Source organism: Saccostrea cucullata, unplaced genomic scaffold, assembly GCF_032062105.1.
Source record: "Saccostrea cucullata isolate Sc308-1 unplaced genomic scaffold, CSIRO_AGI_Scuc_v1 ctg1076, whole genome shotgun sequence".
Classification (NCBI taxonomy): Eukaryota; Metazoa; Mollusca; class Bivalvia; order Ostreida; family Ostreidae; genus Saccostrea; species Saccostrea cuccullata.
In genome coordinates, this window is record NW_026933400.1 from 1 (window position 1) to 64,272 (window position 64,272).

Below are 64,272 nucleotides of genomic sequence, written 5' to 3' on the forward strand. Positions count from 1 at the left end.
TCAATGATTTGTTTTCACTGCACATCATTTAAGGTCTATTATGTTTAAATAAATTAGATAATTCTGTCAATTCTCCAAGAAGCCGTAAATTCTTGGGAAAAGAGACAAATGATATTACACGTGCGAACGGATTGTTGATACGGTTGTGTTTGATTACATGCCAATGAATAAAAATGATTGAAAACAAAGGTTGAATTTAAAAATTGATGTCAATTGTTGCATCAAAGTATAGGATCGAAAAAAAATGTACAACGACCGTTAAGTCCGTTCTGTTATAGAACTTGATCAAGTTGATATTGTAGCTCTGATGACTGATCACTTGGACGTCAAACGCAACTAAAGAGTTACATAACAATTACGGAGATTATTATTTAAAAAAAAACATTGTGAACTATTTATGATTTTATTCCTTGTGTTTATCTGATAAATAAATTGAACTTAATCAAATTTCGTCGGGCATCACGTACTCATAATTATTACATCAGATTTACGGGTAAACATCCCATCGGAGCATGCGGTTTTATTTCTACAAGAATTTACAAAGTTTTACATTAATCAATGTTACTTGTTCATATTTATTTACACTTTTACCGAGTACCCGGGTACTCGATCGGAAAAACGTCCGAGTAACCGAGTATTAAAATTTGACCGATTTGACATCCCTAATAAATATACAAAGATTTGGTGTTTTCAGGTGATCCTTAAAAAATATACTGTACAGCTATTTTATTTTGAGAAAATATGCTTCACGGAGCATGCTTCTTTTTCCATGTTTACATTTTAAAGACCTTTTATTGATATTAAAAATTGCACAGCTGTAGCGCACGAAGATTTATGATATTTTACCTTTCCCTACAGAATTCATGAAACATCACTTGGTCAAATTTTGAATTAAATTGGAGCGTATATTACCGTTTTATAACAATTTATAAATATTAACGTATAAAAACAAAGCCAAAAATGGGAACGTCATGGAGCAAATATTTATAATTGATACTGTCTTACATTGAATTCAAGTAATTTTATTATAAATTCAATGTATTTTTCACCAGTCTGGCATCTTTGCGTGAATAATGCAAACAAAAAAGCATTAACTATACAAGATATCCTGAACGTCACATTCATACATAGCACAGCTTACGCAATGTATATTTTGATTACTACAAAACTCCTCGGGCATTTAGGTTCGGCAGTGAAAAGAGGAAACCCATTCGAACTACATGTATAAGCCAAGATTTCAGGGCAATGATTTCATTCGCTAATCAAAAGGTGGCTCTGACATGACCCCGAATGGGATGTTGTTAGATGTTTGAGAAGCTGTAGAGGATTCGGAACATCAAATTTTAATTAGATTGCATGTAAATATGGATAACAATTTCTTAAAGCATTCACATGATGCATAGGATATAAAACTATTCTTTTTTTTGAGTCAGAAAGTAACAACATATTGAAAATAATGAACCTATTTCTATACAGTACATGTAATTTATTCAACATGTAAGATAAATGTACTAAATATTTTAAACAAGGTTTTCCTGTTTAATTTGAATTTGAAGTGTACTTTTTAAAGACAGTAAGACAAAAACAAATTAATATGAGTTGCAAAACAATTATTCTTATTTTTTTTTTTTTTTGTAAAATTCATGCATAATGATTTATATGTCTTTTTTGACAGACTTGTTTAAGAATCCAATTATAGTGCATATCACATTATAAAATATTGTTGTTTTTTGCTCAATACACAGCCCTAATAAAAATGATATATGAAAAAAAAAGTACAAGGAATGATTCTGACTGGGTTTAACATTCATTCGATTGATCATACAATTGCACTTTCATTTTCAAAATGTTGTTAGGTTACTGGTATGACTATGTTTCTTTTGCACTGATGTTACAATTTATTAAAAGAGTATACATTGTATTAGCAAAAGTAATTATCATTTACCTTTCTTGGAATAAAGACATGTTGACCCTTGAGATAAGATTTCCTCTCTGTCCATAAAAGTGTTACACTGGGGTCCAACAAATTCTAGCACAGACCCTGTAAAAAAAGACATTAGGTATTATGGATATAAAAAAATGTAATTAAAATCCATATATTTCAAACATGTCTGTAATGACCGACATAATGCAAATTCAAAGCAAAATAATTACATATATTATATAAGAAGATAATTTTTGTAATTTTCATTGGCTGAAAGGATGTCACGTGATATTCCTCCTTTTGTGACACCGACGCGAAAGTGCGTCGGCAGAAAATGATGTGGAACAACACAGCGTTTGGTGCACTGAAGTTACGTAGAATATAAGATGCGTGTTTTTAACAATTGTGATGTAATGACAGCGAAGTCTGTTTAGTTAGGACTGTGTCATTGCATTAACTTTGTGTGATTATATATTATTATACTTTCATGTTCAATACTAAAATCTGATTGGTTTAGACGCAGTTAACAATCCGTTCTATTACCCTCAGCCTTAGCAACACACGTGGCAACGGGTAACACAACGGTAATGCCACATGCATGGAAATTATGCACGTACGGTTCACTGTAGAATTGTCAAAATGTCAGTTGCGCGTTTGAAAGAACCGGAATAAACTTGACGTCAATAAAAGCTTGCGTCCGATGTAGCTTACTTGAAAACAACAAACGACAGACGAAACATGCTTGCGAGTGCAGAAATAACGAAACTTTAGATGGTAAAGGACTCGTAGAGTAGCAAATAAACAATAAAGAGGTCAGTAAATCTTTTTCGAATTAGCGGGGAGTTTGAAAGCTTTCTAAACGTGAACGAAAAAGGCTATCGACGATTTGTATTGCTGACATAGTAAATCAAGAGGACATTCAGTATAATAAAATAAATGTTGCCTGTTTTGGAGGGTAACAGTTAAAATTGACACCCCTCGGAAACCATTGTCAACCTCCGCTGATGCGTCGGTTGACAGTGGTTTTCCTTGGGGTGTCAATTTCAACTGTTACCCTCCAAAACAGGCACCATTTATACAATATAAAACTATTATGGACTTCAGTGAATGCTCAAATTATGTCATTATAAGGACTCATGGCAATTGATATTGACCTCAGACAAAGGAAATGATAGCGACTTCACAAGCTCAGTCGCTATCACTTTCTGAGTCTTTGGTCAATATCAATTGCCATGAGTCCATATAACCATATATAATATAACTTTGTGAAGTCCGGTAATCTGATTGGTCAATACGAAGTCATTATATTTCTTAAACATTCTCTGAAAGCCAATAATGACTTTCACGTGCTGCCTCGTTTTCACTTTCAATTTAAGACTAACCTCTGTGCGAAGAGAAAATTTGGACGACTGCACATTCATTCGATAGAATTTTTTGACGCCGTAACTTTGACCCACAATGCATCATTTGTTAAAGCTACGTTCTTGCAAGAATAGCAGCAAAAGTTCAACTAAAAGTAAACATGCCCTGATTTAATGGATAAACACTGAAGATAAATATAGTAAACAAAACGTTCGATCTTCATTTACTTTCAGCACTGTTCAGGCTTCTTTTTGGAAATGTATTACTTACATTTATAAGACGTAATGTGACATCAGAGTCTAGACGCACTAAATGTCACGTGCAGTTTGATGAGCCTGATCTAAATTTTAACAAAATAAATATCTGTGCTCGCCATAACGGTTGTATCGTCAACATATTAACATGATTAAATTTAATTTTTCTAAAATTATTAATTAATTATGCCGAACAAATTATCATTTTCCTTCACTAATTTTCAGGTGTTCCATTTGTTTACATTTGGGTTTTTTTCGGTCTGACAAAATTTGATTAAGTCCTGTTTGTCGAATGCCCTGTGTGGTAAAAAAAAAAACATTCGCATAGACTGTATTGATGTATGAATCACGCAGACTCCAAGTAGGCATATTTTTCAAGAAGCTTTAGCGCTTCATGATATATGTCCAGGACCACTGTATGTAAGTTGTGGCTGAGCAAATCTATAAACATTTAACTTAGCATCTAGCTACTGATAGTCCCAAATTTCTCTTCACCTAAATATAAAGAGATCGAAGAGATCGCTATAAATCTATATAACACTTTCAGTAAAGTTAAACATAGTAAACTAACATAAAAACAAGATTACGAGAATCATGTTTAGAGGGTCAGTAGCTAAATGTAAACAGGTAACGTTACATGTAAACACGCGGGCTGGTGACACTGACAGTCATGTCACCGAAAATACATGTGCCATTTTAACCGACTTAGGCCTATGAAATTTAAAATGTAGGCCCCTAAATATCCATCTGCACACAGAGTTTTCCATAAAGATAATAGGCCTAATTTAAAAAGTGTAAATACAAAATAAACAAACCTCAAAACTGTTTTGAGCCTCCTCGTTAATCTTGTCGTTCTTCTCTGAATTATTCTGGTTCTCCGAGTCTGTCACTGAAGATGCAGGGAACCAGGCTAGTTTATTAACTCGTGCACATAATTGTTGACTTAATTTTAAAAGGAAAAAATACGAAATAAACTTATAAAAATATAAACGAAATTAAATAATATAAAAAAATTTAATATTTCAGTTAAAAGTGGGGTGAAAACAACCAAACATTTTTCAGTTTCATTTGTTTGGGGATGGGGGGGGGGGGGGGGTTAAATCTCAAACGATTGTTTTATTTCTGTCACCGAATAATGCAGGGAACTACAGGTTATAGACTGCGACAATGAATTGTTGATTAATAGAAATACAAAATAAATAATGTTATGAAAAAAATGAATTTCCAACACCTTGAAATATAAACATTAAAGTTTTCATGTACAGTGTAGGGGTAAGGTAATTGAAAAAAGGGGGGGGGGGTAGTACAACCAAAACACCCTATCAGATTCAGGTTGGGCGAGGCTACCAACAAAAAATTGGTGATAAGCAAATGAAAAAAGATCATAAGGCAAAAGAAAGAAATGATCATAAGACTAAGCACGTTATTTCTGAGGGGACCCAAGCATATAGCTTGAATACTAGGTGCTTCAGCTTGCGATACTACTTTTTTCTATATTCGGCTTTGTCTTTAAATTTTGTTTGTGGACTTGTGTAAAAGAATATACTGATATCAACTTTATTTCGAATTTCCTTCAGGTTCAAATGCGTATTTATAATCTTTCCTTCTTCAAAGTAAAATTACTACACCCCCCCCTCCCCCCCCCCCCCCCCCCCCCCCCCCCCCCAAAAAAAAAAAATCAATGCTTGCCTTGTGTATTTTTAAAAAAGAAAAAAAATATTACTATATTATTTAAGTTACTTACCGCAATACATCAACAATTATGGTGTTGAAAGGTCATTTTCTGAAAACTGAAGAGGCATTCCGATGGTATTCGGAACAAATGACGGAAAGTACTTGCTAAGAATTCAGAACTTGATGCATAAATTTAGAATATTTTTCCTCTTTAGTTTTTTAACATAAAAAATGGAAAAATAAGTCGAAGAAACACTCATTTAAAATAATTTAACGCGGAAAAAATTATATATGCAAGATTTTTTGTTAAATTGCACGTTTTCCGTGGTCTCCACAATGCTGAAAAAATATCCTTTGAAATTATACACAGGTAATACATTCTTTTCTTTTTCAGGTAGTATGATAGAAATTTGACAACTTTTTAATGTTAAATCGCAGACAAAAACATCACTTTTATCTAATGGAAGACTGTTTATTTACCAAAAACACGACATTTGCAATACTCATGAGGTCAAAATATTAGGGAGACCAAAAAAGGTCGCCTTAATCCAGCGGTCTCCCTAAGCCAGATAATATATCTTCCGTGGTCTCCCTAAGCAATATTTCATATATATATATATATATATATATATATATATATATATATATATATATATATATATATATATATATATATATAAAAGGTTCATAAAGTACAATGTATATGCCGTCTAGCATCACCAGATGAAATAAGTTAGTGATTTATTTCTTCTTTAGAATCGATGCAATTCTCTGCCGTTCTCCCCCCCCCCCTCGAAAATGCTACCAAACTAAAAAAAAACACATTGATACAAGTAATAGAAACTAAATTACAGGGATTTAGTTAAGGCATTTAAAAATGTGTTAGCTTTTTACTAAGTCTATATTTTCAAAAAATACTTAAAATTTTTAAGACTATATCATTTTTCACTCTTAAATGCAACAAAAAAATTTTTTAAACTCCTTTTCTTGGCCAAAATAAATGTCAGGGGACGACAGGGAGTAGACAGGGAAGACAGGGACAACGACAGGGGACGACAGGGACTGGACAGGGAGATCAGAGAATGTCAGGGGACGATAGGGAGTAGACAAGGAAGGCAGGGACAACGACAGGGGACGACAGGGACTGGACAGGGAGAGCAGGGACAACGACAAGGAATCATAGGAGAAAGTCAGGGAGAGACAGGAAAATGTCAGGGACTGACAGGGGGAGAACAAGGGATTTTTTGGAATCTAAAGAGATGTTTAATTCAGTAGTGTTCTCAAGAACCACTGGGCCAATTTCAACCAAACATGGTACAAAGTATCCTTGGGTGAAGGGGATTCAAGTTTGTTCAAATGAAGGGCCAGGCCCTTTTCCAAGGGGAGATAATTATGAATTAGAGAAAAATTAATGGCATTTTTAAAAAATCTTCTTCTCAAGAACCACTGGGCCAGGAAAGATGAAACTCATGTGAAATCATCCTCAGGTAGTGTAGATTCAAGTTTGTTCAAATCATGACCCCCGGGGTTAGGGTGGGGCCAAAATGGCCGATAAAGTTTTACATAGGAATATATAGAAAAAATCTTTAAAAATCTTCTTCTCAAGAACCTCTGGGCCAGGAAAGATGAAACTCATGTGGGATCATCTTCAGGTATTGTATATTCAAGTTTGTTCAAATCATGACCCCCAGGGGTAGGGTGGGGCCAAAATGGCCGATCAAAGTTTTACAAAGGAATATATAGGAAAAATCTTCTTTTCGCACGAAAGATTAAACTCATCATCCTCAGGTGGTGTAGATTCAAGTTTGTTCAAATCATGATCCCCGGGGGTAGAGTGGGACCAAAATGGCCGATTAAAGTTTTACATCTATAGGAATATATAGGAAAAATCTTTAAAAATCTTCTCAAATACCATTGATTCAGGAAAGATTAAACTCATGTGGATTCATCCTCGGGTAGTGTAGATTCAAGTTTGTTCAAATCATGACCCCCGGGGGTAGGTTGGGGCCAAAATGGCGGATCAAAGTTTTACATAGGAACATATAGGGAAACCTTTTAAAATCTTCTTTTCAAGTACTTCAAAGCCAGGCTTTGTTATATTTATAGGGAATCATCCTCAGGTAGTGTAGATTCAAGTTTGTTCGAATTGTGTCCCCCTTGGTGGGAGGGATGTAAAGTTCAAGCCCCCCCTCCCTGTTTACATTCAGTTCTGATCTGAACTGTGTTTTTTCCATACCATTTGCTCAGGTGAGCGATGTGGCCCCGGGGCCTCTTGTTTTGCTTTCATTTCATTGTTGTACAATATAAATGAAACAAGATACCGGTACATTGAACAAAGTTAACACCTATAAAAGCACAGAAATCTGTAACATATAGTGGCGAAACCCCTTCTTATATATCTGTTTCTTACAAAGGATCAGTAAGCAAAAAGGATTTCAAAAATACAAACAAAACCCATTCCAAATAACATATCTAAGATTTAGATCATTGACTTCATATAATTTTCGTACCAACCAAAAAGCAATATACAGAGAAGTATCGAGGCGATTGATGAATCAGATTCTTACCTTTATTATTCAATCTTTTCTTTTTAAGATACAAAAAAAAAATTAAAAAGGGAAAGACTAAATTGGACTGAAATATTTAATTACGACAGTTCTTGATCAAACTCTATTTGTTATCGCATATTAAACACCACTTTTTCATCCCTCTTACATTTCCAATTTCATTTCTTTACCCCCAAATTTGCTAATATGCTTTAATTTACTCTAAAAAAAACTACTTAACCCAACGTTAAATTTTGAGGTTTCTACTGATAAAAAACAAGGGACCCTAGGATAAAAAAAAATATGTCAAAAACATTTTTATTTGAAAGTAAAATAATTTGGCTACCATCAAATATAAACAATACACAACAGGTTTTTTAAATTCATTTTTATCATTAAGATCCATTGTTCTCCGAGTAAAAATCGTCTTTAAATGAATATTTTAAATGAGGAGAGGTTTAGAATGATCAAACTTAGAATGTTTTTTGAGGCAAACATAGGGAATCACTGTTCCGGGTCCAAGTGGAAACTTGGGGTAATTTATGCATATCACGTTTTGCTCGTTATGCAAAAAGTACGCGGGTACATGTATGTTAAGGCAGCACATGGACCAGAATTCGGCGAATTAAGACTTTTTTTTATAATTATGTAACACTAATAAATCGGAAAAGTCAAGCATAAAACTTTTGTTATAATTTTGCATTCTATAGACTTCAATGGGACATATACTACATGAAGCACTTCACCACGACGTCACCACGTGACGTCTATAATTAGAAAATATGCCTTAATGAAAAAAGTGAAAAGTTCAACACTACCCAGGGGATAATTAATTTCTGCTAGAATCCTACTGTCCTATCACAGAAATAATTATTCAACATTTCCTGACGAAACCTTCCTAAAATTTTTACATTTTGTTTATAACATCGAAAAAAATGCACAAATTCCCGTTAACCATACGATTCTAGCAGCACTTTCCAAAATCAATAGAATAAGAACTTTAGATAGAAACAAAAGATAAGTTTCAAAGTGTGCGGCGTAGTGCTGAACTTTTGCATCTTGTTTGTTACGAACGACAGAGGAAAGGCTGATCGGCAAGTAAACACCCTCCCTGCTTTAATTTTACGAAGGAATTGTTGAAGTATATTACCATACCTTATTAATAAGCTTTATTCCCACATGAATCACACATGATATTCATTCTAAATGCTTTTAAACTCCGATTTCTTGGGTTTGTTTACATGAATTCTCGTTACGTTTCACTTTCACTCTGCTACTGCATGATCAACATTATGACGTCACGGGTTTGGTATTTAACCCCTGTGATAACTACAGAGACCCAGAAACAACAAAATTCTGTCTGTATTATGCCTCTGCATATTTTGATTAATTTTTACGACCTCAAATCAATCTTAGATATCGATTATAAGATTTTTTTTATCTCTAAACTTCACGTCATATAGCTTACTATGACGTCATATCATATAGGCAAGTAGAATATTTGGTTGTAACCTTAACCTACCTGCGTATTCCACGTTTTCAACTATCGTTAAAACTTGGCATTCCCAAGAAACTAAAACATAAATCCTTAGATATTTCGAACAAGAGGTTTAAAAACAGCTCTCATCAAAGAACAAATTAATCAATCAGCGCAAATTTTGACATCAGTCGGGATGCAAATTACCTTTCTTCCATTACAACCACAACTACATACCAACGAACAAATTCTATCCAAATCCAATCGTGATTCTAATGATGTAATTATTGATTCTATATTAAGCGAGCAAATACGATTAACATTACCTAATAAAGATGTAAAAATGTCAGCATTCCAGCTTTAAGCACACATCAATGCTTCACACTGGACGCTGAATAAATCACTCTTTAAAATGATTTAAAATGATACTTATTTAGTAGCTTTTCTTGAAGAAAAATGAAAATTTAAGATCAAAGAAGGATGTAATCTTTTGAGGATACTCAGTAGTTGAATAAATAAATAGTCCTCAATGATAAAACACAGCTGAAATAAATAATATGATACAAATGATTAAAATTTTTACTAATTTCAGTAAAACTTCCAAAAGTTGTGTTTCGAGAGGAAGATCGGTATGCATTTGTGGAATATGTGAAGAAAATTTCAGAAGAAAAACAAGCTACCATACAGTCTTTGAACCTTGGCAGTATTCTGGGATCGTTTTTAATTGGAAGATACAACAACAGCCCTGAAGGTAAGACAACGTAAAATCAGATGTGTGTGTAAATATAAACACCCAGGATAAGGATTTTTTTAATACGCAACCACATTTCTTTATTCAGAGATAAAGAAAATACATGGATTTTACATATATATAACACGTTCCAGTTAATGAGTCTGTTTTGGGGACCTTGGACGATTTTTGTCATTTGTTCTGCCCATTTACAGCCATAATTGATTATTTTAGTAAAATTATAAAAAAAATTGTTTGTATTTTCTGTCCTTAAGTATGTTAAGGGAATATTTGTCACCAAAAATATCGTTTTAAAGACATTACTACTGCGGTCCTGATTACACAATGAGAGAGAAACAATCGTATTATTTTTAATTTGGTTTAATTTAAATTTTGTTCCTTTTTATTGCCCGCCTTGAAATAAGTGAAGCTATTCATTGCACCTAATTCAAAGGAATTCAAAATTACTTATCTATGAAGGATGTATTCTTATGATATGCGAAAAAAAACGTGCATTAAACTATCCAAATACTAATATGTTTCTGAAAGTGTAATATCCAACGAATGTTTTAAAGATAAGAAAAGTGTATGTTAGTGATCATCTAAGAGAGATTCAACCCTTTGAACATAGGCCAAATTAGAGCATGGGAAATTTCATTAAAAATGCTACTAGACCATAAAATACCTCATAAAACTTAAAAATACAGTGAATTAAAACTTAATTTGGCTTAAATTTACTTGAAAGTATTGCAAAGTTGATTATTTAAGCAAAATATGAGCAAATAAATACCAATTAAATAACTTGTACCCGAAAATGTTGTTCACCACGTCAAAATTAGGCACATTTTTCCCTGTAAAATTTGCTCGAAAAAAAAAAATATATTTCTACAATTAAACTTTTTAAGAAAATTGTTGTACAGTTTCTTTATGTATTATGGCTCCTTTTCATAGCATGAAAAGTAGGGGTTAGAGTACATATAAACAATTTTTGATATTTTTTATATACCCACCCCTATTTCATTTTTTCCCCAGCATTTAATGAAAATAAATCAAGGCATTTACGCTTCAAAGAATGTGTTTTTATTCACCAAATATTCAAAATAAGTGTGATAATTTCAGGTAATAATTGCAATTTTGTTAAGAAAAGATTTTTAAGAACAAAATGTAATCAATTAACACATGAAACTTCATAATAATCTGTTGGATGTCCTCTCTTTCTCTTGACCTGCGGGGTTCAGAATTGGGTCCTGGTTTGTGGTGTTGGATGGTGGCTTCACAGGGATTAGTCTTATCCAGTCCCACTTTTTCAATCTGATTTTCTTGGTTTTCTCCATCTGATTTTAGTGGTTCTTAAACCCTGCTCTCTTCTAAAGGCCTTCATTGGTGATTCTTGTGAAAACAAGACTTGCCTGTAAAAAATTATTTTAAAAAAAATAGATTATAATTTACTGGTAATATTATTGTTAAAAAATGTAAAAATATTATTTTGTCTATCTGAATTTGGTTTTATGAACCCAGGCCTGTAGTTTAGACTCAAATAATTTCTACATGTTCCATGATTTTTCAGAAATATTCCATTTTTTTTAACCCGCATGGACCCCCATAGAATGAAGCGACCTAGTTTTTTAGTGAATGTAAACAGCTAAAAATTATAGTTGTCTTACTATTTGCTATATGGTATGTTTATAAATTTGGGATAGAGATTCTGCATTTACAATATCAAAGGTAATTTATCATATACTAAGAGCTAAAGTTGCAAAAAGATAATACGAATTTTGTCGTCTGCACGCCTCTGGAGACCTTAGGCCTAACGTTACGTACATGTAACATGTTTTTGTGACAGTATACTATGTATTTTGAAACCTTTGTATCTATAATATATAAACATTGCTATTTTCAATAAGTTTGAAAGCATTGTAAACCTACCGATCGCTTTTCCACTGCTACACGTCGTCGTCGTCAACACACTTCGGCGCTCCTGGCTGGCATGTTTGGGGACCGCTTTTGAGAATGTACCTGTAGGCCTAATTATGGACAATAATTATTTTTTAAATGTTTTAAAATTTCTGTCGGTTGGCTCTTTTAATGGAGTGCCATTATGCATTCCTGGCGCTTTGAAACGGGCGATCCCGTCTTCTTCCCCTCTCGATCATGCATGTCGATTTCACTTGTTTCTTAGGCCTATGTCGTAAATATCGTGATTTTGCACACGTTTTGGTCATTAATAAAACATAGAAAGATTTTTTATTTAAAAATAAATTGTGTTTAACATATAAATATTAAAAACTTTAAAAACGTGTTTGTAAATTGTTATCAGTTTGAATTTTACGACATGTCTAAGTACGAAGACCCACTTGGGGTAAATTGATCAGACGAATTCATCCTTAACTGGAAAAACAATGCCACTGAAATTGAAGATATTTTTGGGTAGAAAACATTTTACCGTTATTTTTAATTTAGATCTATTAATGGATGCCGCTAAGTTTTATTGCGAGTTGAGCTTCAGTGATGTAAGAGAAGTATCTGCTTTTTCCTCTCGTGAGCCCGTTTGATTAGCTAAAAAGAGACCGTGCATTTGTTATCAGAGTCATTAAGATATTTCTTCCTGATGTAGTATTCCATAAAGTAGCCGTCGTAATGTTGCTTTTAAGTACCAGCCTTGGGTAAAGTTTTTCACTGCATTCCACGTCGACTCAATCAAATAAGTGCACACCCCGGTGTCTTAATTTTGTATTCGATTGAATGATTAACAATCATGTTTATGTAATCCTCCTTCTTAAGACTAGAATATGCCTTCCAACAATTCGATGAAATTGTTATTCCGGGATAAACAATCTTCTTTATGATTGGAGTCAAGGTATCCGCACTTCTATCTGCTACAACTTGAAAAAAAAAAAAAACATTTTATAGATATACCTAAAAATACCCAGACTCCGTCCACTTACTTCCCCCTGTGACACTTCTGCTTTCCAAATTTACTTTCATCAATTTCTACATGTTTTCCAGGCCCACCATTTTTTTCACGGTCTTGTTCCAATATATAAACGGATACCTCCAAAATTTTTCCGGTCAACCACTGTATGTTCGCTCCTATTTTTAAGTTCCCTGAATATGAAATTCCCATGAAGTTTGAAAACCCAATAATAGGTAAATTTCACTACCTGCCCTAGTAATAAATCTGTCACGGAGAACCACTTTCCTTTTTATGGCTGTTTTCTTGTTGAAATTTACGATTACTGCAGCGCCACACAACACTGTCGGAGCTATAAAACACGTCTTCGGCCAAATTTAATTAACCTAGGCCTGTATGGCAAACTTCACGATCTCTTATGAAATCTCCTAGATGATCCACTTGTTGCAACCAATCAATTAAAAATATTTTCTCTATATATAACTCGTTAATGTCGTCGTAAACGAAAGGCATAGCAAAATCAGCTGATGTTCTTTTATTTATGTTATTACGTCATTTATTGTCAATGAAAGTAATAATTCTCGAAAAGATTTATCCCTAAAAAAATATTCCTTCGCTGAGAACACCCGTAGACTTCAAGAAGAATTTTGGATTAGAAATCTAGGGACAGCCTTTCCATATAGATGTAATTATGATGTCGATAATGTTGGAAATCTTTCGAGTCCATAATGTAACAATGTAAATGTGATGGGACCTTTTAATCTTACACAGACGTAAGCGTCATAGGCACCTGTTTTACAATAAATCTTCTTTAGATTCATTATTACCATTTGTAACTCAACAGTTAAGTCTACATCATATACACACAAAACTGTATTCTGTCCCTTTGACAGTTTTAAGTAGTCTTCTTGAAAAGGCCCAGGAAAGTTCAGTTTTTGATTCCTCAACACCAGAATACAGGCTTGGATCTGTATTTACGGATATTGCAATTCATAGGTATTTGAAAAAATGCTTTAAATGGCCTGGATACAGAGTATCTGAATCATACTCCTCAATCGTGTTCATGTTCTTCTGCTTCCTATAACTATAGTGAAGATGGACACGTTATTACAGGTGAGGTAAATGTAGTTAATGATAGGGGTCTTAGATCATTTATTCTAAAGGTCCTAAATATAGGAAACACCAATCCTTCAAATGGCATAGGAATTTCATAAACATTATTGATTCAGTTGAACATTACACCAGAGGATGGGCCAGATATAAAACGACGTTGACACATTATCAGAATGGATTAAAATATATCAGATCCACGTTCAAGTTGTGTAATAAAAGATTGAGAAGTCATATGAAAAGAATCTATCCTTCTATGTTCAATAATCCAGGAGTGAATAAAGAATTAGAATACATGTTCGGTACGTACTGGTCCCTGTCGACAAAGCAGTTAACAACAACGTCTTCGATTGTAAGGCTCATTATAAAAATTGTATTTTAGAAGAGCTTGAATTTAATTCCACAAGTGGTAATCCTACTTATTCCCATACTTCCCTTTCTATGGAAAAGTTCATCAAAATCAGTTTAAAATATTTTTAAAATTCCGAAGAGCCAAAATGAAATTGAACTGCCCTATATATATAGATATTGGATTCCGAAACCTCATAAAAAATCCTTACAAACAAAGATACATTGCGGGTTCCCGTAAATGTTCAACCAAACCTCGAACTCTTTCGTTACTCCTCACTAAGATACTACCAGTAGTAAAGGAAAAACTTCAAGAGTACTGAGCAACAATACAGCTGTATATGAAAGAACTGGTACGAATCAGATGTGGGTACTCAACAATTCCAAAGAACTTTTGGACAATTTGAAATCATATAGTTTTTTTTTAAATCAACAGCTTATAAATTTGCGACTTTTTGTCTTTACACACAACTGTTCCCAAGGATAAATTAAAGGCCGGGCTTCTTGATATCATTGACAGTTAAAACATATTCTGATAGCACACACAAGGAACCTGACGATGACATACAAGGAATTGCTTGAGCATCTGTTTGAAACTTTCTGTGTGGCTTTTAGAGATCAGGTATTCCAAAAATCTATTGGAATTCCCATGAGTACATGCGCTCTGTTATTAGCAGACCTATTTTTATATTCATATGAAGCAGAATTTGTGCAAAATCTTATGCGTGAAAAGAATGAAACATCTGTTGTGGCCTTCAACTCGAGATTTAAGTATATCGACCACGTGTTGTCAATAAACAATAGTAATTTCCATTCCTACGTCGATACGATAAATCCTGGTGAGCTTGAGACAAAAGATACTAAAGAGTCTAATACTTCTGTTTTATGCTTGGATATTTTACTTGAAAAGACGTTAAGGTAATCTTACAACCAAGCTACTGTATATTCCAAGATATAAGCGTGGAATTATTCATTGCTTAATTTCGCGAGAGGCACCATGCACGAATAAAATTTCTCGCCTTTATTTTTTAGTGCTGAATTCCAAGTAAAATCTCTTGAGGAGCTGTTCTCGCGATTTGACGTTGAACAGCCCATTAGTGATAAAAATATTTGCGAAAAAAGGACTTTACAGCATATGATAAACGAGATGACTTTAACTTTTCTATCGTCAACTTCCCTTACTTATGCAGCAATATACCTTCGTCACCTGAATACAGAGTGTATATATCTCACTAATTCGATACGCAAGACCATGCTCTACGTATGAACAATTTCAAAACGAGGTACATTATTGACAAGCAAATTGATGAAACAAGAATTTCAGTGAGGGAATTTATAGGCTTAAGCCTGTTTCCCAATCTAATCAGTTTTACTGAATAAATATTGCTTAAATCAAATCACAAGAATATCAGCAGTTTCGTTTAAAGTCATCATTTCGTCAGTTCTTTGGTAAATATAATAATCTTATGAGCTAGTACAATTCATCATGAAGTCAAATACTGTTTAACATTTTTCATACTAATTGTTAGTCCATTATTAATTCATTGAATTGACGACGGATTTTCCAGTTATTTACCCATTATGATAAGGAGCACACGGCGGGTGAGTCCGGTCGGCAGGGGATGCTCACTCCTCCATGGCACCTGATCCCACCACTGATGTTTTGGAGGTCCGTGTTTGCTCTGCTTATATTTTGTATTGTTTTATTAATACAGTTTGTTATCTCATATCCTTCTTTTATTCGATCAGAATGTTGGAAAAAAGTCACGTGGTTAGCAATGTCACACTTTGGAATGTACTTAGGCCATAGCTTCAGATCCAGAGGTTTGTTTTGAAATCGATTATAACTCGAATTAATTAACTACCTCATATAAACGAAGTTTATTAAATCAAATAATGCGAGGAATACAGAACATCATGTTATTTTGTCTCTTTATGGCCTTTTTAACGCATTCAGCACGCTGAAGCGTACCCATATATAGATGACAAAGACGTGGTATTTTCTTAATAACTCTACGTACCGGTAAGGTGCAATTCTCCCGTACGTTTCAATTCTGATGCATTGTTTTTTACATTTCATTACACGCAGAGGAAGTAAAGTTTCTTTTAGTACAGAGATTCTCCTGAATAGATGAATAGTTAAAGTTTTAGTCTTTCTTTTAACATTAACGACAATGAGAAATGTTAACATTTCTACATGTACCTAGCTGCGACGATACGTAAGGTGACGGAAAGTGCATATTATCCTTAATCACAAAGTGTACACATACATGTTATTCTCCGCCCAGATCGATAGATCGGCGGCGCACATAGTTTTTGTTCTGTCTGTCTTTTTTGTCTGTGAACTTTAAACTTCTCAATAACCTATGAACCATCTATAGGGACTAGAGACTTCAAATTTAATATGAATTCTTTAATATTGAAGCTTTTTCAACCGACGGAAATGTCAAATATCATATGACCTTGAATATTACCTAAAAACAGCATTTTAAAATTCGCCATAACTTTTGAACCATCAGAGATAACACAGGGACTTCAAATTTTCCATGTAAATATCATCAGTTAATTTTTTTTCATTTCACACCAAATTCAATAACTTTTTGATATTTACTATGACGTATACATGTAAGCTAAAAAAAGTTTTCTTTTAAACTTTGTTGTCGCCGTGTGTATCAGAAACACATCTTGTTTCTTTGGCAATATTACTCAATAGTCAATTACTCAATTACTCAATCTAATCAGTTTTACTGAATAAATATTGCTTAAATCAAATCACAAGAATATCAGCAGTTTCGTTTAAAGTCATCATTTCGTCAGTTCTTTGGTAAATATAATAATCTTATGAGCTAGTACAATTCATCATGAAGTCAAATACTGTTTAACATTTTTCATACTAATTGTTAGTCCATTATTAATTCATTGAATTGACGACGGATTTTCCAGTTATTTACCCATTATGATAAGGAGCACACGGCGGGTGAGTCCGGTCGGCAGGGGATGCTCAATCCTCCATGGCACCTGATCCCACCTCTGATAATTTGGAGGTCCGTGTTTGCTCTGCTTATATTTTGTATTGTTTTATTAATACAGTTTGTTATCTCATATCCTTCTTTTATTCGATCAGAATGTTGGAAAAAAGTCACGTGGTTAGCAATGTCACACCTTTGGAATGTACTTAGGCCATAGCTTCAGATCCAGAGGTTTGTTTTGAAATCGATTATAACTCGAATTAATTAACTACCTCATATAAACGAAGTTTATTAAATCAAATAATGCGAGGAATACAGAACATCATGTTATTTTGTCTCTTTATGGCCTTTTTAACGCATTCAGCACGCTGAAGCGTACCCATATATAGATGACAAAGACGTGGTATTTTCTTAATAACTCTACGTACCGGTAAGGTGCAATTCTCCCGTACGTTTCAATTCTGATGCATTGTTTTTTACATTTCATTACACGCAGAGGAAGTAAAGTTTCTTTTAGTACAGAGATTCTCCTGAATAGATGAATAGTTAAAGTTTTAGTCTTTCTTTTAACATTAACGACAATGAGAAATGTTAACATTTCTACATGTACCTAGCTGCGACGATACGTAAGGTGACGGAAAGTGCATATTATCCTTAATCACAAAGTGTACACATACATGTTATTCTCCGCCCAGATCGATAGATCGGCGGCGCACATAGTTTTTGTTCTGTCTGTCTTTTTTGTCTGTGAACTTTAAACTTCTCAATAACCTATGAACCATCTATAGGGACTAGAGACTTCAAATTTAATATGAATTCTTTAATATTGAAGCTTTTTCAACCGACGGAAATGTCAAATATCATATGACCTTGAATATTACCTAAAAACAGCATTTTAAAATTCGCCATAACTTTTGAACCATCAGAGATAACACAGGGACTTCAAATTTTCCATGTAAATATCATCAGTTAATTTTTTTTCATTTCACACCAAATTCAATAACTTTTTGATATTTACTATGACGTATACATGTAAGCTAAAAAAAGTTTTCTTTTAAACTTTGTTGTCGCCGTGTGTATCAGAAACACATCTTGTTTCTTTGGCAATATTACTCAATAGACGACAATAAATGCGGAGACGAATGTACCTTTCGTAAGATACCATGATATGAAGTTGTCTTAATTAATTCAGCAAAATACATTTAATATCTTAACAAAGGATATCAAACAAGTCATCTAAAATACGTATCAATTAGAAGTTATATTAGAGTGTCCCACATTTCGGCATGTACACCACTATATACAGTAAAACTCGACTATAACAAAGGATCAGGGACCTGTAATATAACTTCGCTCTATCCATAAATCGATATATCCGTGTAAAGAATTTATGACATTTATATAGCAGTGGATCCAAGATGACTTCGCTACATCCGTGAATTCGCAATATCCTTGTTCGTACTAAACGAGTTTCACTGTAGATAATTGTGACACGATAGCGGTGTTTTTCTTTGAAGTTTACTGTTCTGTATTAGCAATAGCTGTGGTGGGCGGAGCTACTTTCCGTTCGGTATTAGCCCTGTATATAGTATTGTATTTACTAACTATTCTGCATCTGAAATACAGCACGGTCTAAAAATAAATATGATTCAATTTACCAAAAGCACTTATAAATAATAAATGCTGATGTTTTCCTATCATAAATTTTGAAGAAATACTCGGTATTTTCCCGAGAATGTGAAATGTCAAAATTTTTCATTCACTTCTTAAAAACTTATTCCATACAGAATCTACACTTAATTTCGATTCAAAGTAAAAGAAAAATTCGCAATAACGGGAAACATCTTCTGTATGCAATTTCGCTCCAACAGAAACGTAAAAAAGCGCAATAACTGAAAACATCCACCCCCTCGTACAAAATCATTCAAGTCCATTTTTTCCGCGTTTTTATTTTCTAAGTCCTTTTCGCTGACGACAGCCACACGTCTTTCACTTCGTTTTTAATGTTGCAATTCAATTTGAAAATAAACATCAATGACATTAAAGTCCATCGAAGAATTTTTCTGTAAATACTGCTTTTGTTAATCTAATTTAACCGGGATTTTAAGACCCCTGAAATAAATTATGATAATCTCCATCTACAATAGATCACAACAATGATGGTTAAATCCCCCACTTTATCCATTTAGACTGACTATCACTCGATCATGTCTACCTCGTTAAATTTTCAATACTAATCTGACCGAATTTGATCTTTTCCGTGGAAATATATATACTGCGGATGCGTACTCTCTCTCGGGACCTCATCTACAGAACTCAAGTTTGGATGCTGCAAAGTTATAAAGTGGTCGGAGCTTTTTTTGATTGATCGTGTCACAAAACATTTAGAAAACTCGACAGGTTTTGTATCGAAGATACAAATTTGGGGGTGGAGACTCTTCATGCGCACTCGTCTCCACCCCCAAATTTGTATATACGATACAGAACCTGTCTTGTTCTCTAGATAAAACTTATAATTTGTCGTAATTTCCATCTGATACCTCAAAATTGTATGATTTACATTGTGACCTCTAAGTAGAGGTCTCTGATGGTTGACTCTAAGTTCCTGAAAGTCTCTACAGCCCAATTACTTAGTATATCGGATCTAGTCCGAAAATACAATTGTATTTTCTATTGCCAGATTAAATTTAAAAAAAATGATTTAAAAATGAAGGCTTATTTCCGACATGCAGAGCTCTGATCCTTATATTATTTGAAACGAGACTTCGGCATTCCCCTTTCTTTTGCTTTTTTTTATTATTTAAAAATTACTATCGATTTAGCATGAACATCGGTGAAGGGACAAAATTTGTAGAAATGCTCATTTGGTGCATCAAAATTAATACCTGATATAATTTACATTATGAACCTTGGTCCGAGGTCTCTGCTAGTGGACTGTTAGTCTTAAAGGGGATGTATAGTCTGAAGGTAATTAAATTCAAACTAGCTAATATAATACGGAAACATGTTTGAATGCTTTGGTAAAATCTAGATGTTCATTTCAAAATGAAGGCTTATTTCCTATATGCATAGCTCTGGTTCTTCGATGTATATTTGGGCTCAGACTTTGGACCCTCTTTCACCTCTTTTTTTTTTTTTACCCCTAGTGTACCCTTGGGTATCATTATCTGAGTCATTAATCACCAGCTCTACCTTTAAGCTCCAACATATGTTTCAGAATTTATGTTTCAGTGACTCTTAAGAAGGTTTTTGAATAATACATTTTGCTATAGAATTTGAGTTCATTATTTGATTGCAGTCTGACCCAACCCTCTGGGGACATGATTTTAATAGTTGTGTAATCGAAACTACCTCAGAAAAAATCACCCAAAAATCAATTTATTTGGAACGATTAATCTTGACATGATTTTACTTATATATTTCAATGTGAAATTTTGCTTTTCTATTTATGTCCCTCCCTTTCCCAAGGGACATATTTATAAAACAATAACAGGTTTAACTTCCTCAGTAAGATTCTACAGAAGTTTCAGCTTTTGCTGCACTGGTGGTCTACCTAAACACATTTTTGGTATATTTCAGTGTAAATATTTTATCCCACAAACTGACCCAACCCTTCCCCCTGGGGCCATGATATGAGGAATCCGTGGTTTCTGAGAAGAGGTTGTTTCATAAACAACCTTGATAATTAGTTTGTCTTATCTACATTTAGAAGGCGTGTTGTTCCTTTATTTAACAATTTAAAAAGTCCTAAACTTAAGGTTGCTTACTTCTTTTGCTAAACTTTGCCAAATTGCTTTTGAGAGGAATTTCAAAATGTAAAGAGTTTACGGACAAACGACAGAAATGACGAAGTGAGCTAAAGATTAATTTTGCTGATAAAATTATATGAGAAGGATAAATTTAATTTTGTCCTTACAGTTTTTTTTTTTGTTTCTTATTGACATTAGAGTACATATTTCAGCTTCAATGTTTAAATTAAATACTAATAGATTCCTTATTTTTCACGAGTACTTTTTATCGCGAAAGGCCTCTTCAACATCAAATCGCAAGATTAATAATTCGCGAAAGGACCGTTCTTCAATGGATTTTACATCATTTTCAGCACGAAAAAAAATAAAAGCAAGTAATTTTATTTTGCAAATGGTGCTTCTCGCGAAATTCCGCGATAATTAATTCCACGCGTATATTTAGGAATTTTCAGTATTAAGTCTTCCATATAACTCAAACCAAAGAAACACACACACTAACACACCCTCACACACGCCCTAACACATACAAGTTAATTAATATTTATCGGTCCTGTTCCATTGATTAATAATTAAATGCTTCAAAATATTTTTTTTTTATTTTGAATCTATATGATTATTGCAGAACCTTTACCTAAAAAATATAAATTATAAAAAAAAATCATGAATAAAATCATTAATAGAAGAGAGATCGAGTTTAGAAGTTTCGAAATCTGAAAAAAGAGATACAAACACGTTTTTGATTTTTTTTTTTTTTATTTCAGTACTTGAAAATCTCGAACTATCTCAGACAAAATGGAACATTTTGGTTTCTATTCTGATGTCAGAGACTTACCGTTTATTCCTTGGCGCACAATGGGAAGGAATATCAAGAAAACATCAAAGTTTGTTCCCTTTATTAAGGTGCGAATCAAGAATGTTAGACAATGATATTGCCGAATTGACTGATATCTATAAAGTGTTAAAAAAGGAAAACAACATCCTCAGACTTCTATCAGATGATGTCCGCCATCAGGTGATGAGTTACTTCGTGAAGAATTGTCTGATAACTGACGAGGACTACGAGAATTATATCAAGCTGTCATCTGTTGACTCTTTGTTGGAGTACGTACGGCCATGGTGGTATGATGTTACGTATAAAAATTACCCATTCATATCCCTAGAAAAAAATCTGTTCCTACCGGAGAGTTTGGAGGATTCATTGTTTCAAAGACTTGGCTTAGACGTTATTCGTCACCCCATTATAGATAATGATGAGGAGGATTGTGATCAGAGAACACAAGTTCTATTCAGACAAATAGTGAAAGAAAAATGTGAGTAACATTGCAACCGAGAATAAACTTTTTGTAAGGAAAAAATGAAACTGTTTTTTGAATTAGTCTTGTTAAAGATAATAATTTGTGATTTGTTCATTTCAAGGTTGTTTTACCGAAAGGAAAAAAAAACTGATATACTTTGATGGCAATTTACATGTCAATGTTAAGTTGATAATTTCCACTTTTTAAATTCAAAGTTAACATACCAGAGGAAATATTTTACTGGGAATATGACGCACGATGTAGATACATAGAATGTGCTAAACGGGGAACAAAGACAGTACATAGAGCCCGTGCGATGATTGTTGGATGTGCAGGTGCTGGGAAAACCACCCTTCTAAAACGACTACAGAAGCTAGAATTAAAGGATTTACTGAACGTGTGCTCCACTGTTGGACTTGAGGTTCATGAAGACATGTTTGAACTGGATGAAAACTCTTGTTTGAGAGGTATATATGAAAAATATTTAAACAATATAATGCTTTCTTATGCCGTTTGCAGTTAACAGAGGCAAAAAGCTGAAAAAAATGAATATGTTCAATCGGGTTTTTACAGAGCCAATATTGCAACTACTAAACCTGCGTACGCAAAAAAAGAGTATTTTCTTGCTTTATTAACCTAAAGGAAAAGTAAACGTACATTGAACTTTTGAATTAAATTAAACAATTATTTCAAATATCTTCTCCAGTAATGTTCTCATACATTTTCATTAATCTGTAAGCAACAAGTTACCAAAATCTTGTGTGACTTCGACTGAAAATTCCTGAGTTATTAGAATTGATATGCCAATAACCCAAATTGAAAATAAAAATTCTCCCTTGCGCATCACTAACAAACTTGATTTCCAGTACATTGAGTTCGCCATTGCATTTATCTTTCTCATAGGTTTATAATTAAACCCTTCCGACGGTAGTCTGAATGGCTGAGAGCAGCTGTAATATTCCAAAGTGAACACCCCACCCCCACTCCAACCTAATGAATTCCACGAATTTTCGATTTCGGATAGACTGTAGAGAATCCAGCCATACACATGGTTGCAAAAATTTATTCGAGCTGAAAATATGTAAAAACGATGTCTATAACTCGAATGCATCATTTGGCACTACAAAGGAATGATATTAAGATAATGAACAGTAAGCAATATCTAAGTCCATAAAACAATTCAAAATAGGAGTCGAGCAAAAAACTGGCATCTGAAACATCAGAGGTGGGATCAGGTGCCATGGAGGAGTGAGCATCCCCTGCTGACCTGTCACACCCGCCGTCATGTAATCACTGAAAAATATTGGAATTCATAAATGTATCTGAATCTATTGATTTTGGATCCAAAATGCTTCAGGAATCTTTTTTAACGGTGGCTTTAGGAAAAAAGGTTTTAAGTAGTTTACAGTGGCTGGAACGTTATTGTTGACAACTTACACGAACGATCACGTTACACGAACGATTCCGCACGATTAACGCACGATTAAACCTGTTACACGAACGATCTTTCACGTTAACGATTCTACACGTTACACGATCTTACACGATTGTTAACGCAAACGCACGATTCTTCACTCAAAATAGTATAAATTATTTAGGAATCAATATTTTCAAAACGAAATACGGCTTATTACTTATTTAAGATTTAAAAGAATTGTCACTATTATTTCATAGACGTTGAAGAAAAAACGGAAAATGATATTTCTGTAACTAAATATATGCAAGACTTAATATTTTAGATTAAAAATAATTAATTTTAAGGTAATTCTCCGGTAAAAAAAAAAAGGATTTTGTTCGTTCTATTAGACAATGTACATGTATGTGGGTCGTATAATTTGATTGAATTGGATATCATGATATGCAGAAAGGGGGATACACTGTACGATTGAACAAAAAAGGCAGCATGGAATGACTTAAATTATAATTACATATTTTATCCTTATGTTTCCATTGAATCAATGTCTGATAAACTTGCCAATTATTCAACTTTTTCATTTGCAGAAATTTAAAATAAATTAATTACAAATAGGCTCAAGAGATAAACCGATAATGAAAACTTCGGAAATTCATGCCGTGTCCATGTATATTTGTCGACTAACTAGTTATGTAGGCATACAGAAATGTTTATTTTTTTGTAAAAAAAAAAAAAAAAAAAAAAAAAAGAAAAAAACTATTTATTTTCAATGAATTGGTTTCAAGATTATCCTGACCACAATAAGAAGCAAATAATAATTAAAATAAGATTTTTCATGAAGGCGATTAAGATCTAAGTACGGTTTACCACAATATTGATCGCGCTATTTGACGAGAACTTAACATTGTACGACTTACTATATTGCTTGTTTACGGGCGATGATTAGTTCGTTCTGCATTCTATTATGTAAATTGCGCTTTTTCATTTTAGTTGGATTTTAATTAATAATAATTAAAATAAGATTTTTCATGAAGGCGATTAAGATCTAAGTACGGTTTACCACAATATTGATCGCGCTATTTGACGAGAACTTAACATTGTACGACTTACTATATTGCTTGTTTACGGGCGATGATTAGTTCGTTCTGCATTCTATTATGTAAATTGCGCTTTTTCATTTTAGTTGGATTTTAATTAATAAATTAAGAAAAACAAACAAGGGAAATGCTCATTTTACATGTAACATTCCGATAAAAACTTACAAAACGAAATTAACACGATTCTAAACGCACGATCTCGCACGATTAAAAACGCACACGATTGAGTCTGATACACGAACGATCTTTCACGTTACATGAACGATCGCTCACGATACACGAACGATTCCACACGATTGGTTTATCAACAATAACGTTCCAGCCACTGTAAGTTAGTGGACTGATATAGAAATGTAGCGATCATAATAAATAATAAGATTCATAAGAGAGGAAAATATACTGTACATATATTCAAATGATATTATAGGATTAGTTGATTGATTAGCTGCATATTGGTTTACTTCCTGAAACGTTAGTTCCATTTTATTATTTTCAGAGTTAATATTGTTGCACTGTGTCCGCCGTTTGTCTATCTCTCAATATACAATCAATTGATCAATCTATCTGCCTTTAAACTATTTTTATTTTTAAAAGTTTTCTCCTAGGAGATGATTAGCGCTGTTAGTATGATGTGTTTTCTGTGTAGATTCCACTAATTTAAAGATACATACATATACGTTTTGGTTTTTGATTTTGATGAACCGTGTTTCCATTGTGACCATGCATTAAAAAAAATCTGTAATTTTTAGCTCACCTCAGCTGAAGGCTAAAGTGAGGATTTCTGATCAAAATTTTTCCGTTGTCTGTCGTCGTAGTTGTTGTCGTCGGGGTCGTAGGCGTCGGCCTAAACTTTTCACATTTTCATCTGCCTCTGTAGAACCACTGGGTCAATTTCAACTAAACTTGCCACAAAGTATCTTTAGGTAAAGGGGATTCCAGTTTGTTCAAATGAATTCGAAGAACCACGCCCTTTTCCCAGGGGAGATAATTATGAAATAGTGAAAAATTAATGGCATTTAAAAAAAAAATCTTCTTCTCAAGAACCACTCAGCCAAGAAAAATAAAACTCACGTGGAAGCATCCCCAGGTAGTGTAGATTCAATTTTTTTTTCAATTCATGCCCCCCGGGGGTAGGGTGGGCCACAATGGCATATCAAAGTTTTACATATGTATATATAGAAAAAATCTTATAAAATCTTCTGATGAAGAACCACTAGGCCAGTAATGATGAAACTCATGTGTAGGTATCCTCAGGTAGTTGTATCCTCAGGTAGTGTAAAGGACCAAAGGGTATGGCCACAAAGGTGGATCAAAGTTTTACATAGTAAAATATATGAGGAAATCCCAAGAACAGAAAAGCTTTGTGTAGTCAAATTGACATGTAAGCATTCTCATGTATTGAGAATTTAAATTTGTTCCAAATCATGGACTATTGCGGTATGGAGAGTAACAATTGGGCAACAAATTTAAATTATTACAAAGTTATATAGAGAGACAATGTTAAAAGAATCTTCAAAGTCATATGCTGTATTTATATGATGGCATTCTCAAGTAATATTAAAATTCGAGCACCCCCTCCCCCCCCAACCCTTCAGTGAACTTTTCAGTTCTAATCTGATTCCGAAAAGCTCAGATAAGCGATGTGGCCCCTGGGTCTCTTGTTTTTAAACGTTACTTCCTTTAGTGTGAAATCAACATAATTGGTAAGCATGTAAGTCAGGTACACTTTCAAAAGGTCCATTATTCTGTTGATTTCGATGAAGGATGCTGCCAGGGAAGCTAAAAATTATCCTCTTACAGTCCTATTTCTACTCAACATTGACATACATGTACATAATTCATTATATTGTTTTAATGTCGATGAAAAGTGTTCCTATGTTGCTTAACATATTAAGAAAGACGTGTCTTTTTTTTTTATTAAATTCTTATTCTTCTACAGATTTAATCAGATTGTTATCAGACATTCCACAAAAGTAGGCTTCTTTAAGATGCTTTTTTCTACATATTAATTTTTTTTTTTCATTTTGATAAAAAGTATTAAAATAGAAATATAAATGAAATTCTTTCAAAGGCTACTCCTCTTAATTTTTGTTTGGATTTCATTAAGAATTTCTTGGTAAGTAGACGATTGCTGATCACACTAAGATAAATCATTCGTTTTATCAGATAAACGGCAAAGATCACGAAAAATAAAAATTTTCTCCAAAAAGTATTAATCCTTGTTTTTTTCTTCGATATCAGTAAGACTTATTCTTTTTAAAAACAAGGAACATCTTTAGGATACATTCGTATCTCCGTTTAGTATTTACACATGATGTTTACCACATTTATTAATTAGATTTTTTTTTCAAAGTCTACTCCTACTATAACTTTTGTCTGCTTGTAATCAAAAAGACACCAAGAGACTAAACATCATACGGATCATCATTCTATCATTTGCTATTACAATAGTTTCCAGTCCAAGTGGTGTTTTTCTCTACCTCTTTTTAGCTAAAGGAAGTATAGCTTCCGTCTCATCCGATTCATCCTGATTTTTAGCTCACCTGAGCCTAGGTTCAAGTGAGCTTTTCTGGTCACATTTTGTCCGTCGTCCGTGCGTACTTCCGTCTGTCCGTCCGTCTGTGAACTTTTCACATTTTCGACTTCTTCTCAAGAACCAATGTGCCAATTTTAACTGATGAGTACAAAATATCCTTGGGTGAAGGGGAGTCTTAATTGTTAAAATGAAGTGCCAAATCCACTTATAAGGTAAGGAAATCAAGAAAAGACAAAAATAGGGTTGGGTCACTAAAAATCTTCTTTTTCTGAAACTTACGTAGAAGCATCCTTGGGTAGTGTAGATATTAAATTGTTAAAATCATGACCCCCGTGGGTAGGGCGGGGCCACTATAGGGATTCCAAGTTTTACATAGAAATATAGAGAACAAATCTTTAAAAATCTTCTCAAGAACCGCTGGGCCAGGAAAGCTGAAACCCATGAAAATCATGACCCCCTGGTGTAGGGCGGGACCACTATTGGGAATCCAAGTTTTATATAGAAATATAGAGAACAAATAGTTAAAAATCTTCTCAAGATCCGCTGGGTCAGGATATCTGAAAAAAATTATGTAGAAGCATTCTTAGAAGTGTAGATATTGAATTATAAAAATCATGACCCCCGGGGGTAGGGCGGGGCCACAATAGGAAATTCCAAGTTTTACATAGAAATAAATAGAACAAATCTTTAAAAATCTTTTTCTAAAGAACCAATGGGCCAGGAAAACTGAAACTTATGTGGAAGCATTTAAAAGTTTTAAAATCATAAAAAGGAAGGGGGTAGTGGGGCATGATAGGTATAGCAAGAGGGGAAATCTGGTAAAGAACTGCATCATCCAAGTTACTCAGATGAGCGATGTGGACCATGAGCCTCTTGTTTTAAGTTAGTTTTCCAACATGATGATTAGCGTGCTGCGCAGCTGTTATCACGAAATTTTAATATTATAAAATTGAACAAATTGTTCTGAAATGTTAAAAATACTCTTCCTGGTCTTTTTTTCACGCACAAAAATTCTATTTATTTTGTAAGTCACGTTCAACTGAATTTCGAATGTACTTTGACAATGATCTCTTTAACATCCACCTAAATATGTAATTTTATGAAGACAATGTTTAATTTTCAATTAGACCATGCAATCATTTTACAGCATTATCAGACACAAAAACAATCAAAGACGACAAGCAGATTCTTAGTGTGGTTGATTTTGGAGGCCAGTGTGCTTACTATGCCTGTCATCAAGTGTATCTGAGCAGAAGAGCTTTCTATCTGCTGGTGATAGATATGTCAAAATCATTTACAGAAAAAGTTGACGAAAATAAATGTGAGCAACGGGGGACAATATTTGCTGACTGGACATATGGAGGTAATAAAAAGAGTTAAATGCTTAGTTAGTCAAAATGTTTTTTTATATTTTACTATTAGTATAGAGAACATTTGTTAATTACAAAGGTGAATATTTGGCGCAATAGGTTAAAATAATGAAGAAATAGCAAGCCTCTGTTTAAGTTTAAAAAACGCAATTTGAATATAGTTCAGATATAGTTGATAAGAAATTATCAAACTCCGGGGTATTGTTGTTCTGTAAGCCTTTTTATTAAGGAAAATTTTGCTATTAATAGAAGTCACGTGATGCCGTGGCGGGGATGCACGTCTTTGCCTTAGACACGCTTTTATCTGTATGCAATAGTAAATAACAAATTACGTTTATCAGTGGTTTTGGTAATTTATTAAACTAAATTTTCTTCAAAAAGTCTAAATTTCCCGAGAAATTACTTATATGCTTCCTTAACATACCTGCGTAATATGTTTTAAAATATTTTTTTTAAATCTTCTTCTGAAGTTTATGTTTCATTGATTTCACGACATTCTCAAGTAATAGGAAAATTTAAACTCCTCTAAGTAACAAGCAAACGTTTCAATAAGGAGCTGATTTGTGTTTTTTAACTACTGTTAAGGTGAGCGATGTGGTCCATGGACTTCGTGTTGGAATTAGTTTTTATTTTATCCGTAAACAATGTTAAGGGGATACATGTACAGTATACTGGAATCACTATATCCGTCTGCTTGTCGGTTTCTCTAGCTGTCCGTCTATCTGTAGACGGGATTTTGTCCGTTTGTTCTCTACGTCTTTTGCATGGTTCTGACAGAAATGCTATTTTCTAAATATACTCACCGTCAATGGAAACGCAACACCCTAATTTTAGGGGTGAATATTATGTACGGGATATAACTATGTACCAAAAAAGTTAAGAAATCTTTTACTTTGCCAAATCAGTTTTTTAACGGTTGAATGATTTTCATTCCATTACCAGAAGTTGATTTTTTAGCTCCCTGAACAGAAACGAAAAATTGGCATTTTCAATAAAATTATTGTCAATATTTTGGGGTTTCAAGGTTTTGTACCTGTTAATTATAAGTCTTGTATTCAAAGTCCGGAAAAAATATCCTTCTTTCACTTCCGGATGTGATGCCTGTATTTCCTCAAAGTAACTGAAATCACACATTTTCATCGCTAATGTTGAAATTTTTCAAAATAAAGAAAAGGGAGAGCTAAAGATGCAAATATACACTACATAACGACTTTTCGGGCTCATGTGTTTCAAAAGCATGAATGACAGTTCCTTGACCGGAAGTCCAAGGGTTACTACACTATGCCAAATTAGAGAAAATTCGACCTCAGTATCTGAAAAACAGGCATTCGGTTTATAAGGTTTAAAGATAAGATTAAGAATGAATACATAAATTCAAAAAGTAAATTTACAAAAAAATGATACTTCATTTAACTTTAAATGTTATCTTTAGACCTTAGAAAGTAACACATAACTTTTAAAACATCCCCCCTTCCGACCATTCAATTTAAACGTGCTAGTCCGCCATGTACAACATAAGCAGCCCGATTTCTACCATGCATTAAGTTTATCAATGTCTTAATCTGAGCAAAATAAATATTCTTGTCCTTTTTTAAATGCCTGTTTTTCAGATACTGAGGTCGAATTTTCTCTAATTTGGCATAGTGTAGTAACCCTTGGACTTCCGGTCAAGGAACTGTCATTCATGCTTTTGAAACACATGAGCCCGAAAAGTCGTTATGTAGTGTATATTTGCATCTGTAGCTCTCCCTTTTCTTTAATTTGAAAATTTCCAACATTAGCAATGAAAATGCGTGCTTTCAGTTACTTTGAGGAAATACAGGCATCACATCCGGAAGTGAAAGAAGGATATTTTTTCCGGACTTTGGGTACAAGACTTATAATTAACAGGTACAAAACCTTGAAACCCCAAAATATTGTCAATAATTTTATTGAAAATGCCAATTTTTCATTTCTGTTCAGGGAGCTAAAAAATCAACTTCTGGTAATGGAATGAAAATCATTCAACCCTTAAATAACTGATTTGGCAAAGTAAAAGATTTCTTAACTTTTTTGGTACATAGTTATATCCCGTATATAATTTTCACCCCTAAAATTAGGGTGTTGCGTTTCCATTGACGGTGAGTATATATTCACCTGTGAAGATATTTTCCTTGATATATTATTATGATAAAAAAAAAATATTATGTTAATTTTTCCGGTGGTGTAAACGTCTAGTCAATTGCATGGGTTTGTCTGTAGATTTATACTCTCGATAATTTCATATACACTGTAGAGATGTACACATGATATTTTCGAAGACATGATTAAGTCAATATTTTTAGTGTTTTACATTTTTTTTCATTACACATAGCTTGATAGCAAATGAAAAAAAGGTTCAAAACAATGACATAAATATTCACTATACTTTACTACAGACTACAAAACAGATAGTGCAAATCCATGAATCCCTCTGGATGGAGTTTTGAGTGGACATGCATCCATTCAAATAATAATTAATGAGTACAATGTAGGGAGGTTATCTGCCTCAAGTATTTCAATTACAGTATTTATAAACTATCAGCAATTATTTGTATTATAAGGCAGACAAACTGTTTCATGTAGTTGATTTCCCTTATTGTAATTTATAGCAGATGTCGCTTGTGATAAAAGCATGTTGAATTATACACATTTTTTAAAGAATATACTCTTCCCATCTCTGTCTTTGGCATTAGAAGCAAGATGACTAAAACAACTTTTTGTTCAAAGAAAATTTTAGCGTAACTTTATCTGTTCAAAAGAGGTGTGCAGAAAAATAACAGATATGTTTTTTTTTTTTTTCATTTTAAGAAATTTGTTCAACCCATTCATTCCAAAATAAATTACGATTATATTTAGTTTTTGGTATTTCAGAATATATTCTTTTCTGGCTGAAATCTGTTCACAATTATTGTGCTGAGAACACGTCAATCATTATTGTAGCTACACACTGTGAAGATGTTACACAAAAGGTAATAAGTTCACATGATATATAAGATAGGAAGTCTTTTTCTCAGCTTTATTTCAAAACTTGAAAAAGAATGGAGTATGTACTGGTTCGTTAAAATTGAACAAATACGACGGCTGTTCAATAGATAATTTCCTGAACTTAGCTGCAATAATGTAGCTTGTGATGAAAATAATTGAACTTACCTGCAATAATTGTAATGAAAAGTAACACTAAGCATCGATGAATAAAACCATTCCATGTGTCATTTTTTCGTAAACAGCGATATTTAGGCTTAAAATAAGGTTATTCCAAAGAAATCCGCTCCCTAGAGATCCTTAATCTCATTGGCTGTCCCAAAAGATAATCTGTCAAGGTCAGTAAACATGGCGGATAAATTTAAGTTGTGATGTCGACTTACACGAAAAATACTGATATATGGATTGTTATGTATTTTTTGGGATCGATTTATGTCTGGGATAACTACATTTTGGAAGTTCAGTTTAGGTATATAAATAAAATTGCCGTTTGCAGACAATTTGAGCCGAAATCCGCGCGGGAATGATTCGCTCCCGCTTCTGCGCCATAATAGAGATCCTAGTTGTACCCCTCTCCCCCCCCCCCAAAAAAAAAGTGGAGAGGGCTACATTATTGCAGCTATCCTGAACTGTATGAGATACAATACAGATATCATATGACATTAATCTTGACTTTTTCACATTATTGAATCTTAATTGTATTTAGAATAATTTATTCGCCCACTTTTCATCACATAGTTTAATTGTAAGAAGCTTGAAAACATAGGCTATTCGAGAGACTGCTTTAAAATGAATTGTAAAGAATAAGTAAACTAGAATGAAATTAAACGCTTCATAAACGCTGCTGTAAAACTCGTTAAGAATCCCTAAAAATATTCAGTGAAATATCTAAAATTTACGGCAACCAGTGTCTGTTTTATATACATGTACAAATGATAAGAAGGATTTCAATCATGAAAAATTATATAGTGAGAATCAAAAATGTGTACAGTCCTTTGCTACAAAAAATATACCAAGTGTAAGAATATCTAGACAATTATTTTAAAAATATCAGTAATTGTTATTATCCACGTTTGTTTGAATTTCAAACAGAAAATGAAACTTGAATCTATTGCTTAAAATCCTCGAAATAAAGTTAATCATAAGATGAACTTGACAAAAACAACAAAGGTCTGAGAAGAGCATTGAATTGCAAAATCACAAATACAGATGTATTGCAATTTTCTTAAATATTAGTGGTCTTGTTGTTCTAATTCGTATTCGAGGAGATTCTGTTTAAATTCTGGAAGAGTCTAGAAAGCAATCTTTTGCAAAAAATTCGAAAAATTATTGAGAGGTAGGAACCAGAATCAGGAATTTACTACATTAAATTTCTTTACCCCCGAATACCTTAAGGGTAAAAGGGTTTTTGCGATAAACAAGAAGCTAATTTTTTCACATTAACAATATTCGCCAGATCTTTTTCTTTTTGTTTCATTTTCCAAACTTACAAAACACCTATCAGAAGGAAGAAACGAGTCCAGGATATCATAAGATCTGCCATTTTCTTGTACACTTAGGGTCATACACAAAAATGAGTTCTGAAAACCATCAGAAATTGAATAAAAACGATTTCGGACTTGTGTTATAATCAAAACAGAATATTAAGTAAATCATAAAGACTAAAGATCGTCTTTTGCTTCTTTACGAGCACGGAGGACATTATTTATTGAACATCACTCTTATACATGTGTTTTGCTGCATTAGAATATTATATTATAAATCGAGGTTATGTGTAGTCGGAATCAAAAACATCATTTTATTTGTTTCATTTGTCATTATTTTTGGTAACTCTTGTTGTTTTTTGTGAATGAGAACCATATATATTTATATACTGTATTGTAAGCATTGTACATATTTATTGATTCTGTAGGATAAAAACGAATTTTATGGAAAGCTCTTGGATTTGCTACCTACAGATTCCAATCTTAAGAAACATTTACACCATGAGAGGTGTTTCTTTGTCCATTTTCCTTGTGATAAAGGCGGAAAATTGGAAATTTTATCTGAATTAGAAAACTGTATTGTTACTATTGCCAAAGACAGAAGATGGAAAGAAAACATTCCAAAAGAATGGTCCATAATTGAACTTGTCTTAATCAAAATGAGACGTTCTATCAAGATCGTTTCCGTCAAAGATCTCAAAGAGACATATTGGAAGGCTGAGAAAGATGATGGTATAAAAATAGAAGATGCGCTGTGTTTTTTCCACGATATTGGATTGATTTTGCACTTTAAAGAGGAGAACCTTTCAAATACTATCATTGTTGACGTCCAATGGTTTGTTGATATATTTAAATTTATAATATCGGACAGAAATCATGTCCGAGATTTAGCAGAAACAGACAAAGACTGGCAGTACTTCCAAAGGACAGGGTATCTCATGGACAATTTCCTTAGTCGAATTTGGGAGAGCTTAACTATAAAATCTCGGGAAAGGCCTACCATTCTGCAATATATGCAAAGACTAGGATTACTTGTGATAGGGGAAGTAAAACACTATGTCCCATGTATGAATAAAAGAGATTTTGGCAGAAATGAACAAATTGCATTACGAGGAATGGAAACACAATCTTCCGTGTTGGTGCTTCATTTTCACTTTTTGCCTTTCTTCTTTTACTGTCGATTGATAGTTGCATGTATCGTGGGAACAGAGTGGAAGGTGGTAGAGGATGAAGGTATACCATGCTTGTATAAAAACATAGCAATTTTTGTATACATGGACCATCTTATTGCCTTGGTTGTGACGCAAACTGCAATTCAAGTCCAGATTTTGAGACCACAAAATTTGCCTATTGATGCCATCATTGCCGTAAATATAAAGCATATTCTAGAAAATAGACTTGGTTACTTAACAAGTACATTTCACAAAAAAGTTGCATATAGAGTTGCATTTCAGTGTTCAGATCAAGATGTGCTGTGCGATAATGTAGGGTGCTACGTGTATGAAGATGAAATATCAAAGAAAGGTCAAATACTATGTCCAAGACATGGATTTACAAGGAAGCACATGATAAACGAAGACGCTCTGACAAAAATCTGGAAAATCGTAAGTGACCGTATTTCATTTTTTGAAAATGTCATAAAAGATACCAACTACAAAGATTTAAAAGCGATGTTTAAACATTGGATATTTCTGAGATATTTCTTGCAATGTTTTGCAAACTCAGCTTTCAATATTGAAAAAAAATATATAATAAATATTTATCATAAAATGATTTGTTAATTATACATTAAATGTTGTTATTTGTTATTTTATTCTCAGGCCACACCATCTGTTTCCTGTACTAAATCTGGGAAAGGTAAGCAACTCATTAAATTAAAATTATATTATCTTATCAAATATTATAATGATGTGTATTATAATTCAATTTCAAATGCTAATATGGATTTCGTCTATCACAGTTCCATTGACAAACGAAGAGAAGTTGAGAAAGCTTATAACACTTGGAAAAGATGCTTTGCAGGTGTATTTTGATTCCATTTTTCCATCAGAGGATTTACAAAAATGCCTCAAAGATAACAAGGAATCCCTTTGTAATGGACCTTATAGATTCACAGCTAAAGAAGTTAACATTGTTTATCCAGGTAATAATATGTTACTAATGAAAACCTATAATACAAAATAAAAGAATAAACAAAATGATGTTTTGACTTTCGATATAACTGAACAGATTGAGATTTTAATGTTTTAATATAATAAACAAAAGTAAAAATCATCCTGGTGTTACATCACAGCCTCCGGGTCAGCTGTAGAGTCCTCTTTGTTTGATGTCCCCATCATGTACAAATTATTGAGAAATTTCGGGAACAACGTTCCACCGCCAACTAATGGTTGGGGAAAGGAGCCAAATGTTGGACAGAAAAACCAGGGTGACGACATTGAGAGAATTCGCAAGTACAGGAATCAGCTTTGTCATAATCAATTCAACACACAGAACATGGATGATGATGATTTTGTATTTTATAGAGAAGAACTGACACAGGTAAGTGCCCATATTTTCCTTTTTATTAGACTGGGTAGTTTATTTTGTATCTTCGAAGTAGTACTCATACAGTATTTTCATTAATATTGCAAACACTTATATTAATTCTGTAATAAGATTTATTCATTCATATATGTTCAATCCTAATTTATCAAAATCTTTAAAATGCTGATTTACTTTACATTTGGAATTATATATTTTGCTAAAATATATTTGGAATAATACAATATTTTCAATAAAACTTACCGAACATAATGCTTAAATACTCCAATTGATCTAATAAAGAGACAAACGCATGGAGAAACTTATTTTAATCCGACATGCTATTTTATTTTCAGGCAATACTGAGACTCACAAAAAGATCTTTTAAAAGCAGAATTAAGGACATTTGTCAATAAATTACAAAGGTAAGAGTTTTCTAAATAACATGGAGAGGTTATATGTAACTCTCCCTTACCTGAGATGCCAGATCTAAGATATGCTTTTTCTTACGTTGCCCTAACATTTGCATTATGTTTTGTTATACGCAAGTGAGTTGAGACTCAACATTGGTGTTTCTATGCAAATAAGCTAATAAAATTGCACAATTTGTATATTTCATGTATTTCATGTACAAGGAAAGTTAGCGTAAATTGATTTTCTTATACATACTTGGTACCAATAGTATGTATATGCACGTGCACATTTTGACGTCATATTATAACGTCACTATTGTTTCCCATTCAAAGTGTTATGCAACGTCATCAACAAAACAACGTCGGTGCAAAGGCATATCTTTCTTAGCTCACCTGAGCCGAAGGCTCAAGTGAGCTTTTCTGATCACATTTTGTCCGGCGTCCGTCTGCCTGTCCGTCCGTCTGTCTGTCCGTAAACTTTTCACATTTTCGACTTCTTCTCAAGAACCGCTGAGCCAATTTCAACCAAACTTGCCACAAAGCATCCTTGGGTGAAGGGGATTCAAGTGTGTTCAAATGAAGGGCCACGCTCTCATTTAAGGGGAGATAATTTAGAATTAGTGAAAATTTGGTGGTATGTTTTAAAAATCTTCTTCTCAAGAACCACTGTGCCAGGAAAGATGAAACTTATGGGGAGACATCCTCAGGTAGTGTAAATTCAAATTTGTTCAAATCATGTCCCCTGGGGGTAGGGCGGGGCCAAAATGACTGACCAAAGTTTTACATAGAAATATATAGGAAAATTCTTTAAAAATCTTCTTCTCAAGAATAACAAAGCCATAATTCATCAAATTATATATGGAAGCATGCTCAGGTAGTGTAGATTCAAGTTTGTTCAAATCATGACCCCCGGGTGTGGGGCGGGGCCAAAATGACTGACCAAAGTTTTACATAGAAATATATAGGAAAATTCTTTAAAAATCTTCTTCTCAAGAATGACAAAGCCATAATTCATCATATTTATATGGAAGCATGCTCAAGTAGTGTAGATTCAAGTTTGTTCAAATCATAACCCCCCGGAGGTAGGGCGGGGCCAAAATGGCCGACCAAAGTTTTACATAGAAGTATATAGGAAATTCTTTAAAAATCTTCTTCTCAAGAATGACAAAGCCATAATTCATCATATCTATATAGAAGCATGCTCAAGTAGTGTAGATTCAAGTTTGTTCAAATCATGACTCCCGGGGGTAAGGAGGGGCCAAAATGGCCGACCAAAGTTTTACATAGAAATATTTAGGAAAATTCTTTAAAAATCTTCTTCTCAAGAATGACAAAGCCGTTATTCATCATATTTATATGGAAGCATGCTCAGGTAGTGTATATTCAAGTTTGTTCAAATCATGACCCCGGGGGTAGGGCGGGGCCAAAATGGCCGACCAAAGTTTTACATAGAAAAATATAGGAAAATTCTTTAAAAATCTTCTTCTCAAGAATGACAAAGCCATAATTCATCATATTTATATGGAAGCATGCTCAAGTAGTGTAGATTCAAAATTGTTTAAATCATGACCCCCCGGGTTAGGGTGGGGCCAAAATGGCCAACCAAAGTTTTTGTTTTTTTTAAAGATATATATATAGGAAAATTCTTTAAAAATCATTTTCTAAAAAATAGCAAATCCATGATTGATCATGGGACTAAGTTTCGATTTAAACTTTACAATAAAAAGCCATTTTCTACTTTTTCCTACCCTTAGTGCTCAGGTGAGCGATGTGGCCCATGGGCCTCTTGTTTAATTTGAAATAGATAATGTATAATATTAAGGAGAATATTCTTATTATTAAAAAATCCTGGCACAAGTCCTATGCACGTTCTTAATTGATAAACATTTTAGGAAACTTAGTATGGACTGTGAATTTCTAACCTATTATAATTAAAACTGTACGAATAGTAATTTCACAATTTCAGTATCAGAAATATCCTTAATCCTTGGAATATCCTGTATATTTTTTTTTTACCTCGTGTCTGTATCACCACTACAAATGTGTTCGGAACCATTTACTCTTCGGCGTTCTTCAAATTATAAAACCCGATGAGTTCAGAGTAGCTATTTTTAGGGGACGTCTCGCCTGTCCTTAATTGCAATAGCCATATAAGGTAAACAAAGGTTTGTCAATGAAGATGATATTACACTTTTATTTACTTGCTTAACGACGATAGTGTTCTGTAATTTTTGCACATAACTATGATAAGATATATTAATTATTAACCCCCCCTTTCGCCGAATCTATTTTTTTGATGGTTGATGTTTCTGATAAACCTGTGTAGTAGAGGTCGATGACATCATAATATGACGTCATAATGTGCACTGGCTATCGTTGTAACCAAATATGTTTTAAAAACAAGTCTTACAAGTAATATTATCTGTGTACTATGTAGAGCAATTATGGGTTTTAATTATTTATTCAATATAGAAACCCCTATACATACATGTAGCCTTCACTCACTCGCGTTAGCACATTTTTTTAATCTTAAGAATCCTTTATTTGTCACAGAATCCCAACAGATATTAAAGCGATATGATACATCGTCGTTTTGAAGGCAAAGAATCAACAAGACAGAAAGAAAAAGAAGATATTGAGAGACAATGAACCGAAGTTACACGACTTACCTCTAATAAAATAAACATTTCAAAAAATTCTTTAAAGCTTTTACTTAGTATCACATTCAATTTAGATTTTTTTTATTATTAATGTTGATAATTTCTTTGATGTGATTGTCAAGAATGAAAATGAATAACCACTTATTATTTATTAACAGATTAATCATGAAAATAAATCGTTTCCACGACTTGAATGTCAAACTAATTGCTCGCAGTCTTAATCAATATTACTCGGAAAAAGAATGGAACACATTTACATGTTGGTTCTACTTCTAGAGTGTGAGTAGCCTTTTTGGCAAATGATTCATAAAAGATGACATAGAGAAATGACATACGCGATGTCTTTTTAAAAAAGTACAATTTGCATATGCATGTTTGAGTCTTTTCAGTTTTGACCTTGATCTAAGAATTTGATTTGCATATGCGAAACATCATTCTTCTACCTAAGCTGCTATAAGAGGGTATCATCGTTTCAAACACAGAATTTGGCACTCCACTAGATTAAAACTTATTGAAGTCAATAGCCCCTTGATTATTTTAGTCGTGTATATCAAAAGCTAGTTTTATCACAATGATTCTCTTTGAGTTTATATCAAACGTAATTTAATTTTGACAATTTTTTTAATTTTCAAAAGCTGTGCAAGTGAATAATATTTGTTTTGATTTATTCGATATATTTTGTCTAAAGCTTTCCATGACCGGGAAACGTACACAGTCAATGGTGACATGTTTTGTACGTAACAATTTTTTTTATTTTTTTTTTGTCATTGTATAGTTATAGCAAATTTTGTTACGGGGTTATATTTACTTCAGAATTGTTACACTTGTAACTCTTTTTATTGTATCAAATTGCAAAATTACATATAAATATATATGAATAAGAAGACCAGTGTTATGTTTTAATGAAACCAAATTCAATTTCAATCTAGATGGCCACAATGTAGTTTACTTCTGTAAGAAGGTTATTTATATTTACTGGATTTAAGAAATTCAACCATGAGAAGCAATGACCAATGTTCTATCTAACTGCAGTATTACATTATTTTATAGAGGTAAAAATGAACGATTCTTATAATGTGTAGCATGACAAACCATATTCATTTCTTTACAAAAGGCTATTTTTTTTTTCACACATTTTGCAACGATTTCCTTTTCGTCATTTAAAATACAACCTATCAAATAATGATATAAATAGTGTATCAACTCAATTAGTCTGCGATAAATTCTTGAAGACATGCACAGTAATTAACATTTAGTCAAGGTTTAAACATATTTTAGAATCTTTAAAAAGTTTTAGAAATTTCCATAAAAGAGTCCAAAACATCTGCATTGACATTTTGATTGATTATAAACTTCCCAATTTATTTGAATCTTTTATGTTGAAAATAAGGAAAAAATCATGAAAATCCTTTCTTTTGCATTTAAGATTAAAAGGAAACGTAAATGATTTAATGTTTCCTTTTTGAAATTTTTTTTAAAATGGGGGGCACTGCAGAACTGAACATGTCCCGTAACATAAATGTATATGGAACAGTGTAAAGTGTAGTCATTTGAAGATGCAACAAATATTCTTACAAAAGAACACTCCACAAATTGAACCAATGTCTGGTTCCTTTTAAGGACACAAGTTCAAGAAAATTATCGATATTTCCAAATCCTTGATATAAAAAATTAAATCAAAATTTCTCATTCAGTAAATTGTTCATTCCAATTTTTTCTCTTTTAATTTTAAGAAAATACGGTACTTCATTGATATTTCTTACCTCATAAATTAAATAAAAATAGTACCATCTTCAAAATGCTCATTATTATATTAATTATCCTATGAAATAAGACCTTTTTACATGATTTTTTAGCATAGAAAGTACTTTATCTAAATCATAATATAGTATTTGTATACCCCAGCTCTAAATTTTAACCTCATGGAAATGTGTTCAATAAATTTTATTCATTAATTTCATGTAATCATGAAGCATTAAGATAAAATGATAAAACATTCATTAGTAAGACTAGTGATTAGTAAGACCTTGTGCTCAGCCTGTAGTCACTGTTTCAGTTTCCACCAACTTGAAATTTGAAAATATTTGAGACCTTTTTCAATCACATTTCCTGATGTCTATCAATTTACATGATATCTAAAAATGTGTTTCTAGTTTTTGTTCTTAATATTCTTTAGAATAGAACTTTTTTAAAATTGTCTCTTGCTTTCTTCCGTTTTTTCTTATTGATTGATTGTATATTGTTTAAAGTCCCAAATGTGAATTTTTCACTCATACAGACACGTCACCGAATGCTGATGATGAAGGACTTTTAATGTACCACAATATTTGGCACTCAGGGCCATTGAGCAGTGAGGGTTCTTTATCGTACCCATGCCTACCGTGACACGTGACTTACGTTTTAAGTCCCGTGACTTTCGCTTCTAGTACTTGGCGAAGGAACAGTCACTAGCTATGTTTACGTCTTAGGTTTGACGCAGTGCTGACAGGGAATCGAACCCGGGTCTGTCGGCCACAAAGCGGACACTCTACCACTAGGTTACCGTTTTTTTCTGATTGCTGACTATGCTTACATTAAATATACCGTACTTGTTAATTATAATCAAGTTTTGTGTTAAATGTTTTAACAGTGCACAATAACATAACATCCTCAATATGTTAATATTTTATTTGGATTTTAACACAAAATAAAAACTGTTAAAATTCATTTTTACGATATTTTTATTAGTTTTGATAAAATTTCTAGACGTTCGATGTAGAGGACATTCAGCTGATGTGGAAAACTCTCGTGACCTGTAGCTTCCTGGTCAGAAACGTCCTGGTGCTTGTAAATTTTAATTGGTGATGACCTTGCACTTGACCCAAAATAACACCTCCCCCACGGGAAGGGGTCGTTGTTTCATTGTCTTGAGTTGATGCTCCAAATTGATTGTTTTCCTCGCCATTATTACTTGAATTCCTTTGTACATCCTCGATATCTGTGTCCTTTCCTGACCTTCCTAGCTTGTTCAATGTATAGCAGCATATGAAGATCTTAAAAAAAAAATGAAAATACATATTTTTTTCGTTTCAAAAAATTATTTTTTAAAACAAGAAGTTGCATATATTTAGGCATTTAAGGATAATATTTAATTGATATATCACTCATTTTATTTTTAGGACATCTATATTCATTATGCTTTTTGTATTTTAGAATTTGAAGTGCAAGTTTTAATCAAAGTAAATGAAAATTAAATTTAAAAAATACATAAAATTCTCAGTATATTTTAGAACATATTTGCTCTTCCAATTATGCATGTGCATTAATAAATATTAGATTTTTATTTTTATAGTAAGTTTAATATTCTTGTATACCTCAAGGACTACATAGCATGATGCTGCCAGAGAAAGATGAAAACCCCAGCTCTTTTCGTGGTTGTTATAGTTTGTAACAACAAACATGCACCCAGAAAAACTAATGATTCCTTTGAAAATGAAAGACAATTCAATGAATGATAAAAATTCATATATCAATAAAAAAAATAAATTAAGCAAAGTGTTCACCAAAATTACAATGTAAGTTTACAATGAAATATAAGACAAAAAGGGCCATTCTCAAGCTCAACAATGAATAAAACCTTGACTTCAAAACATCCGATGTGGAATCATGAACCATAGAGGATTGATAATTCCTTTTCCATCCTTGATTCCGACCGCGTGCTCCCTGTGGGGGATTTTTACCCCGAAAATTTAATGTAGTCTCAGAGTAGGATGAAGAACGCCTGACAGCATATGACTTAATTATAAATTGTATCTGCTGACAAGTTCGTTGTAGCGACAATTCAGTTTACGAAATAGTGATGATGAGACTTGAGAAATATAAACAGAGAATGTGGGTGATAAAGATACATTGCTTTCCAAAAAAGGGAAAATGACGATTGAAAAAAAAGTACAAGTCATCGCAATTATCATAAAGCTTGGTTGTTATATAACATAACGACTATTTCCCAAGAACAATATCAAAATATAAAACTCATATGTCAGACTCAGTGGTATCTTTTATCTCAAGCACGTCTGAATATATCATATCGCCTTTAGAATAAAATAACTATGCGTCGTCGATATTATTATGAATTATCTAAATATCAAAATGAAGGTCACAGTGTCAAATGTTTTCCTCTTTTCAAGAGCAATTCAGAAATAATTTTATAGTTTTTTTTTCAGTTCCAGTATTGTTTTATGTTTTAAAATATGTGTTTACAGTGAAAGCTTTTGTGCTGTTTTGGAAAGCGTTCAGATTTACTTCTAACCTTGCGAACTTACAAGGCATCGATAAAAGCAAAAAGATCGGATTAGAATGCAAATTCGTTTGGAAAAATTTTATTTTATTATTAGGACATATATATGTTGAATGAAAGTATATGACATTATACCTGAAAGAGGGTAAAGGCAAATAAAACACAATCCAAATTTATGATAACACCCCAGGCTGTTTTGTTGGTCGTCTTTACTGTAGCATAAAGTATACAAGAGAACAATTGTTGAAAGGGCAATAATGATTAAAGCTGTAGTCTGGCATCCCAAAACTGTTGGACCGAGTCCTGGAAAAACGATTTTTATTATTTTAATGAATACCAATATTGGATACAACATGTGCATGCATTTATTTGGCACTGTTTTAAATATATGTTTGCGAACTTTATGATCTGCTATAGATATTTCATGTACATTTGATTTTTTTCTTTCGAAAAGCGTGAACATTGATCAACTGAAATTTAAACAACATAATATTTTGACATTATTTATTATTTGTTAATCAAAAAGCAAAACAGCTATTATTACTCTGCTTTTGATAACTACAAGGTAGCAAAAGGAAAGAATGGCATATGGCCTTCTGTTTATTTTTTTTACAAACTGTAATTCAGATAATGTAATATAAAATTTACAAAATGAAGACACCATAGGAAGTTAATTTCACTAAGTGGTAATGATTAAATCACCCAGTAATATAAATGTTCCATTGAAGATTTAAATCACCGGGGAAAATACGTGCCAAACTTTCCTAAAACTTTAAAGGAGGCTTATTACACAACTTTTTGATGACGTACTACACAAAAAATAAACCTTCATTGTGTCGACTGTTTTCTTCTGGGGACGAATTGTACAGTTATCCTTGTAATATGACCCTGCCCATTAAAAAGCTTTAAAAATATATATTTAAAACAGTGAAAACAAAGTAACGGATTCATTATGAATAAACCAGGAAAAATTGCTTTTAAGCAGAAACAAAAGAAAACGACGGTTAAATCTTTGACAAAAAAGTAATTGGCAATTTCAATGCGATGTATGCAGTGAGCTCTATAAAAAAAACTGTCATATTTGTTTAAAGGAAATTCGATTTAAAATCTACAACCTTGTTGAAAAAGAGTTATTTACTTGCACTATTTACTGTTTTTATGTTAAGTTATGTATTTTCTTTATTGGTTGAAATATATACTCTTGCTATTTAAGCTTTGTTCTGAGATGAAATGTTCAAACGTTCCTTAGTGCTTTGAGTCTTGGGTAAATAGGAAAGATAACTCTTGAAAGTGGACTTTCTATACCAAATGTTTTAAATTGAAATTGACTTCTCGGTTAAACATTCTTCATTCAATTTGTCACATGTAATTCATTAGGATATATTCCTTGTATTTTCAGAATTCATTTTCTTAATGTTGTATGCATAGATTAAAAAGATAATGACATTAATTGTTTTTTGGAGAACTTTTTTGGTAATAATATTATAATTAGGTATTATGAGGTATTTTCACATTGCGTACTTGTCTTAGGATGATGCCCATCATATGACACTGACAGTTGTAAACTTCTGTTAATAAAAAAAGTTGAAATAAAACATTTCACTAAAATTAGACAAAAACTAAAAAAATCTATAAAAAAAAAATATTTATGACATCACCCCATCTGGATATTTGACATCTACATTATAAGTGGTGCTGTATTGAAATATAAAATAAACTGAAAATATAATGAGCCACCTTAATAAAACAAAGTTGTTAGCGGTAGAAAAGCACATCATTTTAATTGTTTTGCTGATATGTTGAATTCTTAAATCAAACAAAATAGATACAAAAAAGCTCAAACATTACGAGGCCTTGGACTTCAATGGTTAACGAAGTTGCATATAATATATAAATAATGTACTAGAGATGAATTCAATTAATGGCAATTAGCTTTCTTCTGAGCATGGAAGACATATGATAAAGATTAATAAAAATGAATAGAATGAATTTAAATGTTACAAGGAAGACATTTTATCATTAAAAGGGCTTTTGTGTTTCAAAAATTATACCTTTAATACTTTCATCACAATTTACGGTGTACAGGATTCCTCTGAAGCAGTCTGATGTTGAATTCTGTTTTATCCAATATGGCGAGAAAAACCCTGTTGTCTGTAAAACCACACCTGGCAGCAGCAGGCAACTGAGACAACAAACCGATGCAGCAGAAGCAGATCTCATGTTTTATGCAGGGATTTAACAAGGATGGTTATCGGTGTGATGTGGGGTATTTCTGGTTTTTGTTTTGTTTAAATTACAAAGAAATTGACGTATAATTCCATTAAGTGGATTTAATAGTGTGTTAATAGTTGCATTTTTATCTCGATTAGTCTTCCGCCTTTTTATTCTATTATTCGTATGTGAAAACCAAATTCTTATTTCCGTCTTTGATGAAGTTAAACAAGGACTTAAACATCTGTTTGTCTATGTTACAATTATATCGACTCATTATTAATATTAACTTTGGGATGTCAAGTGCTTGATGTTTGTGCCACGCTTGAAAAGTGGGGGATATTAATTTGATTTTGTCCGTCCGCCCGTCTTTCTTTCTGTCTTTGATGTCTCAAGAACCTTTTGAGCTTTTGCAATGATATTTCACATAACATCTCGCTGTGGTCTAAGAAAGACCCCTATGGAATTTGAGATTAAATGTCAAAGTTCAAGGTCATAAATAAGCAAATTTTGTCTGTTATAACACTTTTCCACACGATATCTCGAGAACCCTTTGTGCTTTTGCAATGAAAATTAACATAGCAACTCTGTGTAGTGTAAGGAAGACCCCTATGGAATTTGAGGTTAAAAGGTCAAAGTTCAAGGTCGTAAATTTAAACACTCTCTTTGAATGAAACACTACCAATTCTGGGCGATATTTCAAGAAGATTTTTAACTTTTTCTATGTCATTTTATACTAAACTGTCTAGGACCTTCCTTACTCTTATCAAAATTCCCTGCCCCATTTGTTTTATTAGTATTTATCGTATTACATGTCGCTATGTTTAGCATTAGGAGGAATATTACTATGAAACAGGTTTTCGGTGGACTTTATATTCTTATTTCATCTATTAGAACTGTTTAATAAAGGTTAAAATAGACATCATGCATTGTAAAATTTTGACAATATCGAACATGAATATATACACGTATATGTCACTTATTGGTTGTATATAATTGTCGCCATGTTACATTAGCTCCGTTTTCTGGTGGCATGTCTCTCGCTATACATGTGAGAGGGTCCGGGATCGCATCCTTTTTTCTTGAAATAATTTTCTTTTTTTTACTAAATGATAGTATTCAGCATATGAAATGAAAAAAAATTATGAGGTCTGACTTGTACAAATTCATAATATCATCATTACTGTGTGACAAATATTCTATATAAAAAAAATTCTTTTACACACATAATAAAGAATAATCCATCAAACCTTTATATCCATATTGGCATATTTTATTTGTTTCAGTATACATTTAATAATTCTACAAATTCAGTGATGGGGAGCTGAATCCCCCCTACCCGACCCCCGACTGCGCATTGTTTACTTTTCCCTAAGCAGGGGACACAAATTCTCTGAATTAGCTTGTTTATTACAGTAACGTTTATAACAGAATGACATCATGACGACAAATTCATTGTGATAAGTGACTTGTTTATAAACAGTTGATTCAACTAACAGCTATTTTTCATGAATTAATTTTTTGTGGTTGTTTATTATGCTTATTCAATTTAAAGTTGCAAATGATTTCATATTCTGGTATTTTGAGCAAAATTATTTTGTTAAAAACAAATCCTAAATGCATACATATAAGTGAGCTGGAAATTAAAAAAAAAATCAACAGAGCCTGATTTTACTTGAAAGAGACGTTAATGGTAATTTAACAACAAAGCTTTATAATAAATGTGATGCGTTTAACTTTTCAATCGTCAGCTTCCCTTACTCATGCAGCAATATACCTTCATTAGCTGTGTAAAGGTTATATATATATCTCAGTTGATTAGATGCAAAAGAGCATGCTCTACGCATGTTTCTTTCTAAAACGAGGTAAACTTTTGAATATTGAACAAGTTGATGAACCACGGATATCAGCAGTCTCATTTAAAATTATCATTTGGTAAGTTCTATGGTCGACCTTGTCAGGAAATACAATTTATCATTGAGCCAAATACAGACTGACGTTTTTCATGTCAATTATTGATCAATTATTTATACACTGGAGGAATGACACATTTTCCTGTTATTCCCCAACCACGACAAGGAGCACACGAAGGGCTTAACCAGTTGGCAGAGGGTGCTCACTTATGAATGGTCCCTAATCCCACCTCTGATGATTTACATGTAGAGGTTCATGTTTGCCCTGCTCATATTTTGTATTATTTAATGAAAACTGTTCCCCATCTCCATATATCTTCTCCCTATAGCTTTGTTTCAAAGAAACTCAGTATCCTAGATTTAAGATTTCAAAGTATATATTTGTCTTGGAAACTGAGTTTCATTTTCATGAATTTAAAATGGGACAATTATCTCGTCACCCTTACATAAACACTGATTTAAAAATTGTTTCCCTGCATGTATCATACTCTGTACGGATCAGTTTGGATATATTATAATGGTAATGAATAAGATTTTAATAGTAATTGCAGATCGTTCTGTGTTACTCACAGGGTTTAATCAAAATTATTATTGGTGTGGGTGGAATTTAAAATATGCGTGACAAAGAGTCCGAAAATTTTTCATTTTGTCTCCAAGGTGATACAATGAAACTGTAATCTTTAAAACTGTCCTACTAAACAGAAAACAACAAATAACAATGTTAAAATTTACACTGGGAAAAATTTAATTCGAACCGTTATCAATGTCGGTAGAGCGTTATAGTACGAATGATTAAGGACTGACACAGTTATAATTCGGCTGTCGGAAGCTTAAAATGCATTAAAAATATATATACATTTTATTCTGAGCAAGATTTTAATTTCAATATGAATTTTTGCCTGAATTTGCAATCAACGTGTGATATGAGATTAATCAGGAATACAAAAATAATTTTGTGATGTCACATTACAATTATTTGTTGATTACTTGGCGGCCTTTTTTTAATTTCTTAAGGCAATATGAGCTGTATATTTGAAATCGGAATTTATTTTCCGCAAATTTATAATTAACTATTTCAATGATAGGAAAAAAGAACATTCATTAACCTCTGATGTATATATTCGAAATGCAGCTCATTTTGCTTTAAGGACAGATGATTCAAACAATTTCTTTTCTTTGGAGTAGATTTAATATCATGACTGAAATTCAGACAAGTGGAAATTTCATAGCATTTTTTTCTCCTAAGAATTGGAAATTGAAATAGACCTGGAAAATATTACACATGTACTAACATTTCAATTGAAAAAAACAAATATAGACAAACGACACTCAGTAAAATTTTACAGGTGAAAACAAGTTTCAGAATATGTTTCCTTAGTACTTAATATAAACTTTAGAAAAATATACCAAGCCAGGTGAATTTAATGAGGAAATACAAAATGACAAAAAACAGAAATAAACCATACGCTGATGTTTACCATTTTGCTTTTCTTAATGACTCAATGATGTGACGTTCAGTTGTGACGCGGTGACATCCCCTATGCTCTAAGTTTTAAACATCTATAAAATAAATTCAAATAAACATCACTAAATGAAAATTTCAATGTTAATTAGATTTGTATTTGTGCATCTTTTGGTATATTGTATTTGATAATATGGCGCCAAATATGAAAGATATGTACACTCTGGCATTACATTTGGATCAACCCTCGTACATACAATCCCTCAGCAAAGATAAGTTAGAAGACATATTCAACACAGGATTTAAACAACAACGCCAGAAAAGAATCGACTAATATGCCATGTGAAAGGAATGTAAAGTTATGCAGTGACATGACGTAACGTGCTATTATTCCATCATCTCAATGTAGTTCGGAAAAGTGATTAACAGTTTGAACCCTTTTGGTTTCACGGACACACTTATCCTAACTGCGTAGTAAGTTCCTTTCCATTTAAAATTTAAACCATTTTGTATTACTTATACTTTTTTATAAGGTCAAGATCTACATGCAGTACATCAGAAATAAGAAAAAGATAAATGAATTCCCTTAATCGTGCTTTATATCACATTACAAGTACCAAATTACTGTATGTTAACTTTTTTTCGCCCATAAAAAAACATATTTCTCGAGAGTTGCTCTCGGGGAATATGAATTGTCATCGGTAAAGAAATACTCATTTCTCCCTGGATATCACCATCCAATCTTCGTGTTTAGTAGTTTTTTTGGTAAAATATTTTCATTTATCTAGTTTATTCTTTTTACTGTATTACTCATTTTGAAAAAAAATGCATAATTGTATGATACACAGTAATAAACTAAATGTTCTGAAGATGACATTACGCGCCTTAATCAAGTCGATTACTGTTAACATATTATATTTGGCTGTGTTTTCTTTTTAGCGGCTTTAGCGGATCGCAGCAACCGCTAAATTAAGTACTTAGCTAAATGTATTGCACGTATACGCATAAAAAAGAATATGAAGAAATGCGCTAAATCAAATCTACGCTAACTTATTCAAAAGTCAATTTCCGCAAAATATCGTACACGCTAAATATAATACATTTACAGTATATTATAGCAAGATAATGATCTGTTAATGCATGGGTAGCATAACTTTAAAAAAAGATGAAGGTACATTTCCTCACATGATGGGGTGTTTTTCGAAGTAGGGAACACAACAATTATTTTTGCATAGTTGATGACAAAGTAGTAATCTATTTTTACGCAATCCTGTCTAAATTCTGCAACTTCATTCTTAAAATTATATTTTATAACCGAATGCTATATTTTTTGCTGATCAACGGCATGAAATATTGATATAATCAAATTGTTTTTAAGATTTCATTAGGATTGCAGCACTTTTCATATACCTTAATAGTTCTGTAGTTGAAATGTAATAGCTTACTTTGATCCATAGAGTGTATGCCATTGCACTAGATCGATTTATTAAGACCCTCCTACATTACCCTCCGATGTACTTGCAAACATATAGGTACGACAGTGTCAAATAAATACGCAATGGTCAGAAAATATATTAATAAAATAGTGAAGAAGACATCAAATTCAAGTTATTGACCCATAGAATATCTGTAAGAGTACATATTTTGTTGAGAAAATATCAATTGACTTGTCTCTCACTGCATACAAACTACGTCATGTTGTAAAAAATGACGTCATATTGACAAGTGTATTGCAATCAGTGACTTGTTTATAACTTGTTATGTCGGATTTAACTAACGACAAGACAACACGCTGTAGTAAGTGTTTATGTAGTTTGATGATTTCTTACTGTTTAATTTGCTGATTTTGTGGTATTTCAAAGAAATGTTGTATGAAGTATATTATGTGTGTTGTAATAGTCAAGTTTTTCCGTAAAAATTTGGCACCGCCTCTTTTTTTTTTACCTTAACTGTGCAGCGTTCTCAGAAAGCTTTCTTGTAGTGACATCGTGAATGTTGTTTTCCCATATTTCAGAAAATTAATCTGGACATGTATTTATTATGCCTGTGTTTTCTTTTCTGATGTCCTGTGCAGTGCTGTGGTTTGCTATATCTTTAGATATTTTAAGAATTAATCAATGAAATGAAAAACTTTAATTTTAACTAAAAAATGAATATTGAGTGGTAGAATTCAAAGCAAATTTTATTATTGTTTAAGATGTAATTTATCTTCAAAAATGTAGTGTTATAAAAACCTTTCTTTTTTAGAAAAAGACTTAACCCAGGGTCTATTATGAGATTTGATTAGGTTTTTATATCCCTAAATATATTTTTAGATATAAAATTACGATTTTGGAAAAAAAATGAACCTGTTAACAAAAAGAATTAAGCTAAAACTTTTAAATTATAGAGCATTGTGCTTTACAGTCAACATCTCTACAAAAAAGTAACAATTCTAATTCTTTAGCTGTTTCAGGATGTATGTGGCTAACTTTGTTGGTAACATACAATTTCAAACATCCAAAAAGAAAATGAATGAATGTTAAAGTATAATGAGATTTGAAAAGAAAGGCATTTAAGAATTTATTTTATATCGGTTACACAAGTTAATGATATCAGAGTACATAATCAAATAATAATGATAATAAGTAATCAAATTCTTATAAAAAATAAACAAAATACATTTATGATCAGTTACAATTGAAAGGCAGATAAGGACTCATTTTTTATCCTTTCTACATAAGCTATACAATATAAACACCACCATGCCTGATCCTACCATACTGACATAAAGGCCCCAGCCTTTGTCCTGTTCGTCAAAATCATTGAAAACTGCTAGACATCCACTAAAGCCTATGATTCCTGTAAATCAAAGAAAAGTAAGTCATTCTTTACAAAATGTGTGTCACGCATAAATTGCAATTTCAATTTTTTGTAAAACTAATATAACTGTGTAGCAATACCTGTCTACCGATAATTGTTTTAAACGCAGTCTTAATTTGATAGAAAATTTCATGAATTCAATATTCAGTATTGTCTAACATAAGATAGTGGCATGAATTATGTATTACAATTTAATACAAGACAACCTAATCACACCTGCAGCAAAATAAAGGAACGTCAGGCAAACTCCGAACTTTAAGCAGCATTGATTTTCATTTTCATTTTGTTTTTTTGTATCTTTCGTACATAATGCCCAGCACATGGTGAATACGCTGATAAGTGTAACGAATGACGTTACCACAAGAGACGTGGCTTCAAGGCCTAGATAAGTGTCGCCAAGTGCTGTAAAATTTAAGAAATTGTAAGTGACTTAATTTTAATAAAAGCAGTAGATTACGGAATATTGGAAATTGTACATGTACAAAAATATTTTAAAAAGTTAGGGTTATATAATTCGTCTTAAAAATAGAAATCGATATTTTTATAACATAATTTATTTCTATTTGAATTGGTCTACTCTCCTTTTAACTTTTAAAACTGTTTTCTTCGAAAGCCGAAGGCCGAGCTCAACCAATACCTGACCTGGTCTGTATAGTCATGAGTAGACCGAATTCAAAAGTCAATAACCATTTTATTAAATGGTGTGCAATTTAACAAAATTTTGACTCTTTCATTCTTGTCTCCATCAAATATACACGTCCATAATGTAAAGTGTAGTTAAAGTTTTTACATATTGATATACTTCAACAGCTAAACAAATAGTAGTTAAAAGTTAAAAACAATATAATTAAACAATAAATACTCAATCATTTTCTTTCAAAAATTCTTAATCTCCTTAGTAATGGCGTCTGGCATGTTTACACTAACACTGACACATGCTTTGAAACACGCAATCTTATTGGTCAAAAAGTTGTAAGCAAATCTATGGTTGGTCAAGAGGGAAAACCCGAATTAACCTCCCAGAACGTCATTTGAGGTGAACTCACTCTGAGGTACACAACAGTAAATGGCGTCTAGACCAATCAGAGAGCACCAAAATTCTTTATCATTTTATAAAATCGAATGTGCAAATGTCATTTTTACCTTCAGTGTAGTTGACGCTGGTAGAATTAAAATCACAATTTACGGTAGTAAGGATTCCTCTGAAGCAGTCTATTGTTGAATCCTGTTTGACCCAATATGGTGAGAAAAACCCTACCGCCTGCAACACAACACTTCCCAGCAAATAACATGTAAAGTAAGCAACTGCAAATATTTGTTCACAATCCATGATATATGCAGGAATAAAACTAGTACTGGTGTAAAAATAATGCTTTTATAGATGGTCAATTTGTGTTATCTTTAAATACTATTGCCCTTGCACCTTACACTCTGTAAACTAAGCCAATCAAATAAAACTCATTCTTCAATACTGGTGAATTTTTAAGATATATTTCTTTTCTCCTTTATTTTCCAATAAATAAAGTGTAAGCAGATAGATTGATATTGATATGATTTGATACTTGTGCAAGGATATAGTATAAATAGTTTTATGGATATGAGTTGAGGAATAAAAAAATATTGATCATTGTTGTATTGCATCTAGGGGATTTCAATTGCAGAAAATGTGACATAATTTTCGAATAGGCATAAAGATGTTGTTTTATTTAAAAATAAAATCATTTGGCATGATATATGTGTACATTATCTTAGCATATAGATGAAATAATATATTTATTCTGTCAAACATGTTAAAATTATCCTAATTATTTTTTTCTTAACTTAAAAATTTGTGGTTTATGTTCGTAACGCATGGTGTCCATATGCATTGAACTTTTTAACACCTCTCTACAAACATTAGATAATTTGTCAAGTTCAATTTCTGTGTTTAATTAATGAGTATGTGTGATAAATTATTTTTAACAATATGCTTCATGAACATAACTCAGTTCTTTTTGTAATTTTAAAATGATCTCTGATTGTAAAATGTTTGGTGTCTTGACCGTTACGAACATAATAGCTTTCAGTATGATTGCTAAAATAACAGTCATGAATCATAAGTTTGGCCCAGGAAGTCCGTAGCAGTGGTATAATTATAAATTGAAAACGAAAGTAGAAAGGTTGCGCAGCTGTCTGCTAAAAAACATGGCAATGCTCATTGTGTCCATGTGGAAAAAAGAAGTTACGTACATAATAGAATCAGTAAGTATTTTGATATTGTATCAATTTTAGTGAATTTTTAACACATAAATTCAGTCATTGTATCTTTATACCAGGTAGCTATTAATCAGAAACTAAAATATGTCGCTTATGACCACACAAAATGCATAAATCTGTCCGAGTCGAGTACATTTGACTTTTGATTCACGTCTTTTGTTACGAACATAAGTGTTTTTGCCTTATTTGTATAATCTATTAATGATAAAGTTATATAGTACTATATTTTATTCTATATTTGTTAGTTTTGTTCTGTTCTTATCAAAGGATGAATACTTATTGAATATTTGTTTTAATATTGCCATATCATTCACGCAATTATGTTCGTAACAGAGACACGAAAACTTGAAGTAGTGACATAATTTGTGCTTTAATTGCCTTCTTTCTGGTTTTATCAAGGATATATATAATAAATATAATTAAACAGCATATGTGTTGATTACATCATGTTGTATTTTGTTTTATATATATTTTTTTCTTTCAGATTTACAAGAAATGACTGAATTATGTTCGTAACAATGACACAAAGATCCAAGACCCAAAATAGAAGACAAAGGATATTTAGCAATCCATCTGACAATTTACTTCTCTGCATTTAATAATTCTCTTTGAAAGCTAGTCTATTATTAAGCTTTGAAATGAAATATTAAAAGTATTAAAGACAAGTGTTCGATTGTCTTGTTGTTTTTTTTTTTTCCTTTTTAAAGCCTGATTCGGAGTTAGGTGTCCATGTTACTTACATAATTTCTCCTTTTTTTGAAACTAGAAATAAAATTTGTGACTTTTTAAATAAATTCCATTTAATATAACATTAAACATGATTTCATCATACCTTATTGATTACATTATTTTCATATTTTAACAACTTGTTAAATTCTAGTAACATGTTACTTGTTTAGTGCTTATGTAAGTAACGGTGTCCATTGGTAATCTTGGAAATATTTTCTAATTATAATGGAATAAAACAGAAATAAGTCATGCAATAAAACATGCAAACTAGTGTTTATATACTTCAAAAACGATTCGCCAGAAAAGAATAGCTTATTGATTTAAAAAACAGTCACTGTGGACACCAAGTTACGTACATAAAATTTCAGACATGCTTGTACATTTGGACACCTATCTCCTCTTTAAGACTTCAGATTATCTTCCCATCAATTTTTTTCAGAAGCCGGAAGGGTACAGACTCAATTAATATACATAAATTATGAAATTGATTATTTTTAAAAAATAGCCCTTTGGTCACACATCTGAACTCAGTACTGAAGAATGAGTTATATGATAAACAGATATCGTATTTTCTTCCTAGTTTTGACATGGCAAAAAGAATTATGTGTTCCTGTTACAATTGGAGGCGGTCCTTGTTAAATTGAGCTATATTATATTAGCTCAATAAATGTAATGACTCTACACTAAAAAAATGAAATAATAATTTTAAAATACCGTAAACGTACTTTTTCCACGGGGTTATAATTCCGCGTAATATCAATTTCCGTTTAATCCACAGGATGAAAATTATGCAAAGAGGTAGAGCCAAGTTATGCATAAATGGCCCTATACTTATATGAAATAATTAACTATCACCGTCTTTCCCATTTTATATGTCAAAATAAAGTAGACACTTGGTGCTTTCATGTTGTATAATGAAATTTCGTTTTGAGAATCCAAATATTTGAAAACAGGCTTTGAGAAATTGCAATGTTCTTGAAATTTGCAGAAAATATGCGTATTTGACTACCTTCAGCAAAGAATTTAAATATGAGCACAGCCCACGATCCAAAATATAAAACATGTTATTTGATCTTCAGAAACAGAGCTTTCATTATGTATTTGCATATTTTGGATCAGAGGTTGTGCTCTTTATGATATATTGAAAAAAATTCCTCAATTTTAGGTCATTTTTAAAGGAATTTACACAATATGAGGAAAATGACGCATTTGATGACGTCATAATCAATTGACCAGATGAAAAAATATCTCACAATTAATAGACACATGATCACAAACACTCCAAGTAATAAATACTACACTTGCAACCTAAACTGAGCGGTTTCGATTTTTCGGAAATTCTCAGGGCCAAATAAAGCGCAACATGGCTCTTGCTCTTTCTTAGACTATCAATATATACCTTACATTAATACTCAGTACTCTTGGACAAATTTCTGCGGAAACTGTATGGCAGCATACAAAGCATGAATTAATACTACGTGGATAAAGTACTTATACGTACAGTATCCAAATGTCCGAAAAAAGTCAATATTGTTATCTTTTACAAGTTATGTAGTGTAGAAAATACATTATAAAATATAAAATAACATTTATTGATAGGCCATACATAAGAGTAACAACAAATGAATGTAAGTACACACATCTTTAAATCTTTTCAAAACCTGGTGGAAAGATGACGAAATGCGTTAATATAATTTTTTTCGTTGAATTTTTATCGTGTCTGAATTATTCCTGTTCTCTTTTACATTAATTTTGATAAGTAATATTACAGTTTTTGCATAATGTATTAGATGGAATACAATGTAAGGTGCGTAAACTTTACAAACAAGAGAATAACAATTTCTGGAAAAGTTATATTTAAATTGTAGAGAGATTTTTATCCTTTCAGAGCATTTATTTTTTTTTACAGGAAACGCAACTTCATTTTTTAAAAATAAAAAAGCCAAATTGAATAAAAAAAATTACGACAAAGTTATCCCACTCTTCGGTCAGAATATTCCAATGAAAATGCATTGGTAATTTATCGGGTTTTCTTGTGCATCATGACTGTACATGTGTTCCTTTTCTGGAAGAAAACTACTATAAAACAGAAAACTGAAATAAGGTTGCAGTTATTGACATTATGAAAATGGCAAATATATTTTAGATTAGATGGTGCTCTTTATAAAATTTATAATTTTTAAATTAGAATTTAAAAATATCATTTTTGGTGGCCAGTTTAAGGAATCTACAGGATATGAGAAAGATGATGATTTTCTTGACAGCATAATTCATTAATAAGATCAAAAAAGAACATTTTGGGTACAAGTGATATATATCGCATTTTCAACCAAAACTGGAAATGTTTTATTTTTTCGGAAAATCACAGGGCCAGAAATATTTCCAAGTATCCTTGTCCTTTATTCAATTATACTTAATTGTATAGACTTATTTAAAGCTATTAGGTATTTTGTAATTGTTACGTTATTATAATTCAAAGTTATCAAGTCTTTTTGTACGTTATTGTACTTTATAATTTTTTTACTAAAGACACTATTACCGTTGAAAATGATTTTTATATCGGTGAAAAAAAGGTATGGATGCAGGGTCCAGATATTTTCTCTTTTCTAGTGGCTGGAGCGTTGGTTTTATCTTTGTATTCACGGAAAAATTTCCAGTTTTGGTTGAAAATGCGATATATATTTTGTACTAAGCATATGCAGATCGCATTTAATTTGATTTAGAGACTACAACGACATGTGGCAGATCAAATTAACATCACACTTGAACCTTAAATAAAGGATGTAAAGCACAGGAAGCATGAGCACACTTGCATGTTTTCCCTTTTCACCGTCTTTCTAAAAGATATATTACGCAAAAACATAGTAGCGGATTCAGAAATCTTGAAAAAAGGGGCAGATTGGGATCGGGTTAGGGGCCCACAGCCACACTAAACAAAACTGATTAAGTAAATATTTTATTAAAATATTGGTCACAACCTCCTTCTCTACATCTACATATACATTAAAACCACATGATGTACAGAAACACACATGATTATGCATAGTTACATAAACTTGCAAAAAATTTGAAAATGAAAAGTAGTTGTCCTATGAGTAAAAGTCATGTGTGGTTAGGGGCTTGAACAGGCCCGTAGCAAAAATTTTGAAATTCAGGGAAAGGGGGTGGGGGCAACCAGTATTTGAAGAAATTTTATGTTAGTAAAAATACATTACGCAGATAGAGAGTGAAGGGACGGAGTCCCAGACCAACAGGCTTACTGTCAAAAATTTATCAGTTATGAAATCATAATTATGATAAAATTAAAACATGTATAAGAGAATTTAAAAAAGTGATCTGTTGTCTTAAAGACTCTATATGTGGATTTCCTTGGTCCCCTTTTTTCTTAAAATTTGAAACCTCAAGGAAAATGTTTTTTGAAAGGATAAAATTAATATTTCTTTTATCTTTTTTTAAGGTTTTAAGTGTTTAAGTTTTAAACCAAACTTCAAAAAATGAAATTTTTTGACACAGTTAGGAATAATTTTTATGTACGTGCAAGCCTTGAACAAGAAGGAAATTTACACATTTATTGACAATCAAGGTGATACATTTACCTGCAATTATGATTCATGCATTACATTTGGAAATATAGTTTTACGTTGATATCGTCTACATAGGTATGTAGAAATACATATGCATATGCACCATTTGCATTATGAAACACACATACTCAATTTTTATGGAAATATCTTAGAAATTTATTATAATTACTACATTTATTGTTTGTAATATGGTTCACAAATTCAGATCTTTGTTTTATTAATATTCTATTTAAAGACGTGCAATTAAAGGGAAAAAATAAAGAAGCATTGACTTGGTTGATAGCATAGTTACCAAATACTACAGTATTTCTTACGTCTAAAAAATAAATGAATATTGTTTGAGAATTTATTGAAACATTGTCCATTTCAAAACAAAATATTATCCGGAACCTGGCATCGCTTTTAAAAAGTGAATGGGGATAGGAGGGTAAATAGTTGAGTCACCAAAATATTCAGCCGAAAAAAGAAATACTGAAAGTGGGTATCAGCACATTAATTATTAACCTTTTTAAAAAAGAAAAGGGCGGGTTGCAACCCAAGCCCCACCCCACAACGCGTACCTACGTTTTTAAAAAATTAAATCTGAAACTTCTAAAATTCCTACCCAACAAGAATTCGAAATTCTTAATTACAAAGGATGATGTGACATAACTGCTATCTGGGGCTCCTTTTTCAACGGCAAATTATAATTAATCTACAACGATATTGTTAGTTTTCAAACATGAGTGAATGAATACCACGCATTTTGAATAGTTTTAATAGTTCAGGCACATTTTAATCATGAGGAATACTGCATAATCTTTCATTTTTAGACCTTATCACAGCTAATTTCGGCCAGGTTTGTGAGAATATTTTCTTTTATGGCTAGAGAATAGGCGGGTCTTCGTACAATAGAAGGATATACGTGTCCGAGAAGAACTTATATGGCTATTGATATTATTTCGCACATAGTCACTGTCCAATCCGATGACAGAACACCAAAACATGCTGGTTGACAACTTGATCGCAGACATATGGTTTAGGTGAATTTACATGTTGTCCTTTTCTACATTTCAAACTTTTTAATGGTCAGCAAATGCTGTTTATATTTAAAAATAGGCATGGATTTTCAGTATTTATGGTTTTTAGGACAAGAAATGCATATAAAACTTGTATTCACCGATACTCTGCAATATGTGTAGACCTAGAGAATTGCTTTTTAACCGCGCTACAAAACTTAAATGTATATCATGTATATTCTTTCAATTGTTTGTAACTGTATATAAATTTTACAGTGATCTCCGAAATGGTACATATGTAGATCGTTGTCTATTCAGCGACTCAAATGCATGAAAAGACATATTAGAAAGCAGTAAAATTCCAAGCATGTTTCCATAGTATTTTTGTGGAACTCACTCGTAACGAATTCCGTCGGTCTTTTGTAATGGGAAAGGCCAACTAGATTTAACATTTCTTTTTTACAAATTAGCATGTGAGCGCAGTTAGATACAATTTTTTCCTTTTACATATAGGTAGATATCAATAAAATACAGTCCCAGCCAAAGGAAAAAAAGTGTACCTGTTTGCGCTCGTATATTTTAAGGGCTTCAAAGAGTGGGATGGGGTTAAAATGCAATGGGAATTAAATGTTAACACGATACCCCTACCCAAATAAAATATTTATATCTTTCAATCACGTTCCTACTTCTGTTTCCAAAAGTATTTTATAAAAAGTATACATATTGAATATAGAGATAAGTTACCTTAAAAAGTTTAGAAAATTTTTGATATTTAATTTTTTGTCAGTATACGAAGGACAGCAAGTCACCTCATCCTTTCGAAAAAAAATCGATGGATTTTACTACGCGTCTACATAATACCGGGTATTATATGTTGTTAATTAATTTTCATGATTTTTCGCATATCATGTAATTATGCTTATGTATATGAATAGGTATTATATTGCATATGCTTAGACTAATTCTTTTTTAAGACGGATATGGCAATAACGAACAGCATTCAATCTCACGGTCCATGAAACAATATACAAAATAAGAGCAGAGCAAACACTGACCTCCGAAACATCAGAGGATCAGGTGCCATGGTGGAGTGAGCATCCCCTGCCGACCGGTCACACCCGCCGTGTGCTCGTTGTCATAATCAGGAAATAACGGAAAAAATCCGTCCTCAATTCAGTGTATAAATAATGGACTAACAATTGGTATGAGAAACGTCAGTCAGCATTTCATTCAATGATAAATTGTATTTGCTGACAAGGTCATTGTATCGACCATAGAATTTACGAAATGATGACTTTAAACGAGACTGTTGATATTCTTGTTTCATCAACTTGCTTGTCAATAATTTACCTCGTTTAAGAAATTGTTCATTTATAGAGCATGCTGTTGTGTATCGAATCAACTGAGATATATATATATACTTCGTATGCAGGTGATGAAGGTATATTGCTGCATAAGTAAGGGAAGTTGACAATAGAAAATTTAAAGTCATCACTTTTATCATATAGCTTGGTTGTTAGAAAACCATAAGTGTCTTTTTTAAATAAAATGTCCAAGTATAAAGAAGTGTCGGACTGTGTGGTATCTTTTATATCAAGCTCACCAGGATATATCGTGTCGACGTAGGAATGGAAATTATTATCATTATTAAGTGACAGTTTACAATACGTCGTCGATTTATCTAAATGTCGAGTTGAAGGCCACAGCAAGTGTTTTCTCCTTTTCACTCATAAAATTTTGTATAAATTCTGCTTCATATGAAACTCTTTATGAAAAAAACACTTGCACTTTTCCCAAGTTGAGCACAGACTAAGAACTTACGCCTTCGTGTAATCAGGCCTAAATTTAAACCAAAATTAAGTTTCGACTAAGTTTCCGCCTTTTTGTGAAACGCAACTTAGTCCGTCTTCCGGGTTTAGTCCCTGGGGCTCGTATCTCAAAAAGGCATACGACCATTCGTAAGCTTCGTCCAGACAAAATCAGTGACTAAACCCGGCACGCTTTGTAAGTATGGGAGGGCTGCAACTCTCCCGTTTTTTTATAATTGCAATAATGCATTTTCTGTTTTAAAAAGGTGCATAATTTATGCTTTCACTTTCGCGGCAAATGGCATTGTTGTCGATATCGTCTGCCAAAGAAAATCAATGGTGGATGACTGGAATATAAAGAAAAGAAAACCCAACTGGAGTTAGAGAGAGTTGGGTGCTCTTGCAAGTTTGTCCGATTCTGTAACTACCGATATGAAGCAAGAACTCCGGAGATAGTTTCTGGATGAGTAAGAACGTATAGCTAGCTTTAAATAAACTGTCATTTTAATGAAGAAACTTTAGGTTCTAATCATCTGTAAACGCATGAAACTTGTCTTAATATCATTAATTATTCTGGAGTTTTGCATGGAAAATGACCTTTTTTGTTCAACTTACAAAAAATGTTTAATATTACAATAAAAGACTGAAAGTCTAAATTATCTGAAAAAAGACGGTTTGTGGATGGATCTGTTGTAGGCTCTGATATTCATTTTAAAAATTGGGAGAAATTGGTAAGTATTTTAATTTTAAATCATTACTTTTTGGAAACATATGGAGATAACAATCATAACTGCAAGATTTGTGCAACAAATTGATTATGCAATTATGAGATTATCTTTAAAAGTAAAATAATGATTCATAGCTTATACAGTTAAACTCAATTATAACGAATCCTTGGGACCTGTGATTTCACTTTTCTATATCAGTAATACCGTAAAACGGATTCGTATTACGATATATTGCAAATACTCAGTATGCATGTTCCCTTTTCAAAAAAAAAAACAAACAAACAACAGAAATAGACATGATGAAACATCGATTACTAAAACTTCTAATATCATTCTTTTATTATGTCTTGGGTTAAAGAAAAGAGGGAAGTTTTTCCCTTATTATTACATGTTTATAAAATTTTTTGGTCAATAAACATTTTATGACGTAGGCTTAGGTCATAGTTTAAGAGTGATATTATTAAAATCGATGAAAGAAAATTAACATTAAAGAAATTTTGAAGCCACTCAACTTAGTCTATTCAAAATATACCTTTCTCAATACAATGAATAATTAATAACATCATAATATCATAGTTACATGTAAAATGGACAGTATGAGTAAAGGGGTTAAAATTTCAAAATTAATTGACAATTGAAAAAAAATTAACAAAGCTGAAACAATAAAGATAATGTGCGCAAATATTTCGTGGTGGTTGGTAGAAAAGGGGGGAGATAAACCGTGTATGGATCTTAAACGACTTAGATATATTGTTTGTGATTTTAATAATAAGGAAACTGTAACTAAATGTATTTATTTTTATGTTAGATAGTACCTCTTTATACGGAGCCCTATCATACACCTCATAGGTCTAGATGATGAGGAAAGAAATGACGTCACAAAGTCAACAATGTCTATTTTTGATTCACTGGATAGCAGTTGGGATTTCTATTGTGATTTGATTTTTTGAAACTAAAAGGTAACATATTAATGCCTATAATTTTGTTGACGAAGTTGGTTATATATTTGTGATTCCGAATGTCTTATTGAATGTTTAAATGTACTTGGACACAGATTTGAAGTTACTTTTTTCTGTATAATATCACGAATTATATATTTTAAAAGCATTATACACAAAAATTAATTTAAGAATCTTATTTCATTTTAAAATAATTAAAACTTGAATTTTTTTGGCGGGTCTGATTGACACATCCTTGCACTTTCACAAATTTTAACTTTATTCTTAATCCTTAGAAAATGTTGCAAGACTCTGTCCTCTCTTTCTGTCAAGCGGTGAAATATAAGGCAGGCCACTATACTAAATGCCTCTCTCATCAACATTAAAATTGAGGAATTTAAGGAAGCTTAAATGCACCGATTCCTTCACTAAGTTATTGATACAACAAAATTTCATGACACATTGAAAATGGTCAGTTTATCGACGCTTTGATCATTCATTTAATAAAGATACAACCAAATTCTGAAAAAACCCTCACTAATTAACTGTTTTTATGCAACCCCCCATTGTATTATTTTTGATTTTTCAATGATTTTTGTTTTTCTTTAACATATTATAATTATGATATATTTTTTGAAGAATATGCATGTTTTAAAGTGTCCAATAACATAAATATATTCGTACAGTGCTTTTTGTAAGGTGTTGCAGTATTTTTAGATGTAGTCATCTAGGGTATTTCGGGGGGGGGGGGGGGGGGGGGGGGGGGTGGGTGGACACAGCAGATCCTGATACTGGTAATTCAAATATAAATTAATACTATTTTCATACTAATTATTAACCCATTGTTTATACACTCAATTGACGATAGATTTTGCCGTTATTTCCCGATCATGACAAGGAGCACATGGTGGTGTGACCGGTAGGCAGGAGATGTGCACTCCTCCATGGCACCTGATCCCACCTCTGATGTTTTGAAGGCGCGTATTAGCTCTCATCCTGTTTTTTATTGTTTAATGATTGTTTATCCTGATTGTTTGTTATTATCATATGTTTCGTTAAGGTGCATCGATTCCAGGAATATAGTATTTATTATTTTTGAATTTATAATATTCTGTAAATCGGAAATATTTTCACATTGTAATATATATCAACACACAGACATTTGAAAAGTGTATTTTAATGAATAAAAAGACATATTACAAGTTCAGAAATAAAGATAAGCTCATTGCTATTTTTAAGTCATGCATAAAATTTTTGAAATAACTTTTACATTATAGAAAAAGTTTTTAGCAACTTGCATCTTGAAAATTGTTCATTGTCTTTTTTTTAATTGGTGATGCTCCTGCACCTAATTAAAATTCATTTTGTCTGCCACAAGAAGTATTCAGTATGCAGTTGTCATTTCAGGTTCGTGCATGTTTACTGGTTTTCTCTAGTATCATCAAGATTTTTGTTTCTTTAAACCTACTTTTATTAAGCTTTACTAGAATCATATGTCTTAAAATACTGCAAATTATCTCATTTACCTGCAAACAGTTTCTGGATATCTAAGAATATATATATAATTATTTTTAAAGCAAGTAAAAGATCAATGAAAAAAAAATAACTCAAACTTTCAAGTCACAGATGCTGAAATGAAACTAACTTTAACAATGCGC

At 32.3% G+C, this 64,272-nt stretch overlaps 2 protein-coding genes across 2 annotated transcripts; one reads left to right on the plus strand and one right to left on the minus strand.

The window, feature by feature from the left end:
* Positions 1–21,967: 21,967 nt before the first annotated feature.
* LOC134238178 (uncharacterized) lies at positions 21,968–40,607 on the plus strand. Its single transcript, XM_062720291.1, has 10 exons — positions 21,968–22,364; positions 22,565–22,816; positions 28,544–28,759; positions 31,659–31,756; positions 33,682–34,857; positions 35,074–35,110; positions 35,214–35,396; positions 35,547–35,794; positions 36,133–36,201; positions 38,743–40,607. The coding sequence occupies exons 1-9, from the start codon at positions 21,968–21,970 to the stop codon at positions 36,190–36,192; spliced, it is 2,667 nt and encodes an 888-aa protein (XP_062576275.1). The 3' UTR covers positions 36,193–36,201; positions 38,743–40,607.
* Positions 40,608–41,614: 1,007 nt separating this feature from the next.
* Positions 41,615–45,377, minus strand: LOC134238187 (uncharacterized). The gene is made up of 4 exons (XM_062720300.1): positions 45,177–45,377; positions 43,261–43,428; positions 42,203–42,312; positions 41,615–41,881 (listed from the first exon to the last, which is right to left on the minus strand). The coding sequence occupies exons 1-4, from the start codon at positions 45,343–45,345 to the stop codon at positions 41,615–41,617; spliced, it is 714 nt and encodes a 237-aa protein (XP_062576284.1). The 5' UTR covers positions 45,346–45,377.
* Positions 45,378–64,272: the final 18,895 nt, after the last annotated feature.

What these genes read in the sequence shown, in the direction of transcription:
- LOC134238178 (XM_062720291.1), top strand. Translation starts at nt 21,968, where the DNA reads ATGTTAGACAATGATATTGCCGAATTGACTGATATCTATAAAGTGTTA. An exon ending in ACAAATAGTGAAAGAAAAAT is followed by an intron (nt 22,365 to 22,564) that starts GTGAGTAACATT and finishes TTAAATTCAAAG; the next exon opens with TTAACATACCAGAGGAAATA. An exon ending in CTGTACTAAATCTGGGAAAG is followed by an intron (nt 35,111 to 35,213) that starts GTAAGCAACTCA and finishes CGTCTATCACAG; the next exon opens with TTCCATTGACAAACGAAGAG.
- LOC134238187 (XM_062720300.1), bottom strand. Translation starts at nt 45,345, where the DNA reads ATGAGATCTGCTTCTGCTGCATCGGTTTGTTGTCTCAGTTGCCTGCTG. An exon ending in TTGTGATGAAAGTATTAAAG is followed by an intron (nt 43,429 to 45,176) that starts GTATAATTTTTG and finishes TCGTTTTTCCAG; the next exon opens with GACTCGGTCCAACAGTTTTG. An exon ending in TTGCCTTTACCCTCTTTCAG is followed by an intron (nt 42,313 to 43,260) that starts GTATAATGTCAT and finishes TCATTTTCAAAG; the next exon opens with GAATCATTAGTTTTTCTGGG.